At 37.2% G+C, this 72,089-nt stretch overlaps 1 pseudogene; it reads left to right on the top strand.

The window, feature by feature from the left end:
* The first annotated feature begins 11,066 nt into the window (after window positions 1-11,066).
* On the top strand, window positions 11,067-16,489 carry LOC118832247 (annotated as a pseudogene).
* Window positions 16,490-72,089: the final 55,600 nt, after the last annotated feature.

A 72,089-nucleotide genomic window follows, 5' to 3' on the forward strand; every position in this document is an offset into this window, starting at 1 on the left:
ATTGTGTCATTTCTTACCTTAGTGAACCTGAATAATGAACTTAACTTCTATGGATCCTGGTATTTTTATTCATAAAAGAAGGGCTTTAAAGCACATGGCTTCCTAAGCCCCTTGAAATTTTAATCTAGGATGATATTGTATGTATATTTATTTTCCATGGAACTATCTCATAGTTATTTACTTAATGTCTTCTCTTATACAAGTAGATAGTAAAATCATTGAGGATAAAGAATCTATATCATACTCTTTCTTGGCCAACCTCATTCTGCCTTCTAACATGGAGCTTTGTACAAAATATGGGTTCAATAAAAAGTATAGGGGCAGAGCCAAGATGGCTGCTGGAAAGCAGGGATTTGCATGAGCTCCCCCCACCCTCCAAAAACCTATAAAAATGGCTCTGAACAAGTTCTAAAGCTTCAGAGCCCATGGAATAGCAGAGGGAGGCAGGGCTCTAGCACAGGACAGGCTGGATAGTTGCTGGGTAAGGTCTACTGCACGGAGCTGGGAGCAGAGGGGAACAGAGCCCAGCATGGGCTGCTCCTCGACCAACCAGACTGGGAGCCAGGAGGAACAGGCCCTAGCACCCTGAATCAGTGAACTGTGGCAGTTACCAGACTTTTCAACCCACAAACACCAAACACAACAGAGAAGGTTAGTGGGAAAAACAGTGGGGACAGAGTGAAAGGAGTTCTGTGGTTCAGCCACCCACCTGGGGGCAGTGTAGAGTACAGAACTAGAGCTTCAGTTGCTTCTGGCCCCAGGCACACCTGGTGGGAGGAATTAAGTGGCGGACCAGAGTTGGGGTGCAGAGCCTGCTTAAGATCTTAGTCCTGTCCTGGTTGGTGGTTCTGGGGGGAGAAAAAGCACTGGTGTGGCAGAGCTTGCTGTGTAGAAGTAGCTCTGGAAACAACAGCGCAACCCCTCAAGTTTGGGACAAAGTACTCTCTACTCTACAAGCAGCAATACCCCAACAAAAAATAAAGGGTCAAGTAGTCGGCTGGGAACGTGGCCAGGCAGCGAAAATGGACTCAGATTCAGACGCACACTTTGGAATCTTTCTCTGGTTACAAAGAAGACCAAAACATACAGCCAGAAGAAATCATCAAAGTCAAAGAGCCTACATCAAAAGCTTCGAAGAAAAACATGAACTGCCCTCAGGCCATGGAAGAGCTCAAAAAGGATTTGGAAAGGCAAGTTAGAGAAATAGAGGAAAAATTGGGAAGAGAAATGAGAGTGATGCAAGAAAACCATGAAAAATAAGTCAAAGACTTGCTAAAGGAGACCCAAAAAATATTGAAGAAAATAACACCTTAAAAAATAGACTAATGCAAATGGCAAAAGAGCTCCAAAAAGCCAATGAAGGGAAAAATGCTTTGAAAGGCAGGATTAGCCAAATGGAAAAGGAGCAAAAGACCACTGAAGAAAATACCACCTTAAAAATTAGAATGGAGCAAGAGGAAGCTAGTGACTTTATGAAAAATCAAGATATTATGAAACAGAACCAAAAGAATGAAAAAAATGGAAGACAATGTGAAATATCTCCTTGGAAAAACCACTGACCTGGAAAATAGATCCAGGAGAGATAATTTGAAAATTATTGGACTACCTGAAAGTCATAATCAAAAAAAGAGCCTAGATATCATCTTTCAAGAAATTATCCAGGAGAACTGCCCTGATATTCTAGAGCCAGAGGGTAAAATAGAAATTGAAAGAATCCACTGATCACCTCCTGAAAATGATCCCAAAAAGAAAACTCCTAGGAATATTGTTGCCAAATTCCAGAGCTCCCAGATGAAGGAGAAAATACTTTAAGCAGCCAGAAAGAGACAATTTGAGTATTGTGGAAATACAATCAGGATAACACAAGATCTAGTAGTGTTTCGACAATCCAGCTAGCAGGTGCTGTGGGAGGGAAAAACCAACAGAAGCCCAACAAGAATGCTGCCAAAGCCCAGATTCTTTTGATCTGCTTTACTAAGGAAAGCAATGATAAGGGGTTAACAATCTTATTTCAATCCAATGTACAGACATCGGCCACTTAGTTGAGGGGAAAAAGCCAGCACCCTGAACTTCAGGGCAAATACAAATGCAAAGATACATTAGAAACAGACCAAATCACAGTTCATAGTTACCAAGAAAACCAAGTGCAGACATCCGGGCAAGCTGGAGGGCTCTTAACTACAGCTGCTCAGAGTCTCCACATCAGCATGCCACCAAGAGTGAGAGCCCTGAGCAAATAGCTCTGTCTTCTCTTCTTATACCATTTCAGACGTCATCAAACATCATCTGAATGACTAGAACTTAGGCTGCTATCATTGGCTCCTGGGTTAGCACCTCCCCGTAGTACCCTGGGAGCTTCACACCCACATAGGCTTAACACCTAATAGGGATTTAGGCCTGGGGCTTAGCACCTAGTAAGACTCAATGAAATACACTGAATTAATCAAAGGAAACAAAATCCAAACTCTTCAAGGGCACTTGGTAGAAGTGAGTGCTAAGAGCCCATTTTGCTTCCCAATACAAGCAGCTTCCACATTAAGGGACTGAAGGGTTTGGAATGTGATATTCTGGAGGTCAATGGAGCTAGCATTAAAACCAAGAATCACTTACCCAGCAAAACTGAGTATCATGCTCCAAGGCAAAATATGGATTTTCAATAAAATAGAGGACTTTCAAGCTTTCTCCATGCAAAATCCAGAGCTGAATAGAAAATTTGACTTTCAAACACAAGAATCAAGAGAAACATGAAAAGGTAAACAAGAAAGAGAAATCATGAGGGACTGATGAAAGTTGAACTGTTTTGTTTACATTCCCACATGGAAAGATGATGTGTATGATTCATGAGACCTCAGTATTAGGGGAGCTGAAGGGAATATGTATGTATATATATATGTATATGTATGTGTGTCTGTATGTGTATGTATACACACATAAAGACAGAGGGCATAGGGTGAGGTGAATAGGAAGGGATGATATCTAAAACAAATCAAATTAAGGGATGAGAGAGGGAAAAGGGAGAGATAGAATAGGGTAAATTATCTCACATAAAAGTGGCAAGAAATAGCAGTTCTGTTGGGAGGGAAGAGGGGGCAGGTGAGGGTGAATGCGTGAATCTTGCTCTCATTGGATTTGACCTGAGGAGGGAATAATATACACACTCAATTGGGTATCTTACCCCACAGGAAAGAAGGAGGAAAGGGATAAAAGGCGGGGATGATAGAAGGGAGGATAGATGGGGGAGGAGGTAATCAAAAGCAAACACTTTTGAAAAGGGACAGGGTCAAGGGAGAAAACTGAATAAAGGGGGACTGGATAGGAGGGAGCAAAATACAGCTAGTCTTTCACAACATGAGTATTGTGGAAGGGTTTTGAATAATGATACACATGTGGCCTATGTTGAATTGATTGCCTTCTTAGAGAGGGTGGGTGGGGAGGGAAGAGGGGAGAGAATTTGCAACTCAAAGTTTTAAAGGCAGATGTTCAAAGTAAATAAGTGTTTGCATGCAGCTAGGAAATCATATATACAGGAAATTGGGCATAAAAATCTACCTTGCCCTACAAGAAAGTAAGGGAAAAGGGGATGGGGGTGAGTGGGGTGACAGAAAGGAGAGTTGACTGCGGAATGGGGCAACCAGAATACATGCCATTTTGGAGTGGGGGGAGAGTAGGAATGGGGAGAAAATTTGTAACTGAAACTCTTGTGAAAATTAATGCTGAAAACTAAAAATATTAAATAAATAAATAACAAAATTTTTAAAAAGTGTAAAAATCAATAATTCTAACAACTCTCCAGCATTGATGATATAATACTTCTAAAGCTTCAAAGTATATCAATGAGGAGGGGAAAAAAGTTGTTGCTGTCATTGCCTCCAATCCAATAAAGATAATGAATAAAAAAAAAGTGGACTCAAGGTTATTGTTTCCTTTGCCTAGGATGCACTCCTTGGTAAGGAAAAAAACAGATGGGATTTGCAATGAGAAGACCTGAGTTTGAATTAACTTTCTATCACTGTGCGACCTTGTGCAAATTCCATGGCCTCTCATCACCCTGGTTTCCTCATCTATAAAAGAAATAGAAGGTACAGCATAATTTTAAACTCCTATGCATATGTGATCAATGGATCAATATCAGTCTTCAAGATCTCAAGTGTCCTATCACAGGTCTCTTTCCTTGGCCCTCTTCAATTCTTGTATCTTTGGAATCAACTCATAGTCTATCCCCTTCTTAAAGACTTCCTTATTACACTTACAACTTTAATGATCTTGCCCTACGAATCCGACAAGTGTTTATCAGTTATAACAGGTATCAGAATATTGTTATAAGTGTAACAATGTACTTATCTGGGTTAACAGAGTATTCTTTATCTAGCTGTAAGTTCCATGAGGGCAGGAACTGTGTCTTGTTTAAACTTCGTATCTCTGCCAGCAAAGTGTGTACATTAGATATTACATGTTACATAGATGTTATATTTGTTTCTTGTTTGTTTCTCTTATTCACCCTCTCATTTTAAGAATCGAAAACATATCAGGTAACTGAGTAGACTTCTTCGCCACTGATGGTACTTTTCCTTACCCCTCCAGCAAAGTCATATCTCTTTAAATAATGTAAACGGTCCTCAGAAGAATAGGAGAAGTGCTGCAAACTCACAGATGTCAGAGGCCATCACAGTGTTGCCATCTGTGTGTTGTTTTGAAGACCATGAAGGTCAGATACTCAACTTCTTTTCTCTATTACTATATAAAACCTTTCTAGGAGAAAAGCAAATTCTCTGCTCAGAAGGTTCCCAATTTTAATGTGCTTAGGAAAACTTTAGGATAAACTGACATGGAAAAAAAATTGAATTTAAAAGAAGATGCCATTTTTTAGATGAAGATAGGGACATAATTATTTTACCAACTCACTCTTCATTTGGCCAAAAAAAATAACAGAGAATTTTTAAAGGTGTTTGCCTCACTTTAAAATATGGTTTGATTTACCCAAATTTGAGGCATAGATTATTTTCATCGTAGGAAAATTGGACCTATCCCTTCCCCTTTTCTTTTTCCTTCATTCCAGTAATCTGAGGTGGGAAATATAATAATAGGACTTCAGAATTGGAAGAAACCTTAGAGGTTATTTACCTTATCAAAAAAATATCAAGTCTATCTAAAATATTCCAGAAAATGGTTGCCTAAGTATAATTTAATTCAATTTAATAAACAATTCAATATTTTCTTAGTACCTTGGTTGGTTGGTTGCTTGATGTCCTTTGTTCTCAGATCAATAAGTTCAGTGCTGTACAAAAAATCTCTGAAAGCTGCTCACTCCTTTTCTGCTCCACTGTGTCCAACCATGTGTTGGCTCTGCTTTCTCTACCAAGTAAGCAACAAACTGTCCCTGCCTGAAGAAGTGCTATAATCCATTAACATTAAGTCTTTTTGTAATTATCTTGCGTTGGAGATGCCATTTTTATTAAATGTTAATATTTAGTGGATAAATCTATGATCAGTCCAGCACTGTACCATACATCACCTTTATTATTCTCATATCCTGTATCTTCTTCTTACAATGATGTAATCAATTAAATGCCAATGTTTGCTGCAAGGGCACATCTCTGAGGTTTTATTGCAGTTAGGTAAACAAAACACAATGTTGGGGATGTGAAGGTCATGAGATGCACAAGCCTTCAGTAGTAAGTGACTACTCTATTCTTCCCAATGGTTCTCTGCCATGTTTGGTAGCCTGGGCCCACTGTTGCATTAAAGTCACCCAGAATTATAAGGTTATCCTCTTTCAGCACATTGATGATGATGGTCTCCAAGTCTTTACAATTTTTTTCTTTGATCTCATCAGGGTTTGTCATGGTGGGAGTACACGCATTGATGATGGTGGCATGATGCTTTCCTGCAAGGGGCAATTGCATTGTCATAAGCCTCTTGTTCACTTCTTTTTGCTAGGCATACAAGCTTGCTGACTAGATACATTTATGTGTATCACCTTATTTGGGCAGTCATGCAAAACTTACACCAGTTTCACAGCTCTCCCCTTTACTGCAGCCACTCCAGAAAAAAAAATGTTTATCCAGCTCCAACTTTAGTAAACTGGCCTTCATTTAGCAGCCTTATTTCACTTAGGGCTGCTCTGGATGTGATATCTGTTGGGTTTTCTCACAACGGCTGTTCATCTTTCAGGTCTACTGGATTTAATGTTGTCCATAAGGGTGCACATATTCCTTACACTGAGGGTGAGTGAAGTGGAATCATCTTTGCAAAAGTTTTTATACACTTTTTGTGTTTTGACCACAGAGTGGGTTCCTGCCTGCCATGGTAAGTAGGTCAATGTTGGGGTAAAGTAGATAATTTTTGGGGCACCTTTTCTAGCCCCTTCCTTATATCGGAATTTGAGCAGTATAGTCCTTCAAAAAAAAACCTGCTCAGACATCAAGGGTGCTGCCAAATCCCACTGCTGCTTCAGTCCAGTGAGAAAATGACCCTATGGCCTGGGTTGACTATGTACAGAGTTCTGACTACAGTTTCTAGCGTATCCACACCTGCTGCTTTATCACTTGCCTGTCATCACAGGATTCTGAGGTCAGTAAAAATGCTAAAATGGTATGGGTGGTATCTTTTAATTCACACATAGATTGGATTTAAGTGAGGCAGAGTTGCTCAAAGTTGTTGGCGTCACTCTTTCTTCCAGAGTTATCAGAGTCTAGTGGCAAAACAAAGTCGAGACAACTGACTAGTGGTGGCTCAGGATGCAGTGGCATCTCTGATATCTAACCAAGATCTAAGTGCTCTGTAGCATCTACTTCAGCCACCTTTGTGGCAATTAGAACAAATTGTTCTCATCTGCTTATTCCATGGGGAGGGGCTGTCTTCAAATGCTTAGGGTAGACAGCGCCAACTCAACAAAGAGTTGGAGCCCTCTTGGTTACCCTCAATCTGTTTTAGCCCATTTGTCAAATGTTTCATGGGATGTGGCCACTCCACATGCTACAACTTCTTGGAGCCATAGTTGAGAGTTGGGTGAATCAGGTGGACACCAAAGGTGGAAAGCAGTACTGAGGGGCTCATCAACCCTCACATACAGTAAAAATCTTCTCTGAACACACCCTGAACCCCTCAAAGCACCTACTATAGATGAGTGAGGAGTAAGAAGTAAAATCACAAGTTCATGCCAGTATATATCTATTACCCAAGAGGTTAAAGGTTTAGAAGGTGGCTTTCCATCTACTTGTCAATGAACAAGTCCATATGAAGTCTCCATTGATTTATAAGCACTTTTTAAGGTGTTAGATAGACAATGCCAGAAAAAATTCAATAATCCAAATCCTTGAGAGTTTTATAATCTTGCCAGGAAAAATAACATACAGAGAAGTGCATACAAAATAAATAAAATAATAAAAGTAATGTGGAGGGTCCTCTACTAGCAAAGGATTCATGAAGTGACACTTGAACTGCCTTTTGAAGGAAATTAGGCATTCTAAGAGCTAAAGTAAGAAGGAAAGTATTTCTACCATGGAAAGAGTATTAGTGCCTGCCCAAATAAGGTAATATGCATAAAGCTTTTTACACATCTTAAAGGACTTTATAAATGTTAACCATTAGGAGCAGTAGTAGAAGTGTAGTAGCAGTCTTAGTAGTAATGTCAATACTAGTCATGGTAATTGTAGTAGTAGACACAGTAGTTTTAGTAGCTGCAGTCATCATCATTGTTGTAGTAGTAGTAAATAATAACATTATTAGTAATTATTTACAACAATCATTATTGATGGTTGTAATAATAATCATTCTAAGACACAGAGATAGGAGATGGAGTATCATAAATAAGGAAGCGTAAGTTTTCATCTCATAACTAAGGAAGGATGCCCTTGGTTCCAATGATTGTTTCCATTTTTCCACGTTGTTCAAACTATTATTTTCAATTTTTTTCACATAGACTGGTTTAAGGCAGAAGTCTTTACATAGGAAATAGAATCAGATCTTCTTGATTCATAAATTCCTCCTTTAATGGCAAAACCAGTAAGCATACCTCACTCTAGGGAAATTTATGATTAGAAGTATGTGACCTAATTTGATTATAAGTAGTAGCCCAGGCTAGAGTCAAGTCTTTGGGTGTTTGCTCTTTATGTTTCTTCCTTTCACATCATTCAGGAAGTTGGAGGGAATAAGCATTTATATAATGCCTGGTTATATACATATATATACACATACGTGTGTGTGTGTGTGTGTGTGTGTGTGTGTGTGTGTGTTTTCGTGTAATAAAAAGCTAAATGCTTTTGAACAACATTATCTCATTGAATCTTCACAACAACCTTGTGAGGTGACATTATTCTTGCTATTTTACAGTTGAGGAAACTGAGGCACATTGGTTAAATGACTTGCCAAGAGTCATACAGCTAGTAAGTGTCTGAAAATACATTCAAACTTGGATCTTCCTGACTCTGGGCCCATTCTTCTATTTATTGCATTGCCAGCTGCCTCATTAGCTTGAAAATGCGCCTATCGGGGCAGCTAGGTGACACAGTGAGTAGCGTACCGGCCCTGGAGTCAGGAGTACCTGAGTTCAAATCCGGTCTCAGACACTTGACACATGTACTAGCTGTGTGACCTTGGACAAGTCACTTAACCCCAATTGCCCTGCCAAAAACACCAAAAAATGCTCACATCTTCTAAAATACAATACGCAAAACTGGAATTACTAATACGAGTGTTATTTAAAAAGGGCAGGATCCAGTGACTTTTTTTAGAACTATCTTGCTCTAGCAGCTTGCCTAACAAGCATTCCTCCACAATAATTAAAAGGCAAAAGCATCACAGTACCACCAAACCCCTCTGTCACCCCCCCAAAAAACCTCTTCTTCTCTTCTCTCTTGTGTATTCCTATATATTGAACTTGTTCCTAGTTACAACAAAGACTTGCTTTCCCACAACTTAGCAATAAGAGAACTGAGCAAAAAATTCTGGTATTTAAAATAGTAATGATAATTCATATTTATAGAGTACTTTAAAGTTCACCATATACTTTTCTTCCAAAAACCCAGTGAGTAAAGTAATAAAAATATATTATTGTCCCCATTTTACAGAAAAGAAGACTGACTGAGAACTTAATGACTTGCCCACAGTCACACAGCAAGTAAATTTACCCTAAGTGTCCTGAATCCAAGTACAATACTCTTTCTACTATGATGTGAATGATGCCTCTCAATCAGCAGTACTATTTATATGACATCACTCTGGCCCATTCATTGAAGTCAGTTTATTTGTGGAGCCAAAAATATATTTGACATAAATGATAGTCATAACCCAAGGGACCTTTGATAGAAAGGCTTATCATATATCAAGGACTCGAAGGACTGACATATGCCACATGATACTATCTCAGGAAAATCACATTAGCAGAGAGTTATTAAAAAAAGGGGCCAAAGGGGGCTTCTTGCAGGTATATTTCTCTTGGTTCCCAAAGGGGATGAACCCTAACCTTGATATCTGTCTGCGATCTGATAATGCCATAAATAATATATTTAAATATATTCAAATTTTATATTAAAAATGTATTAAATATATTTTAAAATGCCTGTTAATCTAAACACAATCATGAGGACACTGACAAAAAAAAGATGGAAATTAAAGAAAGTCAATTCTGATTTGGAGTCTGAAGGAGGTAATGGTCACAATTGGTTAAAAAAATTTGAAAGCAGGGGATTAAATACTATTAGGATCATTGCTCTAGAGCTTAAAGGGACCTTACAGCCATTCAGTCCAGTTCTACAGAAAAGGAAATCAAAGTCCAGACAGCATATGTGTTTTTCTCAAGATTTCACAGTGACAAGAGTAAGATCCTTCATTCAAAATTGTGCATTCTTTTCAATATACCATTCTGTTTTCACAAATAAATGCCAAAATAAGAAAGATGGGGTAAGCCAAGCCAAGCAACTTAGATTAGGCACAGTGGAATAAATGTAGGAGATTTTTTGAAATATGATATTGGTGAATAAATGAATGAACTAATGAGTACCTACTAGTGGAATGGAAATGATAGGGTGTGTGTGTGCATGTGTGTGTGTGTGTGTGTGTGTGTGTGTGTAAACAGACATAAAGAAAAGGAGAGAAAAAAGTGGTAGAACTGAAAAATCAGACAGTGGAATTTGGATTTTCTGCAATTCAGCCATAGAACAATAATCTTCAGCAATAATAGGTTAAAACAGAAATTTACCTTTTCCAGCACCTAGCCTTCCCCCACCAGAAGTCTTCTCAACCATGAAAACCTAGAAGATAAAGATGTCACTTTTTAGGTCTAATGAAACCTTCGCTTCACATCTAAGAAAGGAAAAAACAGGCTTGGTAATTAAGTTATGAAGTCACTGTTAATGCCCTTTACAACTTTTCTCATAGATTTTCAAGAATCAATGTCATTTCCTATTTGTATTTTTTTCTTCTTTTTGAGGACATTCTTGCTCTCTCAACATGACTTCTTATGATCTTGTTATGTCTCTGAGAACGTGTGATTTAAAACAAAAATGTTCAAAAGTTCCCAATTGCCATGGAAAGTTTTATAAAGCCAGTTTTTTGAAGGGCAATATAGTTCTTATCTTTCTCCACAAGAGGAAAAGTCTATAGAGGAACAATTAAATAACACCATCTTTCATACTTCTTTGTGTATTTTGATATCATTGCAGATATATTGTCTTCTCTTTCTGGGTATATTCCTGTCATTCACATACTTGAAATCTATACTCTGAGACCTCATTTAAATTTGCTTTGCTTTTTCTGAGACAGTTTGTAAAATAAGTGAACTGCCACAGTTGGAATGTAATGCTCAGATGAGTCTTTATAATTAGATGATCAGTCCGCCTTTACCATAGCTACTCTTGTAAATATCTTATTAGAAGTAGAGCAAAAAATTGCTCTTTAAAAAGAGATGCGTGGTTTACATGTGATTCTGGAAATTCTCATTGTCCCAGGAAGTGTTTGAACTTTTGAGGTAATCATAATTATGCTCAAGCCACTGTGCTGTAAATCCTGTAACAAGAGTCACAAGGCAAATTCGCAAAGTTCTCAATAAGGACAGACTAAAAGAGAAAATGCCACAGAGAGAGCCCAGAGAGCAGCTCCACCACTGCCACTGGCCTAGTCACCCTCACACTCTAGGAGGGGTCGTGGCTGTCACAGCAGGCCCCAGGAACCAGACCCAGCAGCTGCCCCCCTCCCTCAACATTGCCGATACCAAGCCCAGCATCACCAGCAGCAGAGGAGGGAGCGGCGGTCCAGGTGGTCTCATATGGTGGGGACCAGAAGGTCATCCCAATGAAGGTTTTGGGAACAGTAAAATGGTTCAGTGTAAGAATCAGCTGTGGTTTCATCAACAGGAATGAAACCAAGGAAGATGTATTTGTATGCCAGACTGCCATAAACAAGAATAACCCCAGGAAATACCTTCGCCGTGTAGGAGATGGAGAGACCATGGAGTTTGATGTTGTTGAAGGAGAAAAGGGTGCAGAGGCAGCTAATTTTACCGGCCCTGGTAGTATTCCAGTTCAAGGCAGTAAATATGCAGCTGACCATAACCATTCCAGACACAATCTACGTTGTAGGGGTCTCCATGGAACTAACAGCAGAATTACCAGAATAGTGAGAATGGGGAAAAGAAGGAGGGATCAGAGAGTGTTCCAGAATGCCAGCCCCAACAACACCATCCCTACCACAGGCAGCAGTTTCCACCCTACTACATGTGGAGACCCTATGGGTGTCAACCACAATATTCCAACCCTCCTGTGCAGGGAGAAGTAATGGAGGGTGCTGAGAACCAGGGTGCAGGAGAGCAAGGTAGACCAATGAGACAGAATATGTATCAGACAGACAGACAGACAGACAGACAGATAGATAGATGGAGGCTGAGCCAAGATGGCTGCAGGAAAGCAAGGACTTGCTGAGGGATCTCCCCCAGGACCCTCCAAACACCAATAAAAATGGCTCTGAGCAAATTCTAGAACCGCAGAAGCCAGGAAATAGCAGAGTGAAGCAGGGCTCCAGCCAAGGACAGCCTAGATGGTCACTGGGTAAAGTCTATCAAACACAGAGCTGGGAGCAGAGCAGAGCAGAACCCAGCATGGGCTACGCCTGGACCAACCAGACCAGGAGCCGGGCAGAATGGGCCCTAGCACTCTGAATCAGTGAGCTGTGGCAGTTCCCAGACTTCTCAACCCACAAACACCAAAGATAACAGAGAAGGTTAGTGGGAAAAGCTGTGGGGCCAAGAGGGCAGGGAGGGAAGAATGAAAGGAGTTTGCAGTTAGGCCACCGCCCCTGAGGCAGCAGGGGTGGTGCAGAACTATAGAACTACAGCTACAGTTGCTTCTGGCCCCAGGCCCACCTGGTGGGGGGAATTAAGTGGCAGATCAGAGCAGGAGTGCACAGCCTGCTTAAGATCTGAGTCCAGTCCAGGTTGGCAGTTCTTGGGGAAGTTGGAGCACTGGTGTGGCAGAGCTTGCTGTGTAGAACTAGCTCTGAAAACAGCAGCACAGCTGCTTGGGACAAAGTACTCACTACTCTACAAGCACTCATACCCTGACAAAAAGCTCAAGGGTTGAGTAGTTGGCTGGGAACATGGCCAGGCAGTGAAAATGGACTCAGATTCAGACTCAAACTTTGGAATCATTCTTTGGTGACAAAGAAGATCAAAACATACAGCCAGAAGAAGTCAACAAAGTCAAAGAGCCTACATCAAAAGCCTCCAAGTAAAACACGAACTGGTCTCAGGCCATGGAAGAGCTCAAAAAGGATTTGGAAAAGCAAGTTAGAGAAGTAGAGGAAAAATTGGGAAGAGAAATGAAAATGATGTGAGAAAACCATGATAAACATGTCAATGACTTGCTAAAGGAGACAAAAAATACTGAAGAAAACAATGCCTTAAAAAATAGCCTAACTCAAATGGCAAAAGAGCTCCAAAAAGCCAATGAGGAGAAGAATGCCTTGAAAGGCAGAATTAGCCAAATGGAAAAGGAGGTCCAAAAGAGCACTGAAGAAAATGCTATCTTAAAAATTAGAGTGCAGGAAGTATTAGCTGGTGACTTTATGAGAAATCAAGATATTATAAAACAGAAACAAAGGAATGAAAAAATGGAAGACAATATGAACTATCTCATTGGAAAAACCACTGACCTGGAAAATAGATCCATTAGTATAGATATTATAGATCCAAATATTAAATAAATAAATAATAAAGAAAAAAGAAAAAAAGAAAAAAAAATAGATACATACATACATACATACATACATACATAAAGATAGATTGATTCTCCAGGGGCCTTCTTGATTAAAGACAGCCCAGAGAGGAAGGTAATGAAAAAGACAAAGAGAGCCAAGGAGATGAGATCCAGGGTCAGTGGCCACCTCAATGTCAGTACCGCCATAACTACATATTCCTAGTCACTCTCTGGAACTACAGACCTGTATTACATCATTTTTGTATATTTCAAATTGGATTTGAGGTATGGGATAATTCTTTTTCATGAATTCCATATTTTATTATTTATTTTCTTTTTACTTTTCAGCATTGATTTCCACAAGATTTTGATTTGCAAATTTTTCTCCCCATTTCTACCCTCCCCCCCCACTTCGGGATGGCATATATTCTTATTGCCCCATTCCCCTGTCAGCACTCCCTTCTGTCACTGCATTTCCCCCTATCCCCTTTACCCTTACTTTCTTGTAGGGCAAGAGAGATTTCAATGCCCCATTGCCTGTATGCCTTATTTCCCAGCTGCATGCAAAAACAACTTTATTTTGAGCATCTGCTTTTAAAAGTTTGAGTTCCAAATTCTCTCCCTCTTCCTTTCCCACCCACCCTCCCTAAGAAGGCAAGCAATTCAACATAGGCCACATGTGTATCATTATGCAAAACACTTCCACAATAGTCATGTTGTGAAAGACTAACTATACTGCCCTCCATCCTATCCTGTCCTGCTTTATTCATTTTTCTCCCTTGACCCTGTCCCTTTTCCAAAGTGTTTGCTTTTGATTACCTCCTCCCCCATCTGCCCTCCCTTCTATTGTCTCTCCTTCTTTATCCCCTTCCCCCTGCTTTCCTGTATGGTAAGATGCCTGACTGAGTGTGTGTGTTATTCCCTCCTCAAGTCAAATCTGATGAGAGCAAGATTCACTCATCCTCCCTCCCCTGTCCCCTCTTCCCTTCCAACAGAACTGCTTTTTCTTGCCACTTTTATGCATGATAATTTACCCCCTTCTATCTCTCCCTTTCTCCCTCTCTCAATATATACCTTTCTCATCATCATTTATTTTTTACATATTATCCCTTCATATTCAACTCACCCTGTGCTATATATATATATATATATATATATATATATATATATATATATATGTATGTATGTATATGTATATTCCCTTCAACTACCCTAATACTGAGAAGGTTCTCATGAATTACACACATCATCTTTCCATATATGAATGTAAACAAAACAGTTCAATTTTTGTAAGTCCATTATGATTTCTATTTCTTGTTTACCTTTTCATGCTTCTCTTGATTCTTGTATTTGAAAGTCAAATTTTCTATTCAGCTCTGGTCTTTTCACTGAGAAAGCTTGAAAGTCCTCTATTTTATTGAAAATCCATTTTTTTTGCCTTGGAGCATGACACTCAGTTTTGCTGGGTAGGTGATTCTTGGTTTTAATCCTAGCTCCTTTGACCTCCAGAATATCATATTCCAAGCCCTTTGATCCCTTAATGTAGAAGCTACTACGTCTTGTGTTATACTGATTGTGTTTCCACAATACTCAAATTGTTTCTTTCTGGCTGCTTGCAGCATTTTCTCCTTGAGCTGGGAGCTCTGGAATTTGGTGACAATATTCCTAGGAGTTTTCTTTTTTGGGATCTTTTTCAAGAGGTGATTGGTGTATTCTTTCAATGTCTACTTTACCCTCTGGTTCTAGCATATCAGGGCAATTTTCCTTGATAATTTCTTGAAAGATGGTGTCTAGGCTCTTTTTTTGATCATGGCTTTCAGGTAGTCTAATAATTTTTACATTATCTCTCCTGGATCAGTTTTCTAGGTCAGTGGTTTTTCCAATGAGATATTTCAAATTGTCTTCCATTTTTTTCATTCCTTTGTTTTGTTTTATAATTTCTTGATTCTTAATAAAGTCACTAGCTTCCACTTGCTCCAATCTGATTTTTAAGGTAGTATTTTCTTCGGTGGTCTTTTGGACCTCCTTTTCCATTTGGCTAACAAACTGCTTAAGACTCACCTTCCCTTTGTTTAAAAAGGATTCTAAGAGCAGTAGTATTTCTCCTATGATCACTCTCTTACTGCTACTAATGTGAGATTCTGTTACAACACATTTTTGACTAAGAAACTTTGTGATATCTAAGAATTCTGCGATAACTAGAAACTTGGTTACAATACTCTGGAATTAGTGTTACTTAAGGACTTTTTCACTAACTTAGTAAAGTTTTATCAACAAGGGTAGAAATGCATGTGAGCCACTTAGGGCTCGCTTTGTAAATGTTCCTTAAGCAATGTGAGAATGTTATTTTGTTATTTGATTAATATCATGCTTGTCTAAAGTTTTGTTACAATTAATGATGCTAAAAAGAAGAATGTTTTTTGGTTTGTTTTGTAAATGCCATCAAAGAAACATGGCATGACTAAAAGGTTAAGATTCTGTATGCATTGTGTTAAAAATTGACAATTTAATGTATTTGTGTATGTAGTGAAGCCTGTTATTAATTCCTTAAGTGACATCTCATCCTCCTAGTGAGGAAATTAATAATGGATGTATGTAAAATGTAAGATACCGGCTTCCATTGTGAATTTCTTAAATATGACAATTGGCCATGGTTCAAATTTTGAGTTTGTAAAAATGATCAGGGTTATACAGATTAGAAATGGTAAATTAAAGTTGTGCTAAGGTCACTCTTGTAGGAGAAAGGACAGAACGCTGATTCCTATGAGAAGACAAGAAGAAGAAGATGCTGTGCTGGAGATGGTGGAACAGACACAAAGGACCAGAGGATTTCATTGACAATGTTCCTTGCCAGACAGCTGTATAAGAAAGGACTTTTTGAATCTTAAAGAGACAATTGCATTTTTTATTTCTTTTTGAGTCTATGTATTTATATTCATAAAGGGGACTGCCCCCTTTGATTTGTCAATGCATTGATCAATCCTTCCCATATTTACTTAAATGGGTGATGGTTAAGGGGAAGAATTCGCATGTACCTATAATGGTGAAGTTTCTACAAAAGAGAAAAGGAGGGATTGATTGGAATGCTGAAATAGTGAAACACCTCTTTTCCTGGTATTGATCCAGAGGGGGTGGTAAAAACAATTATTGATATTTTCAAAAATTTAATTCATTTAATAATTTTTGACTATTTTCCATGCACTACCTTATATTCTTTATTTGATCATACTCATTTTTTATCTACCTTGTGTCCTTAGGATAATGAATGCTATGATGAAGCCACTCCTAGCAACAACCCATGAAGTGAAATTACAGAATAAAAAGGGGAAGATGTGGAGAGACAGCTATATCCTGTTTAGGCCTTATTAGGCCTCTGCAAAGCAGCCTTTTTAGATCTCTGCATGGCAGGATCAATTGAGGAAGGGTTTATGCAAGGCAAAAGGCCACATTTAGGATAAGAAGATGAGGCAAAGAAAACCCACTTTTGCAGCTGATTATCTACATGGGAAAGAGTAGAAATGTTTCAGTTTGTTAGCCTGTAGGAGACTGGTGTCTCATTCCCACAAACAAAGAAACAAAAAATATTAACCAATGCTCCATTGTACTCTTCTAAGAAGTCAGGATGACTCAGCAATTAACCTGTATGAAGTACTGTCAGTAACTCCATTAAAATTAGTCTATAGCCTGACTATACTACTCTCCTAGCCCCATGTCTTTGTCTTTTTATGTCAATTACTTCATCATATATTCACACCATTGCTGGTACAACTTCCCACTATCTGAAGAACCCCCTGTAATAGCCTGCCCCACTAGTACCTTCTATCTGATATCACATTCCATCTACTTTGTATACATCATACCTGTGGTAGTTATTCCTTTAGGATAACACTGTATTTTTGACATTTTTATATCCCCAGTGTTTAGCATTGTGCCTGCCACATAGTGAGCACTTAATAAACACTTGTTGACTCAGTTTACTGCTAAAGCTATCTTTGCTGGAACTTCTTCAAAAAATAGTGTTAGCTCTTTTTTATAAAGGTGTTCATTTCTTCCATTAGCCAGGCCTACAGTCACCTGGCCAACTCAGAAAAGGGTTGCTCAGATCCATTTGTTTCTAAAACTACTGCCTCATATGAGCTCAGGGGAGATTTCACAACATTCTTTGTATTTTTTCTTTGATTGGGGCAAGTATATCGCATCATCTTAGTGGAAGCTAGTGTGGGAAATATGCGAATTCCCCTGAAGCTGCCCTAAGACTTAAGGATTCTAAAGGGGGTGGGACAGAACTGACAGCTGCTGTCCTAAATTTCTTCTTCACACCCAGGTTGCTATTCTTTTTAATAGAACAAAGTGGAAAATTACCTCCTCCTGATAAAAGGAAACTGGTTGAGGGAAACGTTTTTATCTTAGCATAAAGATACAACAACATGCATTGTTCATTCTCTTTCTTCTTCTGCCACATGGGAAAGAAAAGAGAGGAGCCAGAAGGAAGAACAGTTATCTTTTAGATGATCTGAGGTGCTAGAAAGTCAAACTAAGCCCATTCTTTTAATCAGTACTGACATCTTAAGCAATAGATTGCCTGCTGCTGACAGCTGGGTAGGAAAAAAATACACCAGATTCCTTTGATGCCAAACTAGCCTAAAACCCACAGAGGGTTTAGGCCCATTATGGGCCTCAATTCTTAGCAATTGACAATAGGGGTACCAGAATGCAAGGACAAAGAAGGATATGAACAGCTTCACATGATTTTTGCTTAAGCCATGCCTATTGCTAAGCCACCATCCAAAGAGTCATGTAGAAAACACAAGAAAATGATAGGTGAAGGAATTTTTGATATGGTATAAATAGGAGCACACACTCAGTTACCATTTCTCCAACAAGCAGTTGACTTGTGTGTTTTCTTTGATTTCTTCTGGGCCAGAGACAAAGTTACTTATCCTTTCTATTACACGGAGATTGAGGGCACTGTAAGGCAAGTGCCTGGCAGTTTCTAGCCATTACTGAGAATATAAAACTGATATAACTCATGTGATCTTGTGGGGTTGCTATAGTAGTGGTGCCCCTGATGAGGCTTACCACCAAAGTAATTTACTCAGAATTATGTCCAAGTGTGCTAGCCTTGAATGATCTTATTCCTAGACCTGCCCTCTGATTAACAAGAAATAATAGTAGAGAAATGCAATATATTCTAAAAGTGAAGAACTCATAGAGTTGTAACTCCAAAATATTTTTCAAAAAATAGTGCCCTAAACAGAGTCTAGAGGTAAAACCAGAGATACAATAAACTCTTTACAACAGTAGGATTAGTGAGAAAGGTATGAAATTGTACCTAGTTTATTTTTTAAACCATTCTATAACATTTATTGCTATAATTATATAGCGAAAACTACAGTGACTACACTATAAACTACACTTTCTGATGAAAAAAATTCAACTCTGAAAATTAATTATGTTTCTCTGAATCACTGGTAAAGCTTAAACCTTGCAGTTCGGTTCACAGGATCACATGGATCACCAGGCTTGGCACCTGACAAGTGCTTAGCGAATGCTGGTGGAATTTAATTCATTTCAATGAATCAAGGTACTTACTGCCACCAAGTGGCAACATAATCTGTCAGGAAAAAGTGTCTGGGGAAAAGCAATTGCTTGAGTACCGAACCACAAACATGGCAATTAGCTAGATTGTACTTTGTACGTGTCATAATCAGTTCTTTGTACATGGCTTGTCATCAGTGTGTATGGATTAAATCTATGATCATTATATACTGATCATATACTATGATCATTATGTCAAACATCAAGGTCAAAAAGTCTAGTTACTCCTAGAAGTAAATGAAGCTGAGCTCATGTCTTTTTATATATATATATATATATATATATATATATATATATATATATATATATATATATATATATATACATATATATATAGTTTTTTTACATGTTATATAGAAGCATAGCTTTGAAATGAATTCTGAAGAATCATATTTAATTGTCAAGTTAAGTCACATTTGGTGTTAATTCCTCAGAATATTGATGTTCAAGAACTTGTTGGATTTATAGGGTAGAAAAATACAATGGCAGTTTCATTTAATATATTTTTTTCCAGAAACTACCATTTCTGATGGCAATTGGCAAAAATAAAAATTTTAGTTTTATATACATGCATATGTATATAGTAATTTTTATTAGCACAATTTTCAAAAAATCACTTTCCAATACTTTAATGTAGTCAGATTTATTGTAATAATAACTTTTAGGATTAAAGATTAATAGAACTGAATATCTCATGTACCTCATTTGTGATTAATATCATCAACAAAGGCTTCTCTTAGATTTACATACTACTTGTATCCATTTTTATTTTTTGAAAGGCCAAAACCTTAGGGAAAACAGATATTGATGATAATATAAGATATGAGAGGAAGTATTGGTTTAGTGGAAAGAGCCCGAGTTTTAGGCTCATGGGGCTTCCACTAACATACTGTGTGACCTACAGCAATACCCCCAATTGCTTGCTCCATTGCTCTATGCTGCATGTTTCTCATTCAGAAAAAAGTAGCAATTCAACAAACAAAATGTGCATCTGTTCCATGGTAGCAGTTTGCAGATTCATCACACACTGGAATGGGTCCCAGAGTGCAAGATTTATTCCTTTCAGCTGCCTGAATGACTGACTCTAGCTTAGTTAGTTTGATAAACTTTGTCTGTAGTGTGTAGCATCAACCATGAAGGCAGCTAAAACTCTTACATTCACTGAGAAGTCAGAAAAGGGTGAAACATTTCTTGATAACAGAGCTATGGCCATGGCTTATAGAGAAATACCCAAACAACTGAGTACCCTCCTTTTTCAAAAGACATAAGACACTTCTAGAATTGAAATACGGGGTACACAAATGTTCCAATAGAAAATTTAAACTTCTATAATTTTCTTTACCTCTGCTAACCACACAGATGAGCCCTAAGAAAGAATTTAATTAAATAAGTATTTATTAAATGTTTACTATCAGTAAGACTCTATGCTACATGCCATAGTAAAAGATTCACAAGGATAACCCTAATCTTCAAGATGGTTAAAGTTATTTAAATAGTTATTGATATTATGGTTTTTATATTTCCTTTCATTACCAATAAATCTCTTTCTACTCACCCTCTCAAACAATCATCTTTTTCAAAACAATGATTAAAAAAGAGAGAGAAAAAAGTTGAGTAAAACTAACCGAAACATCAATCGAGACAGCAATAGTCTTTCACTTTTGCAAGTATAGAGAGAAGTATATTCCCATATCTCTTTGTTTTGGGTAATAAAATTTTATTGTTATTTTTTATTTTTATTCCATCTACATTTCCTACCTCTACCTTCTGCTCTTGGAACAGAGGAAGACTGGAGGTTTTCTAGGTAGTGTCTTTTCTTCTTCCAGAGAGCAATTCCTACTACTTACATACCTCTCTCAATCCTGCCCTAAGAAAAATCTTTCTCTTCACATTTAGGCCTTAGGGAGAAATGAATGAAGAAATGCAACCCAATGGCCCAGTCTTGCCTCAGGGAGTAAATGGTGCATTGATTCATTAAAAGCTTTAAAGGCAAAAGCCAGATAAAATTTAATTATCCTTTCTGGGGGGAAATTTTTGAGAATTAATAATGAATGAAAATTCAGACACATTCTAGCCTTCACCCAGGAGAATGCATAACAGCCTTCAATCAGGATTCAAAAATTCATCCTGATTTGTATCTCTGTGTACCACAAACCATTCATCTGCACTATCTCATATGGTGTCTTGTGAACAAGCAAGGAAAAAATTTAATTCAACATATAATATTTGAATTGATGAGATTTTATCCAGCAGTCAAAAATTCATACTACTTGATGCAAATTATGAAGGCAACTTTAAAGATCAAGAAAATGTTGGAGTAGGAAATCATCTTGCTGGAAGAGATATAGAGAATATGAAAGAGAGGGGGAAAAGTATAAATATTGTCTTTTCCTGAAACTCAGATTATCATAGTTTTAGTCTCTTGTTCCTTCTAACATCAGATGGCATCCACATATTTGTTCCCTCCTTTGGTCTTGCTAGCCAGTGGTAGCAATGGTTACTGACATAGTCCCAGCACTTGCCACCCTGGTGACAACATGAACCATTACCTGATACCTCCTCTGACTTCTGTATCTCCTCTCTTTTTTTAATCACATTTCCAGATTTTTGTCTTTATTTTTTTATTACCTACTCCACTGCTCCAAGCAAGGCATCTTAGTCTCTCATAATAATGACTACAAGAGGTTTCATTCTGACTCATGAAAAATAAAATCCTATCATTTCAGAGAGAGGCCACAATTGTTGATACATTAGAAGTCAATTGTGCTTCAATTCCTGTGAGCCTAGGCTGACAAAATATATTCTATTCCAAAGAACTTTTTTTCTTTTTTTCTTGAAGGAGGGGGTTAAGACAAATAAGTAATCATGATTCCTGTAAAGGCTTCATTAAGAATACATACATTCAAATTTGGCATGCCATTTCTAAGAGATTGCCCAGCTTTGGCTCACCATCTATTGCAATCTTTGACAGTGTCCAAACAATTCAGTAAATTCAAAGGATACCCATTAAGCCCAAAACTATATACTATGGTTGTGTTGGTCAATTCAATGAAGGAGAAAACTGAGAAACTAAAGATACTTTTCTTCCAGAGAACTTAGTCTGGGTGAATTTCCAGAGAAATTTCAGTTCTAAAAGCAATCTCACTAGGTGTTCAGATTTATATCTCTGATTCATGATCAATGTGATGATAATACTATCACCTCTGATTCACAATCAATGTGAAAAATTATCCTAGGCAATTTCTTCTAGCACAAGAAATAATTAAAATTACATATTATATTTAAACTGCAGTGAAGTTATTAATGGAATGATTACTTTGCTGTAATTTTCAAAGCTTAAGTACTCTACTAAGAGAACTGAATGAGCAGCTTTGGCCTGCCCTTTGTGTGTAACCATGTTGGGTAACTTTTAATAGCCAATTCATATTTATCTTTTAAGGCAACCAGTGAAGAATACTCTACCCTGGTATAATTAAGCAATAATCATTACTCAGCTTTAATTCTTTTTTCTGCCTGTTCAATATTAATTGTCTAAGAAATATATAATGAAATGTCTGATTTTGAAGGCATTTTAATTAGGGGTGAGAATGAGAGACCAAAAATCTAAAAGCAACAAAATTAAAATAAAATAAATTGACTCATGGGCTAAAAAAAAAACCTCATAGCTTACTAGGATTTTTCCAACTAGCAGTGGTCTCACCTTTCTCTAATTTTTTGATTCCCCATGATTTCATCTCCTACATACATAATTTTTAACATGTATTATGCTTATTTTTTGCATATTTCTTATTCCCTACAACTCAATCCAATTAAAAACGTGTACTAAGCATTTCAAAGTACTACACTAGTCCTAGTCACTAGATTTTGGTGGGGGGGGTAGAGGCCAACAGCTGTGATTGGTACAGGGAACTATGAATGAGGACATTCCCGTTATATCAAGACAACTCAGTACCACATTAGCATAATGTTCTTCAATTTATATACTTAGAAAACTGCCAGAGGTGCTGAGAATGATTTGCCCAGGGTTACACAGCTAGTATGTATCAGAGCCAGAATTTCAATTCCTGTCTCTTGACCCCAAGTCTGGCTATCTGCTATGTTATACTGTCTTTGTCACTGAGGACTCAAATACAAAAAAAAAAAAAAAACCACAACAAAAACAAAAAAAAACACAACAAAAACCCAACTAAATAGTTATTGTATTAAAACTTAAATTCTTCATAGGTTGGAGGGGAAGGACATAAAATGAAAGGTGCAATACATGTTCTTCAATGAGTGATTTCATTTAATTTGTTTTTTTGTCACTAAGTGTGTTCCATTCAACCACTATGTGTCTTGGAATTTGAAACATTTGTTTGTTTGTTTCTCAGAAAGTTTATCCATGGATTCTTCCAAGTGACACCATTTTCTGTTTCCAAAAGTTCTTGAGAGTTTTCTTGTGTTATTTCTTAAAAAATGCTCTCCTTCTCCCTTTTCCCCCTCCCCCTCTTCTTCTTCCTTCTCCTCCTCCTCCTCCAAAAATATGTATTCTTTAACTTTATTCCATTTTTCTTCTCTTCCTCCAGATTAGACTTCAGTATATTTGTATTCTCTACCAAAAAGAAATCAATGAGAAATGTGTTCCCTCCTTCACATCTTTGGTGAGACTCAGCACATGGATTCTAGTTTTCCCATTATTCCAATTATTTCTGCTATGCAGAACATCAATTCTGCTTTAGTGGTTCTTATTTCTTTCTTCAACCATCCAGGTACATTTTGCTGTGATTCAATACTATCTTGATATCTACAGAGTCCTCTGCATCATCAGATGTTGGTTCAATTTCATTTGTCCTATAGGATTTATTTAAAAATGTTTGTACTTGCTTAGAATTTGTGTTGACCATATTACTTTCTGTTTTAATATGTTTCCTTTCCTACTGATTTATCTGGTTGAGATAAAAATACTTAAGTACTTCTAATTAGAATTAATTACATTTTCTTAGGCCTGAGTTCTTTACTAATATAAGTCTTTTCCCCTTATATTTGGTCTCCTGCTCTTTTCATGGAAGATCTCCTCAGAACTGGATTTCAATGTTATCTCAACCTCCTCCCATATTTCAATATTCATTTGTCATTGGTTTCACACTTTGCCCCAGGTCACTTCTGAGGGGATAGAACTGGGCCCAGGTGAATGTCTGTCCTCTTTCCTTCAGGCCTGGTCAACTCTCCCTGTCACACAGGTGAGCATGTTGTCAATTTTTCCATAGTTCAATTAATTTCTTAGTTCTCTTCTCACAATGATTGTGCTATACTGCCTTTCCAGACAGAAGAAGCCTGAAATTTCTTGTAACCAGGAACAGGCCAAGTTGAGTTCTACCATTTGTTGTCATAGAATTATGTGGTGAGATCAGGGGCAGAGTGTGTTAAAAAGACTACAGCACCAGTGAGGAAATTATTGAATGCATCCCAGGGTGCAAGCCCATGGGAATAGTTGTGCTACTCTGTCAGAATATGGAGGATAATAGGAGTGGGTTGCTTAGTGAATTAGGGATGAGCAATTTGCTTTTTCTGATGGCATTTCATTAGTTTATTATTTCATTAGAATGAATGACTTCTTGTCCTCTGGACACAGATGAAATTACTTTTGCATAACTATTTTTGGGGGGGAGTGAGTTTTGAGATGTCAGTGCTGGAGAAAAAAGTCTAGTCCTATATCTTGTGGATCATGTGACATGGAAGTCCATCATTAGTAATTTCAAGAGAAGTACTAGCAACTGGGTGGGAGAAATAGGAAAAGCCAGAAAGATATAAGAGGTGAAACTTTAGCTATGCTTTGGAGAATGATGCTAGGGTATAAAGTCCTGAAGGTGAGGATCTGATTATATATCATAGTGGCTTGTCCATAGTAAGCAGTTCAGTGGCATAATGGCTAGAGAGTGGGACTTAGACACGTAAAAGCTTGAATTTAAATCCTGCTTCAATGACTTATCAGCTATGTAATCATAGCTATTACTTAATCTCTTGCAGCCTCAGTTTCTTCACTTGTAAAATGAGATTAATAAAAGCAGCTATTTAACAAGACTATATGAATCAAATAAGATATATGTAAAGATCTACACAATGTAAAAAGCATACATAGCAATCGCTGTCGCTATTATTTGTCTAATTATTACTGAGTGAATAGTTAAATGTCTGAAATGACTTGTCACAGGAGTATGCAGGTATTGGCTGCAGATATAACTCAAACAAGAACTCAATGTATAGGAATTCACAATTTTAGAATTATACAATATGGAACTTATGACTAGTGACTCTTTGAAACTCTTAGGTCCCCTAAGCCTTGACTTTCAATAATTATGATCTTCTAATGTTTCATTTGTTTCTTTATTCTAGTAAATATTTTCCCTTTTATTTTATTCCTTTGTGTTTTAAACTGAGATTTCTAGTCGTTTCCTTTATCTCTACTTCATCTTTTCAGTAAAACTAAAATAATTTATCATTTTCAGTTAATACCCACAAAATCCTAGGAAACAGGGAGTAGGAAATCAGACATCTATATATCCTTTCATAGTCTGGAAGGTGGGAAGTTTAAGGTGAGGAGAGTAAGAAAAAAGACAAGTGCCTTTTCAGTAACGTATTCTCTTGTGCTCAAGTGCCACTTTTCCTTTACTTGTTTAACAAGTCTCTGAACCAGAAAATAACCCTAGAAATTTTAGTTTCATCTTTATACATTATTTTGATAATGTTCATATTTTGTCATGAAATGAATATTTCTCATTAATATCTATTATTTTAAGCTATTGTTCATTTCTAAAATGTAGTTTTTTAAAAAAAATTCTTTGGACAAAAATTATCTCCAAAGGAATATTCCTGCAGCCATATAAGGTAAGTTGGTCAGGAAATGAGTTTAATAAGCAGAAATTTGCTTTACAGAGATTTTTTTTTTATTTTTCAGAGATTTATTTGTTCTATTATAGGATGGATTCCTGAAATAAGACTTGAAGAGGATAGGAGTATTCTGGAAAATTAAACACAGGCTAAAGAATGAGATCTTTGCTGTGGCTTTGAAAAATAACTCTCCATGCAAATTATTAACAAATTCACCAACAACACATTAGTGACTGATGACAAGTCCCTTATGGGGAACAAATAAATACCCTGTCTTAAGTCCTTGTCAGCGCACTGAACATGAGTGACTGATTCATGAGATGTGATTAAATCATTCTTGGTATGTATCTAAGATACACCTTGAATTTGGTGTGCAAAAACATATCCTGAGGCCAGAGATTAGAGACATAGAGAGAGTTGAACATAGACAGAAACCAGAAACCTTTGGCTAGAAAACACACTTAGGTTCCTGAAGGATGGGAAGACTCTTTCAAACAGTATTAATTAGGGAACTGGCATCATTCTAGGAAATTACAGGAGGCAAAATGACAACAATGTAGAAAAATTCCTTAGCCAAGCCTCAAAGAGAGAAAAGAGGGAAGAAGGAGGAAGAGGAGGAGGAGGAGGAGGAAGAGGAGGAGGAATGAAAAGTTTCACTCAATATTCTAAACCTTTTTTATGAAGAGAAGAGGAAGATTTCCACTCAAATATCTAAGTTTCTAACAGAGAAAAGGAGCGACTATATGATCCACAATTGGTGGCATAATAAGGGACTAAGCTATGAGGTGAAGGAGCAAATATAGACTTTGCTCTCCATTGTTGCTATGAATCACGTGTATATTGTTGCTCTAGTGATATAGTGGGTACCTCTCTAGCAAGCATAAGTATAAAATTGTCTTTCTGGGGGAGACATAGCCTTCCTTAGAGAAGCATTATAAATTTAATATAACCCTAAGGTAAGGAGGTGGCTCCCAGAAGATAAAGTATCACCTCTCTACCAACTTCAAGTACATTCTTCTATTGTTGTCATCTTAATTTTAGTGTGGCATATGTCTGCAAATTCTTGAAGGTAGTGTGGGCTCACTATAGAAAAAGAGTTGAGTGACACTGTCGCAAGTCAAATGTGTTTACCTTTTACGAAGCCCTAACCTTAAAATAACATTATAATCCTGGAAGACTAAGGATACCTGGGAGAGGGTGAGGATTTCTGAGGAGTGGAGTGCTGTCTTGACAGTCTATGAGCTCCTGTGAATTTTTTGTGGTATTTAGATTAGTTCTGTGGAGTGAAATAATGACTGCCTTATATCCTTTCAGACCTGGACATTCAGGGTTCCCTCCCTCCTTTGCTTGCCCCTGTTTCCAGCCCTTTGGTCCAGAACAGTTCTCAGAGCACATCCTCTGGAGCAGTGTATCAAGAAACTACTGTCTTGAGCATGGTCCCCTCCCATTTTGCCCTCCCCCATTTCCCCAGCTCCTGGCCACCTGGAACCTAGCCAGGTTTCTTGAAAGCTCTGGTGACTTGAATAAAATGGGATTTGACAACTCTTTTCCATCTGCTGAGATATGACTACCAGGCTTTGCATTTTAACTTACCTCTGTTTCCTGAAGACAGATAACATTGTCATCTGACCTACTGACAACGTAGGGATACCTCACTCTTACCATTTGCTGTGCCTAGCAGCCCTTAGGAATCTTGGGCTTTTCCATCCTCCCTGCAGCTGTACTTTTTTTTTTCTTTTTTCTTTAATATTTTAGTTGTCAGCATTGATGTCCACAAGATTTTGAATTACAAATTTTCTACCCATTTCTATCCTCCTCCCCACTCCAAGATGGCACATATTATGATTGTGCTGTTCCCCAATCAGACCTCCCTTTCATCACCCCACTCCCCCCCATCCCCCTTCCTGTTACTTTCTGGTAGGGCAAGATAGATTTCTATGCCCCATTGCCTGTATATCTTATTTCCCAGTTGCATGCAAAAACAACTTTTTTTTTGAGCATCTGCTTTTAAACGTTTGAGTTCCAAATTCTCTCCCTCTTCCTTTCCCACCCCTAAGAAGGCAAGCAATTCAACATAGGTCACATGTGCATCATTATGCAAAACCTTTCCACAATACTCATGTTGTAAAAGACTAACTATATTTTGCTCCCTCCTATCCAGTCCCCCTTTATTCAATTTCTCCCTTGACCCTGTCCCTTTTCAAAAGTGTTTGCTTTTGATTACCTCCTCCCCCTATTTATCCTCCCTTCTATTGTCCCCCCTTTTTTATCCCCTTCCTCCTTTCCCGTGGGGTAAGATAACCAATTGAGTGTGTATATTATTCCCTCCTCAGGTCAAATCCAATGAGAGCAAGATTTACTCATTCCCCCTCACTTGTCCCCTCTTCCCTTTCAACAGAACTGCTTTTTCTTGCCACTTTTATGTGAGATAATATGCCACAGTCTATCTCTCCCTTTCTCAATATATTCCTCTCTCACCCCTTAATTTTATTTTATTTTTTAGCTATCAACCTTTCATATTCAACTCACCCTGTGCCCTCTGTCTATATATATCTATATTCCCTTCAACTACCCTAATACTGAGAAAGGTCTCATGAATTACACACATCATCTTTCCATGTAGGAATATAAACAAAACAGTTCAATTTTTGTAAGTCCCTTATGAATTCTCTTCCTTGTTTACCTTTTCATGCTTCTCTTGATTCTTGCGTTTGAAAGTCAAATTTCCTATTCAGCTCTGGTCTTTTCACTGAGAAAGCTTGAAAGTCCTCTATTTTATTGAAAATCCATATTTTGGAGCATGACACTCAGTTTTGCTGGGTAGGTAATTCTTGGTTTTAATTCTAGCTCCTTTGACCTCTGGAAAATCATATTCCAAGCCCTTCGATCCCTTAGTGTGGAAGCTGCTAGATCTTGTGTTTCCACAATATTCAAATTGTTTCTTTCTGGCAAATTGCAATATTTTCTACTTTACCTGGAAACTCTGGAATTTTGTGATAATATTCCTAGGAGTTTTCTTTTTAGGATCTTTTTCAAGAGGTTGATTCTTTCAATTTCTATTTTACTCCCCTGTTCTAGAATATCAGGGCAGTTCTCCTTGGTAATTTATTGAAAGATGATGTCTAGGCTCTTCTTAGGACCATGGCTTTCAGGTAGTCCAATAATTTTTAAATTATCTCTCCTGGATGTATTCTCCAGGTCGGTGGTTTTTCCAGTGAGATAATTCACCTTGTCTTCCATTTTTTCATTCCTTTGGTTCTATTTTATAATTTCTTGATTCTTAATAAAGTCACTAGCTTCCACTTGCTCCAATCTAAATTTTAAGGTAGTATTTTCTTCAGTGGTCTTTTGGACCTCCTTTCCAATTGGCTAATTCTGCCTTTCAAGGCATTCTTATCCTCATTGGCTTTTTGGAGCTCTTTTGATATTTGGGTTAGTCTATTCTTTAAGGTGTTATTTTCTGCAGTGTATTTTTGGGTCTCCTTTAGGAAGTTGCTGACTTGTTTTTCATGGTTTTCTTGCATCACTCTTGTTTCTCTTCCCAATTTTTCCTCTACTTCTTTTACTTGCTTTTCCAATTTTTTTTTTTTTATCTCTTCCATGGCCTGAGACCAAATCATATTTTTCTTAGAGCCTTTTGATGTAGGATCTTTGAATTTGTTGACTTCTTCTGGCTGTATGTTTTAATCTTGTCACCAAAAAAGTAATCTAAAATTTGAGTTTGAGTCTGAGTTTGAGTCTGTATTCATTTTTGCTGCCTGTTCATGTTCCTAGCCAACTACTTGACGCTTGAGCTTTTTGTTGGGGTATGACTGCTTGTAGAGTGGAGAGTATTTTGTCCCAAGCTTTAAGGTCCAATGCTGCTGTTTATAGAGTTACATCTACTCCACCATCACCCCAGGCTGTGTCACAGCAGTGCTCCTCCTCCCCCAAGAACTGCCAACCAGGACTGCAATCCATATCCAAGTAGGGCACAGCAAGAGAACCTGCCTCTGTGCACACAAAGCATTCCTTGCACTCATGCTCTGATGTGCTTCTAGATTCTTCCCACCATGTGGGCCAGGGACTTGGGAAGCAGCTGATGCTGAAGCTCTGGAAGTAAGCTCAGGAGCTTCCTGCCGCTGCCACTGCCACCACTGCTGCATCACCTCCACCACCCCCAGCAATGGGGCCAGATCACTCTAAACTTGATCCCACAGTTTCCCACTAACTGGCTCTTTGGCATTTGTGGGTTAAGAAGTCTGATAACTGCCACAGCTCAATGATTCATGGCCCTAAGGCATGTTCAGGCCTGGTGACTCCCAGTCTTGTCTGTGCTGGCAGGGCCCAGGCTGGGCTGCACTGTGTTCCCAGCACCTTGTGATAGAACCTTCCCAGCAACCATCCAGGCTCTCCTGGGCTGGAGACCTGTTTCCCTCTGCTATTTTGTGGGTTCTGCAGCTCTAGAATCTCTTCAGAGCCATTTTTACAGGTGTTTGGAGGGATTTGGGGGAGAGCTTAAGCAAGTCCCTGCTTTCCAGCTGCCATCTTGGCCTGAAGCTGTACTTTTATTCCCCTGATTAGACCATGGCAGATCAAGTGTTTGCTGACTCTGGTTCTGTCTGAGCTCATTTGGACTTTAAATGTTGGAAATTGCTTCACATTGTTTAAACTATCATAGAAAATGGTCATAGAGCATGTTAATGGCTTGATATAGGCAGTTTTTCTTTTTAGGATTTTGTTTAGTACTTGCTATGCTCAGCACCTGCTGGGTGTCCTCTTCAATAAGGTATTCATGATTTATGCAGTAGGCATAAAGCTTTTACCTAGTCCAAATCAGTCCAACTAAAATTTATTAATTATTTACAATGTAAAACCACTGTACTAGGGATTGAAGATTCAAAGACAAAAGAAAACAATGTTGTTGTTTTGTTGGTCACTTTAGTTGTGTCCAACTCATGATGACCCCATTTTGCAGTTTTCTTGGCAAAGATACTAGAGTGTCTTGCCATTTCCTCCTTAGCTCATTTAATAGAAGAGGAACTGAGGGAAACAGGGTTAAGTGGCTTACCTAGGGTCACACAGCTTTGTAAGGGTCTGTAGCTGAATTTAAACTCATGCAAATGAGTCTTCCAGATTCCAAGACCAGTGTTCTATCCACTGTTCCACCTACCTGTAGTAGTCTCTCTGGTCAAGCAACTTACATTTTACTAGGTGATAAAACAGGTAAATAGATAAGTAAATGTAGGATGATATGATAAGAGAAGGAACCCTAACAACTAGGGACCAAGGGAAAAACTTTGCATTCTAAGAAGTGGAAGTCTATTGCACCCAGGCCTGGGACACAGTCTAAGCAAAGCCACTAAGATTGCAGATCAAATGCCAAATTTGGGTACTAGTAAGGAAGCCATTTTGGCTGGGACATAGTTTTTGTATTCTAAAAGTTTTTTGTATTTTTCATATTTGAATCTTGAGCCATATTTTCTTTGTTGTTCTTCTTCTTATTGCCCTTACTCATACCCATGTGTGCAATGAAGTCACCAAGAATTAAGTGTCTACATTTAATTTGGATGTCTAATCAAGTTCTTCCTAGAATTTCTTTGATTCTTCATCCTTTGTATAGATTATGCATTTGCATAATATGTAATCCATTTCATGATGGTTGTTCTGCTTTTCCTCAGCACATGATTTAGCTTACAGTTTTATGAACTTATCTTTTTTGCCCCTTTACAATTCATAATGAAACCAGCCAACGCTGATAACCCATTTATTTGATGCTTCAAAGAAAGCCTAGGAAATTTATCTGGAATTTTCTTCTATTTTCTGGTTTTCTTGGAATAGATTGGAAATATGGAAATGATTCAGTACCTTCAGTAATATGTTGACTTTTGGTTAGCGAAAAGTGATCTCACATTTAAATAGTAATAATCAATGTTATAGCGAAGTCTAAAAATATAGTAACTGTATTAAGAGTCATAAGATTCCCATTTCTAGCCCTCTATCCTTATTACTATGGAAGCATAAGGGAGTCATACAGGACAATGCCACTTTTTAGGGTTTTGTTATTTGCTTGTTTCTTTCTTTAGTGTCCACAATCTAAAGATTCATCACTTAGAGGCTAATATACTAGCAGTGAGCTCCTCCCTGTATACACAGATGCTGACTCTGGCAGTTTTCAAGAAGGGATCCTCAGGCAGTGTAGGGATTACAGATGTAGCCTGAAGTAGGTCGCTGGATAGATAAGCAAATATGGTACTCATGAACCTGCAGTTCATCCTATTGCTGCCTATAAAATCTCACCACAAGTTTAAATAGGATTTGCACCAGGTAAAAATCTGAAAATTCTCCTACCTTTCATGGTAAATGATCCTGTAAGTGGCAACAGAGGTACTACTCTAACTTAAGATTAATTGATGATATACAGCGAAAGGTCCTATAAAGGCAGACACCCCTTGGAGTTCCTGTGTTTGCCATCTTGTAGTGCTTGCTTTTCCCTTTATTGCAGCATTCAACATTGACTTTTCTGAGGTCCCTATTGCAACATGTTATCCTGTACAGAAGAGATTTTTACAAAAAAAAACCCACAAAACAAACCCCTGCAAGGTACAACTGATATAACAATTCTTCTTTGGTATCATTTTGTAGGTTAATACACACTGAAACTTCAATTTTCTATATATAATGCCTTTCACCCTGAATAGGACTCAAGCACTTTTCCAATCATATTAAGAAACTACTTCCTTTATCACTGAAGTGTAGCCAGGTGGAACCCAGCAGGTATTTGTGGCACACAATGGTACTGCCCATTTGCTGAGAGTAGGATAGGAAAAATGTTTATCCAAAGGCAAGAAACCTTGGGGTTTCTCTATATTTCTTTTACACCTGTGACCCTGATGCTATGTTACTTATTCCCCTGGTACTTTAAAATATCTCATTTAAGATAAATAGTAGATATAGGGAAAATGGACTGGCTACGACTTCAGCCAAATATCCAGCTGCTAGGATCCTGACCTTGGACATCAAAGACCCAGGGGACTTAAAAGAATCATCCCCTTTCTGGTCTTTGCATGAGTCCTCTACCCAACCTAAGAATTTCTAATGTCTATAACAATTCCTGGCAGGTATCAGGTGTTTAATGAATTAATTGATTAATTAACATAGCATCACCTTCCGAAACAGGCAGAAAGGATAACACATGGGTTCATTCTACCGTCCCAGAGAATTGAAACCTCCCTAATAAACTTCTGTTGTTGAATTGTTTCAGTTGTGTCCAACTTTTCATGACCTCATTTGTTAGTTTGTTTGTTTTTGCAAAGATACTGGAGTGTTTTCCCTTTTCCTTCTCCAACTCATTTTACAAATGAGGAACTGAGGCAAATAGTTAAGTGACTTGCCCAGGGTCACATGGTTTAGTAAGTGTTTGAGGCTGGATTCAAAATCATGAAGATGAGTCTTCCTGATTCCCAGCTCATTGCTCTATCCACTGAGCCACCTAGTTGCCCCTCTAATAGACTATGACATTCAAAATCTTAAACAGTCACTCTCAAGAACATCTATGGAGAGAAATCTTGAATTTCTCCTCACTTCAAAAGCCTGATTGGGATCCAAATTTCCATCAATACTCTGATTCTCTCTGGGAACCATTTCAAATATTGTTTCAGAACCTTGACCCCTGACCTCTCAAAGATCTCCTAGTATGAATTATTCATCTTTCTAGCGCAGAACCCCATCTCTGTTCCCAGGTCAGCTACCTTTCTCTTGTGGGGCACCCTTACCTGTCATTCCACAGCCAAGCAAAATAGGGTCTACTTGAGCTTTTAAGATAAAGAAAGACAGTGAACATATTTGGGCCTACTAGATATTTTATTAATAAGATACATTTGGAAATTATAATGTGCATTTTATGTAGCACTATTTAGTCAGTCTGCGGAAGGTATATTTCCTTATTTATGATACTTTGCTCTATATTCTGATACTTTCCCACAACTCCACACACCTCAGGGAATGATAGAACATAGACTGAAGCCACTGCTCTAATATTTTTGTCATGTTTGGGGACTAAGGGCAAGAAGCTTGAAGCTGCAGGAAGTCACATGGTAGATAGGTGTCCAATGGAGGCCAACTGGGAGGAGATTATTATAGAATCATGATCCAAAGAAGGACAAGAAGAGGAGGTAGACTGCAATTTATGTTTTCACCTTGACTGGTACTACCCTCCCACCCTTTTTTTAAACTCTCCTAATCACTGTATCTTTAGTCATTCATTATCCTCCAGCTCTCAGAAGTTTCTCTTCTCATTCTATCCCTGGTACTGTACTAGAGTTTGAGTATTTGCATAAGTAACTGAAACCTTAAGTTATCATAAGTTTTGACCTGTATGCTGGGAGCCAAAATAATAGGTGGAGACAGGGTACAATCAGCTTGTTGTTAAATGTTCTATGTTAGCATTTATACTTCAAAATATGGCCACCGTTACAAATCAGGACTTGATTTATTTTGTTGTTGTTAATTGTCAAGGCTTAAGAAAGTGTTAATAAGTAGATGAAGCTTAAAATGTGAATAAATACACTTTTTTGAGAACTCAATTGTTAAATATTTATCAGCCCACCCCTGATTACATATCCCTCATTTCCTTGAAGACACAGCTCAAACAAGACCTTCTACACGATCACTTTATTAATCCCTCTAAATTACTAGTGCCTTCCTAGTGCCCTACGAGCTTGTTTTTATGTTGAATTTATTGCACATATGTGTACATGGACATATACACATATATAGACATATACTTATAGCCATATATGTGTATATGTGTTTCAAAGATCACACAGTACATTTGAATGACAAGATTATACATATATGTTGTCTATGTAAATATATAACATGGACATATATATGCATTTATAGAAATATATACATAAACAAAAAACATATGTTTATATGGACATATCTGTAAGTCCATAAATTTGTATATGTCTATATGTACATATGTCTCTATATAAATATCCATATATACATGTATATAGATACACATGTTGTCTCTTCAATATAATGTAAACTCCTTGAGAGCAGAGTCACTATTTTTTCTTTGAACGCTGACCATCCAGCACAATGCCTGATACATATTATGTGTGTAATAAATTCTTGCTAATTAATGAGGCAGTGATCACTAGTGACCATGGATCATCACAGAGATCCAGAGGCAAACAGGCAAGTCAGGCAATGGATGCCATTATTTGACTGATGGACAGTGGGGGATTGAGCATGGGCATCAAGGCGTAGATGGGAAAAGAAGCCAGAATTTCAACTGCAAGGGACAAAAGATATGAAAAATAAGTTGTTCAGAGGGTTCCAGACTGGTCTTCAGACATAGGTATCACTTGAAGTCACCCAGAAGAAGCAGTGTGTATTCATTATAATTTAAAATTCTTAGTATACAGATATTCTTGACGTTTCAGGCATTGTGTTATTTTAGCCAATTAAAGCACATAATCTAAAGTGTTTCTGCAAGGTAAACCATGTAATTTTATGTGCAGGTATTCATTTTATGTTATAAGAGGTTGTGATACTCCTAATTTAACTGCTATCCCTTTGCACTTACCTTGGTGTGAGCTGGTCTCTCCAACACTGTCTCATCAACACATTTATTTTGCTCAGATGTCCCCACTGACTACTTCAATGACCCAGGGGAAGACAAGATTTCTCAGCAAAGCTTCAGGTCACTAAATTAGCTTTATTGTTCTGTCCAACTTTGATAGCAAAAGGATGCCTTGGGAAACTGTATTATGGCTTCCACTTTGGCCAGCACCAAAATTAGGTGAAACTGAAAATTTTGTAACTCTTACACAATCTTTTTGTAAATGCGAACTATCTCCATTTCGCAAATAAATCCAATCCTTCTCTCAGCCTTCTTTTCTTTCTCTTCTACTGATTTCCCTTCCTCCTTCTTTTCTAACTGTGGGCATCCAACAAATTCTGCTCTAGGGATTCTGCCCTCCTCTCATTATGCCTTTTTTTCTTGGAGAACTGATATGATGTAAAAATATATGTCTCTAGTTTTTCCTTAATTTTTTTTTCCTTTTCTGAAACACCAGTTGTATATCTCTAATTGCCAACTGTATATGAAGATGTGGATATGTTTGGGCAATGACTTCAAACTTAACATATCTCAATCTGAACTAATTATCATTCCCTAGTACCATTTCCTACTAGTATGCCTCTCCCCAAACAGCTCATCTTTCTTAATTTCTTTGTTTTTTGCAATGAAATCTTTTAAAATAGATTTGTTAATTAGATCACCCTGTCTCAATTTCACATTTATGTGGCTACAGGCTTTAGTGCAGTGGTGGGGAATCTGCAGCCTCGAGGCCACAGGTTCCCCATCCTTGCTTTAGAATATTATCTGACTCCTCCCACTTCTTCACCTCCATAAATTCTACCTTAATAATGCTACACACATACACAAACACACACACACACACACACACACACTCACTCAGTCTCTCTTTGTCTCTCCTCTCTTCCCATCCTCACTTTCATTACTCTTATCCAAGCCTCCAACATCTTATTCCTGAATTATTTTCATAGAGTCAGTTAAGTAGCATAACATATAGAGTGGTGAACTTGAAGTTAGGAAGGCCTGAGTTCAAATTCTGCTTTGGATGTTTATTAGCTGTGTGAATGCCACCAAGTCACTTACCCTCTCTTAGGTTCAGTTTTTTTCACCTGTTAAATGGGGGGGTGCAGTAATAACACTTAATTCACATGGCTATTGAGAAGAACAAATGGAATAACATATTTAAGACCTTTCAAACATTAACAAACCCTATATGTTAGTTGCTGCTGCTTTTTACTACTACTACCACTACTACTACTACCACTACTACTACTACCACCACTACTACTACTACTACTACTACCATTTCTGCCGCTGCATCTACTGCTGCTGCTGCTGCTGCTAATTATTTCTACTACTATTACTTCCACTTTTACTTACATCATTCCAACTGGTCTTTTCTCTGCTTTCTCTCCTTGGCGTGTCTAAGTTGTCTTGGTGGACCAAGGAGTCCAAGCCATCCAACTAGCAGGTGTGATGTGCATGTGGTATAGCCAAATTTTGGGAACAGTCTCTCACAGAATCATCCAGCACATTCCTCTTTTTCTTACACATCCTAAAGATTACTTTCATACATATGTCAATATCTTTAGTTGCATTCCTTCATTGCCTTCCTCTGGCCAACTTCAGAGATGCCCTTTAATTGCCTTTGCTTGAGGAGGTAGGTGCCGCCTTAGCCTTCTCCTATTGGCTCTGCTTCTCCCCCATGCTCCCAACTACAAGTGACTTTATCTATACTATATAGATTTCTCATACACATAAAAAGGATGTCAATATCTTGGTTGATTCTTTTGCAAAGTTCTCTTTATGTTCCAGGGACAGACTAGAAGTCACTACCACCACAATGGCTTGTCAAATATTTTTCCTTCTGAAAAGATGAATTGGGGAAGCAAGAGAGAGCACCGAGTTCCTGAAGTGGAGGGGAGAGGAAAATCTGGAAAGATAAAAGAGAGCAATGGGCAATGAGCATCAGAGGGGGTGCCAGAATCAAACTTCAATGACTAGGGCCATTTTATTACTGCCTGTTCTGTTGCTAGAATTTGGGACCTATTTGGATAGGAAAAGGATATTAAGAATGATGTTCTGGCCTCAACCTCTTTTCTTAGTATTTCCACACACCGTTATTATATTATTTTCCTTTGAAATAATTTGAAGGCAACTCATTAAATTTTTATGGGGGCAGGAGGAAGTGGCAAGTGGTGACTCTTTTTGTATCAGCTGAAGATCACTTTGTATGCCTAGTAAAAGGCTATAAACACATGGTACCAACAAGGCCAGAGGGTTGTTAGTGATAAAAAGATATCAGCACTGGACTAAGGGCAATGTAGTGAGGTAGCAATAAGAAAAAAAAACTAGGCAAAATCAAAAACTACTGCCCCTCACCAGATATGAAATCAGAAGATATGGATTCAAATACTAACTCTGCCACTTCCTACCTGTTTAACTTTGGGAAAATAATTTAAACTTTCTATGCTTCTTTATTCCTCATCTACAAAGTAGGACAAAGTAGGGCAAATTTGAAATGATATTATCCTATCATTTTTCTGATCTATGATAGCACAAGTAACTTCAATTGGAGGATATTGGTCACAGCTTTGCCACTGTCTATGTCACCTTGGGTAAGTCACTTCTCTTCTCTGGGCCTCTACTCTTCCCCCACCCTACCTTCATCACAAAATTACAAAAAGTAGAATTAGATATCTAAAGTCCTTTTTGGCCTTAAATTAGAGTTTATTATTTTTTAAAGAGGGGTGATGTCCTATATTGGAATATTGCTGTGTTCTATTGTGTTGCTGAGAATTTTGCAGTATGATTGCAAAAAAAAAATCAGTTAGCAAAGAAAAAACTGAGTTTGGAATGTGATCTCTTGCATTCAAAGCATAAACACAAAGTTATCATTTAGCAGTTGTGTCAAGTCCCCATCACTGGCTATTTGATGTCACCTCATTAAGCATCCCAGACGAGCACTTGCTAAAGAAGAGTCTATCATTCAAGTACTTTGGAGCTAAGTACCATGGCTTGGAAACTTTCCTAATGAACCCTGAATTAGATAGACTCTGATTACTTTTAGTGCTTCCACTAGGGACACATTTTCTCTAAACAGTTAAGGTAGGGATTTAGTTATAGAAATAATGAGTCCAAGACTGATAAATTAGAAACCCACCCTCATTTAAAATCATGGCAAAAATATATCAGGCATTAAAGGATGAACTCCATGGCACTAAGACTCTTTTCGTTAAAAAATAAAGTTAATAAGTCACTTGTTTAAAAGACTAAGTCGAAAATCAGGGATTAGAGAAAGGAATTCAGGGGAAATTGTGTTGAGAAAATATTCTTCATGAAAGTTCACCAAAATATTCTAAAGGCATGTTGTAATCTAACCATGGGTAGATGAAGCAAATTTCCTGCATTTGTTTATTGAATGTCTTATGGAAAATTGGCTTGAGCACTGTCTCAGAGATCCTTGGTTCAAAACCTGCCTCCAATGCTTACTGCTCATGCGACCTTAAATAAATCACTAAAATTCCAAAGGTTCCAGTTTTCTCATCAGTAACATAGTAGGGCTGAAGTATGTGTTTGCTGAGTCGCTTTCAAGTTCTATGTCTATTATCTATGACACCACAATGGAAAAACAAGAGAGAATCACCTTTTGGTGCACACATAAGCTCACATAGTTCAGCTTACTAAATTGTACACCCAAGGGATGTTTTAGGTCAAAATGTATTGAATATTCAGTTATAAATGACATTAGTTTTATTCAAGTCAACATAACTAATTGGTTTTTAATTAACTACTTTATTTTACTTTCAAAAGAAGATATGAAATACCAAAGTTTTGTTTTACTGATAGGCAGCCTGTACATAAAGGTACAGCGAAATTTCACAGTCTTTATCTTTTGCCAGAAAATGAGCTAACGCAAATTGAACAAAATAGACAAAGTTTTCTTAAACTTCCTTTGCTAGAGAATAAGATGTTGCTTACCAGGTGCTGTGGACTTAAATTCCACAATCACATGATTATAGTTAACTGACGAAGCCAATTCTTGTTCAATGTACAAAATCATTAGTGAATAGAGACACTCTTGGGACATTGTGCTCCTTAGTTTGTTTTTTACATATCTTATTTTTGAAAAGCCTTTTTCAAATGAATAGCCTATAATAGATAAGCCTGGAGAACATTGAATAGATGTCTAAAAGGCCTGGCACATGGTAGACCAATCCAATTCTTTTATCCAATCAAGTCACACTCTAGTATTGTTCATAGTGCTACCTTTAACAAATGAAACAACATAACTCTGATGAAAACCTATTTCTTCCATCTTACTCAAGGACATTTTCAATTTGTTGGCATTGGCACTGATTTTCATTTGTCCTTGCCAATGTCTAAACTCAGCAGTTTTCTCAATGCAGTAATACTCTAACAAGTCTCCTATCCTAATCCCTCTTAATTCCTATGCCTTCTCTCTTTTGGGTATTTCATATCTAACATATACACACATTTATGTATATATTACACATGTATACATATATGCATACATTATACATGTATGCATATATGTATACATGAAAAGAGAGAGGGAGAGGGAGAGAGAGAGCACTTGTTTGCATATGTTTTGTTTGCTTGTTGTCTTGCCTATTAGATTGTGAGCTCTTTGAGAGGAAGGAGTATCTTTTGCCTCTTTTTGTATCCCCAGTTTTTAGCATAGTGCTTGGAACAGAGCAAGTGCTTAATAAATGTTGCTTGCCTGACTGTTCAAATTGCTAGTAAATTCTGGTAAGTATTGAATCAAGCTAAGATTTGGGGAAATGAAGGAATTATCTCTCCTGCCTTTCTTTTGTATCTAAGTGATGCTGGGACTCATCTGTGTCATCAGAACAAGTGGACATTTTTCTCTTAACTTGCAAAATCAATAGATAATCCTCTACACATTTTCACATTCTTATTGAAAACATTCTAGGTCACTTTTCATTCCAGCCAAAGAGTGAGGCAAGCATTCCATTCCTGTCATTATAGTGAGGTAGCTAAGATCTGTCACTTGATGAGCCTTACTAACTTTTACCATCATGTGGAAAATAGAGTGTATTAAATGGAGGGCACAGATGAATTCAAATCAATTTAGTTCATGGGTCAGGCCCCTGACTTATTTTTGAATCAACAAGATGAGGTGTTCTGATAATTTCTTTTAAAGCTTGTAAAATGTTGGAGTAATAATGTTATATGTCAGTCACTATTCATGCTCTGGATATTTATTTTGTGTTTGAATGGGCAAATGAATGAATGATTGAAAATCATTTCATGCTTAATATGTGCCAAGCATTATGTAAAGTGCTACAAATGCAAATACAAAAAGAAATCTGTCTGACATCCCACTTCTTTTGAAATCTTTACTACACATCACATAGGGCTCTCCTCTATGAAGAAATAAAGTCTAAATAACACTAAAAAGTCAACAACAGTATGTCTTGCTTATATGAATTATATTTGTCTAGTAGGATGACTTTAAAACAATATATCTAGTATAGTATACATAGAGTATTTCCCTATTTCTTTCCTGAGTTTTAGTTTGCAATCCCACAATACATGCAGACATAATAGATGTGCCACCAAAACAGATAGATGTCACCAATGATTAACCAATTTTTAAAATGCCAAAGATGTTATTTAACTGGTTAAAAAGATACTATTAGTAGTTAATCATCTTGGAACAGACACAAATACCTGTCTGGGCTGTTTCCCGGTGTTAAAATACAACTGCACAAGGCAAATCTGTTTATTGTCCATGGTCAGTATGGTCATCATTCATTATTGAGACCATTTAATAAAGACTCAACCTTTTGTTGTACAACATTGTACAATGCTACAATTAAATTACTTTACACCCAAAGGTAGCGTTTCGAAGAGACTGTTGACCATGGTTAATTATTAAGGCTTTATATTGACAAAATTTGCAAATTAGCCTTTCTCAAACCTGCCAGATTTGTCATGGCATTATCCTTGATTGGTTTCCTTCTGTTCACCAAAACTGCTACAGTGTCAATTAGCTTCCCCATTTCCCTTAAGTTATAGCTCCTTTTAGTTAAGAAATATAAACTTGCTTGTACTCTTCCAACAATATATCAATAACTTTGTTGAATTAAAATATAGTCATAAAGAATAACTAAATAGATTTTGCCAGTGAGTGGTTTTCAAAATATTTATTAGTTCTTTACTAGATTCTGAATCCCTTATCAATAAATTCTAGATTGAAACATATTTGCTGCATGATTAAAACAGAAGAAATTGGAGTTAAAGCAAAATTCTGCATTCTTTGATGGTCTGTACAAGAGACTTCTATTTTATATAGTCTATAGTCTAAATCTCTATACATCTACTAACAATGGGACTGAAAATGTCTTTGGTTATTTCCTATTTTACTTCTAGGAGGCAAAATTAGTCTAGGTTGGTAAATAAACTCTCAATAACCAAGGCAGGGCTTTTAATATATTTTGGGGATATCCCAAACTAAACCATCAAAGATAATGTTTGAGGACTTTGAATAAGAACTATACTTATCTGAACTGAAAAAAAGTCTTTTTTCAGTTAGACGTTATTCAGTTTATTCCCCACTATGGCCCTTGTGGCTGTATTCTCTTATGAAATTCTTAACTGTGAGGTCCTAGGCATTTGAACTACTACCAACACATTCATTTAAATTCAGTTTGGCTCTTCCTTTTTTATCTTCAGAATGGATTGATTCATATATTAAAATTAAAATGTGGCCATACAATTGATTTAAAACCTAAAGCTACAGCCTTGTTATGCTATTTTGGTAAAGCACATGTAATAAAACTTATGCAACATCCAAGTGTACTGGGCATAATTGACATGGTTGTTTTATTGTTGTGGTAGGTGTAGTAGTGGTGTCCTTTCAGTTTTGTCTGACTCTTCATGACTGCATTTGGGGTTTTCTTGGGAAAGATACTGGGATAGTTTTTTATTCCTTCTCTAGCTCATTTTACAGATGAGGAAACTGAGGCAAACTGAGGTTAAGTGACTTGCCCAGGATCACATAGCTAGTAAGTGTCTGAGGCCAGATTTGAACTCAGGAAGATGAGTCTTCCTGACTTCAGGCCAGGTACTCTGCCCTGATGTGAGTGTTTATATGAGTCAAATGATTTTCTAGAATACTAGAAGAGGGGAGGACCAATGTTGATATAACACTGTTATGGCAAAAAACTGAATGCTGGGAAAGAATTTGGGCTTGCTATATATTTCCTATATATCTCTATTTCACAATTTGGCACTTATTGGATAGTATGTCAGTTTACACTTTAAAAAATCATATGACTAAGTTAAATGAATATCTACTTTTTTCCCCTTTGAGACAAAAAATTGTAACTAGACACACATAGTAAAGTCTATACACATACCTTTAAGAACACGTAGTCTAGTCAGGGAGATGTGACACATACCCAGATGTGCAATAACATATAATAAATAAATGTCAAAGAAACATTAAATTAGAATGCAAAATGCTTACCCTGAGAAGCCCATACTTTCTTTGTGAGTTCTCAAATCCTTAAATGATTTTTTGTTGTGTGGAGTTGAGAATTATGTTTTGCATTATCATATAAATGGAAAATAAGTGTGAATAAGTGAAACTGATATCCCTTACCTCCTTTAATAATAGCTCACAAGTATTTAGTGCTTTAAAGTTTGCAAAGCAGCTTACATATCTTAACTTATTTGATCCCTTAATATGACTGGTTTGTCTCTGAATGGGTCTGGATGGATTTGTTCCCCTGGTTATGGCTGCTTCTCATTTCTCATAAAGGAGTAAAGTTGAGTGTAGCCGGGAGAAATAATAGCTGACATTTATTTAGTGCTTTAAAGTTCATAAAGTTCTTTACTACATTATGAAAAGCAGCATGGACAGTATCCAGCACAAAATATAAATGGAAGAGAGATTACCTATAGCTGGGGAGGCCCCCCTCCAAACACTTATTTGTGGATTACATTGTGCTACTTGAGGTTCATGAGAGACTCAAGAAGGCTTGGGAGCTATTCATGGACTTTATCACTTTGCTGTGCATCTAAAACTATACCTGATCCTTAAAAACACTGTTTAGGAATTGTTGCAAAATTTTATTTTTGTGCTTTGCTAATTATGATCAACAAAATGACCAAGCAATTCCAGAGGATAATGATGAAGCAGGATATCCATCTCTTGGCAGAAAAGGAGGACCTTGGGGTTCAGAATGATTTTTTTGGACATGGCTAATATGGGAATTTGAGTCACATGACAATTCACATTTGCTACAAGTCATACCTCTAATAATGGGAAGAAGAGACTATATATATATGTGTGTGTGTGTGTGTGTGTGTGTGTACATATATATATATATATATTGCATTAAAATTTTTAAATTAATTTAGTATAGTACAGTGAGAAAAGTTTGGCTTTGGAGTCAGAAAACTTCAGTTTTAGTTCATAGTCTGGTATTTAATAAAGTTGTTTGATTTCTGTAAGGATCAATTTCCTCATTAGTATAATGCAGACAATACCTGTAAGATCCACCTCATAGTCTCACAGGATCATTATGAGGAAAGACTTTTGTAAACCAAAAAGGAATGTGAATTGTTATTAACAACTATTGGAAGTTATGTAATTTTAGGAAAACTATATCCATGTAAGGGCAGCTAGGTGGTACAGTGAATAAAGTACTGGGCTGGAAGTCAAGAAGACTCATATTCCTAAATTCAAATCTGGCCTCAGACACTTAGAAGCTGTGTGACTCCGGGCAAATCACTTAACACTTTTTGCCTCCATTTTCTCATCAGTAAAATGAACTGGAGAAGGAAATGGCAAACCATTCTATTATCTTTGCCAAGAAAATCCCAAATGGGGTCATGAAGAGTCAGACAAAACTGAAATGACTGAATGACAACATATCTATTTATATCTACATCTATATACTCTATATAAATATGTGTGTATGTAGGTATATATATGCATACATATACACATATATTCTCTAATTTCAATCAACCTTGAAAAAGGGGTGTTATATAAATTCATGATATAGTAATAGTAGTAGTAATAAAAGTAAAGGTCTCTGGACTAAAAAAATCACCACTGTTATTTCCAAAGAGGCAGTGTGGTTAAAGTATCTGGAAAGTTATACACAGAGGACTTGAATTTAAATTCTGCCCACAGATATTTGTAAATTGTGTGATGGCAGACTGATCAATTAACCATTTAGAAAATAATTCCTCATCCATTAAATAAAGATAATTTGTGCTACTCATCTCACTGGCTTATTCTGAAGACTATGCTTTGCAGGTTTTATATACATAAAACAGAAAGCCATTATTTTTATTTCCTGTGTGAGGCTAGTTAGCTACATTGCTTAACTCTCCAAATTTCAGTTTCCTTATGTGTAAAATGAGGGAGATAGTGTAAGAAATCACTGAGCTCTCTTCATGCTCTATAAATTCATAGTACAGTACTTTTTTCCCACCCTCCTACTCCTCCTCCTCCTCCTCCTCCTCATCCTCCTCCTTCTCCTCCTCTTCTTGCTCCAATAATCATCTCCCAAGAGAACTTCATGGAGAAATCAGTTGAATGGTCTCTATGCAAGAGAGTAGGAATACAGAAAGGAATTTTTTGTTTCCAGTTACTTTCACACCTAAGCAGTCAGGGGGCATAAGTCTCTCTAAAGCACTAGACCTGGAGGCACCAAGACCTGAATCTAAATCTGGAAACAGACATTTACTAGCTTTATTACCCCAGGCAAGTCACCTAATCTCTCTCAGTCTCAATTTCCTCATCTCTAAAATCGACATCATCATCTTCTTCTTCATCATCTTCATCATCATCATCATATCACTTACCTCCCAGGTTTTTGTGAGGACAAAAATTAAAGAATATTTATAAAGTGTTTTTCAAGCCTGAAAGTGCTTATACAAATTCTAGCTATCACCCCTGTCTTCCTGAGGAGTCAGTAACTGACATCATGCTGATAGGTAACCTTTTCTGTGTGCTATTAAACAAGCGTATAGAACAAATGTTTTAAATAGTCTAAACCACATAGCCAAACCATAAACACAGCTGAAATAAACCTGGTTAAGAAAATCTATTCCTATTTCTGAGGCATTGATTAAAATTCCATCTATTATGGAAACTTTTGTGAAACAGTATACCTCAACAGTAAGAGCACTGAACTTGATGTCAGAAGACCTAGATAAGAGTGCTGACTGAGGTTCTGTAACTATGGGAGCCCAGACTAGCCACTTCATTTGTAAAATCAGGATCCATTTGTACTATCTACTTCACTGGGGTAGTCTTGAAAATCAAATGAGATATAGGGCTTAACAGCATGTTAACCCCTATGTAAATATAAGTTTTCGCTATTCAAAAGAGAATTTATTTTTTTCAAGCTACAAGTAAAACAGTGTAGACTACACAGATTCTTTGTTTTAATTGTGAAAGGCCAGAAATCAGAGTAAGGGTCATTGTCTTTCCTTTTATGTGACTGAGACTGCAAGGGCAGACAGTCAACCAGTAAATATGTATTAAATACTTACTATGTGCCAGGCACTGGGGCAAATATTCTAACAGTCACACCTACAAGGAGCTAGCTGAATTAGGACTTAGAATTCACAGAGAACTACAAACATTGAGGCAGAAGTCATACAACTTAATTGACTTGCTCCCAGAAATTGAAGAATGAGAGAAACAAATTACAAGATACCTATGCCCTGTTAGAGAAGAGATGAAATGAAGATGGAAAAAACTCTCACTAAGTTCCATTTTCTTTCTTTTTCTAAAAAATTTTTATTGACACCCCCTTTTACATCACAGTTATTTCAAATTTTACTCCCTATCCCAGTAAGTATTCATGGCCTTATAGATTTAGAGCTGATCTAGACTTTAGAGACTCTGAAATCTGACCCCCCTCTCATTTTACAGATATAGAAACCGAGGAACAGAGTGGTCTAGTCATTTACCAAGACTTTCATACCTCGTAATTATTTGAGGCAGTATTTGAACTCAGATCTTCCTGATTTCAAGGCCAACCCTTATAACCTTATAACAAAGGGGAAAAAAGCCCAAAACTAAAACCAACTGATATCTAGACATTTAGCATTGTATGCATCATCCTATACTCATAATGTATGGCAGAAATTTATCCCCTGAATAATTCCCATTACTAGGTGATGATCCCTCTCCCACTCATTCATTGGGATGCCTCAGTTACTTTTGTTTGGGCTGCTAAATGAAAAGGTGGGACTAAATGATTATGAAATCTCTTTTGCCTCTAAATTTTATGGGATGTTTTATGTATACTCAGATGGATGTGTAATGTCAAAGATGTGGGTATTCCTTCCACTTAAAAGATGACAACAAATCATAATTGATTGCAGCCTGTAACCTGACATTTTTTATATGCTCATTCCACTGATTATGGTCCATTCACTTCTAGAATTACTAATTCAATTCTGCATTTTTTGAAGTACCTCTTATGTACTGGGCACTTTAGCTGATACCACAAGAAATGGCTCACGCCCTACCCTCATGGGGCTTTCATTCTACTAGCATATGTATGCACAAATGTGATATAAGCTAGAATATCTTGGGAAAAGTAAGAGATTCAGACATGATGCTCTGACAAGAGAGAGAACACTTGGAAACCAAAATAGATGGCAAGTTGCTTGAGCTGAGGAAATGGTCACTCATTGGTACAAGCCGTCTCTTTCACAGTACTTATTTGAATCTTCCAAGTGCCTGCCCTGCTGCCCTACTATCCCTCAAAGGGGCCCAATTACTATTTCAAATCATCACTTCTCTGACTTCATTTAAACATGTATTGTCTCTTCTACTCACACTATACCAATCTGCTGTTGCCACTATGCCCTCCAAGATCCACTTTAAAGCAAGCCCCTCTTCAAGCAATCTGTCATTCTCTCCTCTACTATCCATCCAGGGACCCAGTTGCAAAGGGAGTCAGCCCAGTTCTTTCCCTGGTGGCCCTAAATAAATCATGACTTCATTGAAGGTAATTTGGAGTGACTCAGAGAGACTAGGTAATAGGAATCTCAGTATTCAATCAAAGTTGAAAAGAATCCCTCATCAAAACAATCATTTCACATTCTAGGCTCCTTTGTCAGGGCACTTGTGACAGTTGCTCTTTTTTCCATTGCCCTCACCCAGAAAACTTCATATTTAACAGATATTTTTGAATTTACTTTCTAAAATATAAAGCCATAAGCTTTTAAGGACACCATCAACCACTAAGATTTTTTGTATCCACTATCCAGTTTTTAAGAGTTCTGGCAAAGTGTCTTATTTCATTACTAATACAAGAGTGATTGAACATGATACAAGGATATATGCATGTATTTAGTCAGATCCTCATTTAGAAACTTAAAAAACCCAAATAATCTAGATTCAGAGGGGCATTGAGTAGCACTTTGTTCAATCTCTTCATTTTACAGATGAGGAAAACAAATAAAATAAAAACCTCAGAGATGTACCCAAGGCCACAGGACAGATTGGATTAGAATTCAAGTCTCTTGACTAATAGACTACTTTCCACTAGAAAGCCACTTGTCTAAAAAGAAATTCCTGCCCATCCTCTTCCCTTCCCTTAACATTCCTTCATCCCTCCCCTCTCTCTTCACTTTCTCCTTACTTTCCCTTTTCCTTTTCTTCTCTCCATAATTTGCCTTGCACCTTAAGGAAAGGACAAGGAGACATTTTAGGTTTCATTTCCTCATTAACTGTCAATGAACCATCTGTAAAATCAATTAAATTTAGTCTCTGTGTCTACTAAATAATGCAAAATACCAGCTGTATTCTATGCAGTGATCTTCAAAAGTTGCAAGACTGATTTTGCCTTACAGTATCGCTGTTCTGTGAACTAATTTTTTAAGTGAAAGTTTTCAGGGGAACAAGTACACAGAATACATGATCATTTTTAGAAAGTGAGTACCTCAAGATGACTGCAAACCTCCAGGTTGAAACATCAACACAAATCACACTTAGCAACCTCGAACCAGCTAAAGCAAATCACATTTGTAATACGAACACAATGACCTATAAGCACAACAGGGTTGACCGGTATTAAAAGACAAGGATTTGAATGTTGACTCTACTACCTACTTCTTTGTTATGTTGGGAAAATCATTTAAGTTCTCTAGGTCTCAGTTTCCTTAGTTTTCCTTCCTCAGTTTCCTCATCATTCCTAAATGATGAGATGGATCTAGATGATTGCTAAGTCTTTTCTATGTTGATATTGTATGCTATGTTCGTGTATGTTTTAGTGAATCTATTTCAATGATATTGAGGTATTCCCTCAGCTATACAGATCACAACTCACTTGTGTCTACACATTAAATTTTGGAGCCATCTACATAAAGATGATCATTGAACCTAAGGGATTTGATGAGATCACCGAAATGTCTAAAATGAGAAGCAATGTTCCAAGACAGATACCCATGACTGGAATGTAATTGATGGATGATGGTCCCCTGAAAGCAGACCAGTAGTGAATAGTCAGACAGATAGGAGAACTTGAAGAGAGTAGAATCTCACCTGGCTGCATTACTTTGAGACATCTCTGACTAACTTTTCCACTGTCACCCAGGAAGTTAATTATTGGGCTAGCCTCATCACTCTGTCAAATCTTATCAGCTTTGATATTTTACCTCATTAACCTCCGCCTTCCAGGTTGGAGGGTAGGAACATGAATTCCAAACCTTCTGTGTGTGTGTGTGTGTGCGTGTGTGTGTGTAACTTTACATATGTGTATACTTACATATGCATATATTTGTACACACGTGTGTATGTACCTGCCATATATATATATATGTATATATGTATATATGCAGTATACTTGGCACATAGTATTTAATAGGTACTTGTTGATTACCTTCTCTTTTCTTTAATTGATTTATTGATACAGGTAATCCATTAGGTCATCGATGATACAGAATTAGCAAGAAGTGACCCCAAAGGTTATTTTGTCCAACTTACATCTAAATAGACATCTCTTCTACAACATCCATGAAAAGTGATTGTTTAGCCTCCATTTGATGGCCTTCAGTGATGGGGAAACCATAGGTCTCACTACCTCACCATGATATTTTCACCTAATCATATACACCCAGTTAAAGGAGAGACCAATATGTATTTTGGAATATGAAGGGAGGTGTTATTTTGACACACAGCTTATCTACCTAAAAGGAAACAAAGTAAGAAAAGATGCCAGTGTTATTACTCACCAAGCATTCAGTTACGTCATGATGATTTGTTTTCTGATTCTTTTTGTTTCTCCTTTAAATCGTTAAAGTATTATTAAACACTAATAACTTATCAGGCAGGTAGATGGCACAATGGACAGACTGACAGTCCTAGAGCCAGTAAGACTTACTTTCCTGAGTTCAAATCTGGCCTCAGACATCTATCATCTTGTGTGATCCTCAGCAAGTCACTTTACCCTGTTTGCCTCAGTTTCCTCATCCGATATATGCTCTGGAGAAGGAGGTGGCAAACCACTCTGGTATCTTTGCCAATAAAATCCCAAATGGAGTCACAAAGAGTCAAGAACAAATGGAAAACTTCAGAAAAACAACAAAAAACTATTAGTTGAACCTTTTAGAAATTCCTTGTTCTTAGTTAAGAGACTGAAACACATCATACTCCCATAGCTGAGAACCAAATATTATTTCCAGAATACATCATTAAATTTTCAGGAAACTACTTTTTGTCATCTCCTTCTCCTCAAATTCTTAGTAAAGATTGGCTGGCTGGGTAAGAGCATACAGGTTTTGAAATACGCTTTATCTTCTACATCTGAAAATCACACTGTGTTACCTGTAGAGTTGTCTTCATTTTGCAGACTTTTTAGAATTAGATTTTATCCTGGGGAAACAAGATTCCATCCTTCTCATGTCCATAGCTGAAAATAATTCTCTAGGAGATACAGTTTGATTGATGGGTTAAGATCTTAGACACTTGAAACATCCTTTCTCTTTCCCCCAACCCCTTGTCTACTGACAACATTGAAATGCCAAGTACTTCCTGTCTTTGTAAGAACGCTTTGTCCCTTTGCATCGTACTGTGGACATGACTGTTGCTTGAACAAATTAATTATCTTTCTTGAATACTGTAACTGAAACCATCCTAAACTTCAGCCTCCTACTTTTCCCTTTTATTCAGGCCTAGTCCACTCTAGGGATATATTAATGCACTAGGAATATTGGTAACAAAGGGAATCTTCCACAGCTCATATCTATTAATATGTGTAAGGACAACTCAATTGTGGTCATAGGAGATAAAACAATTGTGAGTCAGCTCACCTTACCTCTTTCTTATCTCATTGAACTTCCACCCATGGTCCTTTAGTGGTGTTTATATTAGGGGATTTGCAGAGAGATAAAGTGATCCTAATGTATTGATGATGATAATTATCATTTATTTAAAGTTTTAAGGTATACAAAACATTGTATATCTGTAATAATGATTTGAGATATACCCCTGGAAGGTAGCAGAAATGTTCATTCATAGCCTGGAAGTATGGGTGTCTGGGAGTTATAGTCTCAGACAAATAATGTTTTTCTTCTCTATCACAAACTATAGAGCAGGGGGAGTGGGGGTGTAAGTACTGGGATACCCCTTTGCCATGTTGGGAGTATTAGAATTGCACATGGCAAGAGCAGCTAGATTGGGAAGAAATAGTATTACAATAACATTTTGGGGATGTGCGGAGATTGAATTGCAATTGGCATGTGATTCTAGATTGGCAGTTCGTTTATTTGAGGCACAGCAGTCTGTGGGGCTTCTATCTCAGTACTGAGGTTTGGTAAATTGTTAGATCATTTTCAGAGCCCTGGCCACAGCACCTTGTGAAGCTGCTGGTAGAACCTTGGGCACTGCAGCTGCCTTAACTTTTAGCAGCCAGATGGGGAGAGTGTTGGCTAATTTCCCACTTGGGCAAATTGCTACCTGACTGTGAAATGGCTTCTCCTCCCTTCCCCTTCTTCTGCCCAAGTAAGGCAAAAGCTGATGCCAAAACTTACTCTATATTTAAATTTAATTATATTAATTATAGTTATAATTTATTGATATATAATATTAATTTAAATAATTAAAATAAATTAGTAAAATATAAAATTAAAAAATTAATAATTAAAAATTTACATTTAATTGGTCTTAAAATCTTTAGCTGGCTAGTTAAGTCCAACTTATTTAGTTACTCCTGGTATCTTGAAGGGAAGAATGTTATTAGAAAAAAGGTGTATAAAAGGACAGAAAGACAGGATTTGGAGCCTTGGTCCCAAAGTAAGAGGCTTTCTCTTGGCTGGGGGTTAAGATAAACCATGAAAGAGCATTTTATGGTTTTGATTTATTAGCAATCTTAAAGTATATTTTGCAAAAGGTAGTACTAAACAGGATCCCAAAATTTTTCTGGAGTTGAGAAAAGTGAGGAGGGAATAGGACTTCTCAATGGGAAGAGAAAAAATTACCCACATTGAGAAAGTGGTGGTCTGGGAGAGAGTAAGTACTTCTCCCCTTTCAGCTTCTCTTGGGATCATACTTACTGGCACCAAGAGGCAGAGTAAGCAGTTATTCTGTGTAACTTTCCCATATTCACTTTCAAATAACCATGAAATATTACTCCAGAACAAATCCTGGAAGAGCAGAGTTGGAAGAAAGATGGGTGGAGCAGTCTTTTAGCCCAAGAGACTTGGAAGATTGGCAAGAAAGGTCTGTCTCACTCGGGTGAAAGAGGAGCTCTGTCTAGGACAGGAAGCATTTTAGTAAGCCAGCAGCAAGCCTGATGTCAGCAAACCAGTGGAACATCCTGAGCCTTAGTGTGATGGAGCAGGCAAATGCCGACATCAGGATCCCCCACATGCCTTAGCATAGCCAGGGGGAACACACAGTTCAGTGTAGCCCCAGGCAAGCAGGACTCCTCTAGAAGACAGACCTCCACATGTTTCAGTACAACTCCATTCAATTTATTCTCCCACCTCAGGCTTATGTGCAGGAGAAAAAAAAACTACATATGCATTATCATATTTAATGTACTCTCTTGGACACCTGAAACATATAGGTTTCCACTGAGACTACAACTATTTTTGGAAAATTCCTTGTACTTGTCTGTGAAAGGGGAGGGATCGTTTCTAAATTTCCATTAGTCATTTACACAGACCTATGCAAACCAGTCCACATCCCTCACAGCATGGGGGAAAGTATAAGTAAGCTTCCAGACTGTCTATTGGTTAGATTGATAAATTTAACATTTTAAACTCAACATGTCCAAAACTGAAATCATTAGCATTCCCCCTAAATCCTAACTTCTCCTTAATTTTCCTTTTACTGTTAAGGGTACCAACATCCTCATAGTCATGTAGGCTCACAACCTCCATTCCTCCTTCTCTCATACCCACTATAGAATTTATTGCAAAGTCCTGTCAATTCTGCCTTTATAATATCTCCCATATGCACTGCCCTTCTCTGCTCTGACACTTTCATCACATTGGGACAAGGCCTCATCACCTCAAGCTTGGATTATAGCTGTTACTTTCTTGTTGGTTCCCTACTTCACATCTCTTTCATCTTGCACTCAGATGTCAAATTGATCTTCCTCAAGTACAAGCTGACCATGTTATCTCTCTATTAGATAAACTCCAGGGGTTCCCTATTACTTCCAGAATCAAGTCCTCTGTTTGGATTCCCTTTCTCTCCTTCTACCTTTCCGGTCTTTTCATATTTGATTCAACCCCCGCGTGCTCTACAATCCAGTGACACTGGCCTCCTTACTATTCCTGTGTAAAATATTCCATAACCCAGCTCTATGCTATTCCACCTGAATCCTGGCTTTCTTCATTACTGGAATTCACTCTCTAATCATTTCCTTTTTCTGGCCTCCATGACTTCATTCAAGGCTCACATAAAATCCCACCTCCTACATGTTACCTTTACTGATCCCCCTAAATACTAGTATTGGTGTTTGTCACCAATTTAGCCTTTCTATATCTTGTGTGTGTGTGTGTGTTTCTTTTTCTTTGTATATTGATTATCCCAGTAAACTGTGGCCTCTTTAGGAACAGACACTGGTTTTGTTTTGTTTTTTGCCTTTCCTAAAATCTCCTGCACTTTGAAAAGTGCCTGGCACATAATGCGTGCTTAATTCTTCAAAGAAAGGAAAATTCCACAGTTATTTGAAATTGAAGGTGGGCAAAGGACATATGTTATTACATAGACTTTAGATCTACCTCAGTCCCCTTAACACTCGCCCTAAACAATCCTTCTAAATAATCTCTGAGAAATTGACATGTTCTCTTGACTTGGATCTTGGCCTATGAAGACACGCAAAGCAAAACACATGTAGGTAACACATTATCTAGAGTGCTGGACCTAGACTTGTAAAGCCTGGAGTTCAAATCATGTTTCTGACTCTTTTTAACTGTGTAACCCTTAACAAATAATTTACCCCCTCTCAGGCTCAGTTTCCTCATATGTAAAATGGCAAAAATAAGAGCACCTACTGCACATTTTTTTGTGGAAAACAAATGAGATAACAGATGTAAAGCACTTTACAAATCTTAAATCAATATGGATAAACTAGCTACTCTTATGAATATTCCAAAGCCTGGTAAACTTGGGGAGCTGTCACTCAGAACTAAGGAGAATGATGTGTGTAAAAGGAAAGTAGAGGGAAATTTAGAGTCAAGAGAGGAAATCCTTGGCCTAAAACTTCAGCAGGGAAGTACATCTAATCATACCATAGTTCTAAGAGGCCAGCTAGACAGCAACAGGATAAAGGAGCAATTTCTAGACTCAGAATCTCTATGGTCTTGTGGGAAATGTAAATAATCAAAGATGGAAATGAGCATGCATTACTAGTAATTATTCTCCATGTTATCTTGTTCTCAATTCAGTGTTAGATGAGATGGCTGAGGTTTGGGCTGAGTTAAATACTCAGAGGTATGCTATCCAGAGTAATTTTTCTGCCATTGCATTTTTCTATTTGCTGAAAGTATTTGTTGGGCACATAAGTCTCATAGAAAGATGCTAGGTTTGGGTGAACAGAAACATTTCCACTACTTTGTGGCATATTTAACCAAAATTAGAAGAATATAAGTATAAAGGAAGCCAGAAAACATAATAAGCTAGATCATATGCAGCTTGGTTAGTTTTTAGAAATATCCCTCTTTTTGACACAGGGCTAAGGTTAGGTGATTATAGTATCCTGGATGATTTCTAGGGGGTACAGGGCAAAAAAAACTGTATTTCTTTCTGGGTTCTTATCTGTACTCCATCATGTATGTAATTAAAATCTGAGTTAGGTAAATATTAATAATATAGTTGAGGGATAAAATTTTTCACAAAAAATTAATTGGGAAGAGTGTCTTTAGAAAGAGAGAAGTGAGTCCCATCCACTTTCCCTTAAAATGCAGCAGGGTATAATAGATAGAAGGCTGGGTTCAGAAAGACAACATTCAGATCCCAATTCTGACACTTACTGGTTGAGTAGCCTTAGATATGCCACTTACAATCTCTATGGTTCAGTGTCTCACCTTTAAAATGAAGGGTGGGGTGGGGTATAGATAAGATGGCCTCTAAATCCTCTTCCTATTCTAAATCTATGATCCTTTGATCCTTCATGGTTGTGGGAAAATATGGAGCCCTCCATTTCTTTTTTCTTTTTTGCACCAACTGTTGTAATGACTTCCCCCTCTTCTCTTGACCTGTTTTATCTCTCGTTGACCAGTTGCCTTGCTGAGTTATGCCACAAAACCCATGTTATAACAGGGCAGAGTCTCCCAAAGGATAGTGTCTGAAATTATACAAATTCATTTACTATGTGCCCTTTTTCCTTTCCTAGTTTTTCTTTTTAGTGAGCATATTTATTCTTCAATTTGCTTTCAAAATATTCTAATATTAAATGAACTTTGATTCTACCCCACATACTTTGAGAAGTTGTTGTCCTTCCATCTTGAATAAGACCAAAATGATACCGCTATATTAGAGTCAAGTTATAGTGTGTCCTATCATGGCTAATAGTGATCTGCCACAGGTCAGCTAAAAATAGTCCATGTGCTTTGCAGAAGTTTTTGTAATTTTTTGTGTGTTTTGACTGCCAGGTTGGATCCTCACCTGTTGTAGTAATCAGGCCAGGGTTGGGTAAGCAGACAATTTTTAATGACACCTTTACTAGCTCCTTCTTCATACCAGGAGGTAAGCAGTGTGATGCTTAAAAGGTTACTCAGACACCCAGGGGGCTGCCAAATCCCACTGCTGCTTCCATTGAGAAGATGACCCTATAGCCTGGGCTGCCTGTGTGCAGGATTGTGACTACAACTCCCAGTGTATTCGCACCTGCTGCTTCCTCACTTGCTTTTTGCCATAGGACTTTGAGATAGGTAAATATGGCAAAATGGTATGTGTAGTATCTTTTGATTCATGTGTAAATTAGATTTAAATGAGGCAGAGTTGCACAAAGTAGTCTGCCTCACTCTCTCTTCCAGAGTCATCACAATCCAGTGGCAGGATAGAGTCAAGACCACTGGTGATGGTTCAAGATGCAATGGATGACTTTGGCACCTATGGTGTCAAGCCAAGCTCTGAACATTCCATTGCACCTGCTTTACCTGCCTTCATCATCATTGGAACAAATTGTTCTCATCCTTCCTTTCCACTAGGGGAAGTCTTCAAATGCTTGAGGGAGACATCTTTCAACTCATCTATGGGCTTGAGACCCCTAATTTACCTGAACCTGGTTTAGCCCATCTGCCAAAAGGGTTTACAGGGGTGTGGTCGTTGTGCAAACTACAGTTTCTTAGAGCCACAGGGACGAGTTAGGTGGATCAGGTGGATACCAAAAGTGAATGAGTGGCCCTGAAAAGGATTCAGCAACCCTCACACCAGAGGTGCTGGTCTTCCCTGAACATACTCTATACCTCAAATACATTGACAAAGGTATCACTATGAGAGAAAGCACAGAATGATTAAAAATTTCAAAAAGGTCCTTTATCTTCTTTCTGGTTCTATTACTGTGCCTTACAGTGTCTGACAGAATTCAAACATTCACATACCTTCTGGCCCTTTACCAACTCTGTCATGTATAGCTGACATTCCCCTGTAACCCCATAAATGTTTCTTTGGTTCTGAGTTTTCATCTACCCTCAAGAGGCAGGTAGGTGGTATTGTAGATAGAACCCTGGGCTGAAAGTCAAGAAGATCTAAGTTCAAATCCAGCCTCAGACACTGGAGAAGGTATTTAAACTCTGCCTCAGTTTCCTCAAGTATAAAAGAAAGATAATAATAACTTTTACCTCACATATCTTATTGAAGGGATCAAAGGAGGTAACACTTGTAAATCATTTAGCACAGTGCCTGACACATAATAGGATCTTAATTTTTTCCCACTCTACCTTGAAGCACAGTCCACCTATCATTAGTTGTGTCCACATAGTTTATATTATCAAGTTGAATATCTCTAACAAACCAGTCTACAATTGTTTTGCTCACCTATTCTTCTAATCCCCACCTTCCTCACTAGGCTCCTGGCTTAAAATAACACACAGATCATCTTTGGATAACAAGATCTCCAGACTATATTTCCACTGATGGTTGTTCCTATTGTTCACTTTTGCTACTGAAAACATGATGTCTGAACTACTTGACATCTTCCCTTCCTAATTAGCTACTCCCTGCTGTACCTTCCAGCAAAGGCCACACCATCTTCCATTATCACTGTACTTCTATTAATAGTCTTATAATGTGCCTAGTAACTGGCTAGAAGAAATAACTGACCTGTCACACAGAGCTGAGAATTTTTAGGTTCCTCAATGTTTCTGTGATCCTATCACTGTGTGCATTCATGCCATCACTTCAGATGACAACTTTCCATGCCATTTCATCATTCATGTTCACGCTTTTCCATTTCTTTTCATGGAAAATTTATATGAATTCCTTATGGAGCTTGCTCTTGTTTTTCGATATTTTGTAGGTTTCAGGATAATACTCAAGTTATCATCTGCTATCTTTCACTTTTGCTACATAACCAGCTCTTTGTCTTTTATAGTCATACATATTTTTGATGTCACCTTTATATAAAAAAGCCATCAATGGTAAATATATGTGTATACACACATACGTAGATATAACATTGATATCTCTTATATTTATATATAGATGTATGTGTGTATCTATATAGATAGACACATATATAAATACACTCACCTACATGCATGTACATGTATGTGTATAGTTACCATTGATGACATACACACCATATGTGTGTATATATAAATATATATGCATATATGTGTGTACATATACATACACAGACATATATGTTTATGTATAGTGTGAAGATGGTTGTATGCATAGGATTGCTTTTTCTTGTTGCAAAGACTTGGAAATAAAGTGTAGGCCCATCAGTTGGGGAAATGTTTGAAAAAACTGTGTTATGGGAATGGGATGGACTATTATTGTGTAATAAGAAATTATAAATATCATTAAATCAGAAAAAATGGAAAAAGGACTTGTACAAAGTAAAAACAATTTTGAAAGGGTATAGAGCTTTGATCAATGCAGTAGTCAACCATGGTTTCTGAAAACTAATGATATGTAAGTTTCTCCCCCCAACCCCAAATAGGAAGGAATTAGATTTGTACGTTAATAGAAGTATGAATTTGGAGACTAGATATGAGGACTAAATGTAGAGGTAAAAGTTGAGTAGAGGACAAGAATAGATCAATGAGCTCATCCTAGATTACATCAATCTTCTCAGTGAAGTAAGAGGTGAAGCCTTCTTCTACTGAGTGAAGATAGAGGGGGATAATTTTATAATGAATTTGATTGCATTCCTTTAGTAATTCTCTTCAAGTTAGAAGTACTGAGCAATACTACTTCTAGTGCTGTATCCCTTAGATCACACAAGTGGGAAAGGGACCTGTATGTACAAAAATATTAATAGCATCTCTTTTTGCTGTAGCAAAGAGCTGGAAATCAAGGGAATGTCCATCAATTGGGGAATGGCTAAACAAGTTGTGGTATATGAATGTAATGGAATATTATTGTGCTATAAGAAATGGGGAAGATATGGACTTCATGATGCTGAGTGAGGGGATCAGAACCAGGAGAACATTGTACATCTGATTCTTATGTGATGACTAACCCTGATAGACTTTGCTTTTCTCATCAATACAAGGTTCAAAGACAGCTCCAAAGGACTCATGATGGAAAGAGCTATCTACATCCAAAGAAAGAACTACAGAGGCTGAATGCAGATTGAGGCAAACTATTTGCTCTGTTCTGTTTTTCTCTTCTTTGTTTTTGGTTTTGTTTCTTCTTTCTCCTGATTCATTCCATTGGTCATAATTCTTATTTACAATTTGACTATTGTACAAATAAGTTTAATGCAAAGGTATATGTAGAATATATATTGGATTCCATGTTGTCTTGGGGAAGGGGGGGAGGGGAGGGAGGGGAAGAAAATTTGGAATTCAAAAACTTGTGGAACTGAGTATTTTAAACTAAAAATAAAAAATCTAAAAAAAAATTTAAAAAAGAAGTACTAAGAAGGAGCCAGGTTCTGTGAGACACAGCAATGGATTTGTGCGTAGTAGGTGCCAATGGGAAGAGCCAGTATAGGATATCTTTTTCCTCTTTCTGTTCTCTTCCATTATTTTCCTTCTCTTGAAGTATTTGGGCAGGAAGATTGACATGCTTCTCACAACTCTTGGTTGAATGGGGGGTGAGGAAGTTGAGGCCTTACCATTTGTTGTCTCACAGTATCCTATGGTCCATAGGGCCTGCCATTATACCTTGCAAATTCTCAAGAACAAATATCCAACCATCTGACATATCCTAAGGACTTTTGGGCCTTATTTTCACCACCATTTTTTCTTTAGTACCTATGGTCCTTTCATCTGCTTTGCAAATATATTTTTTTTTCATGTATCATCTCTGACTACTATTGTGTGAATTCATTAAGAGCAAGGGCTTTCAGTTCATATCCTCAGTGCTTGGCACTTAGTAAGCACTTATTATTTTTTCATGAATGAAGAAATTAATGAATATATCTGTTAAAAGAAAATTTAGAATCAGCATCTCTTAGAGGTGAGTCAGGGGCTCCTGTTGTTCACCTCTTGAAGTGCTGGCTTCTTCCAACCACTGAAAACTATGATCATGTGTGCATAAAGTTTGATATCTCTCTTCAGCATCTGACTCTGTTGACCAACCACTTCTCTTTTATGTGCTCATCTTTCTACCTTCTCATGACATTCTCTACTCTTGGTTTTTCTACCTATCTAGTCACTCCTGCATCCCTTTTGTGGGATCACAATCTTTTTCTTGACCTTTATTAGTGAGTGTATTCAAAGCTCTGTCCTAGGCTATCTTCTCTGCGTTATTTTGATAACCTTATCAGCTCACAATCATTTAATTAACTTCTCTATGTTGAAGACCCCCAGAAGTCTACATCCAGCCCTAGAATATCTCATCCAATGTCACCAAACGCTCATTGAAGATTTCAAATTGTATGCCCTGAAGGCTTAAACTCAACATGTTCAAAATAAAAATGATACTATATCTTCTGAAACCCACCCCATAACTAAATTTTATCTTTTCTTTCAATGATTCCACCATTCTACTTTTCATACAGGTCTGCATCATTCTTGGCATCCTTGACTCATCATTCCCATTCACTCCACATGTCTAATTAGTTGTGATATCTTGTTTCTACTTCTACAATATCTTTCACATCTGTCCATCTCTCCCCTTCTCTCTCCTCAAAGATCCATCACCCTGATTTAGGCTTTTATCACTTCTCACCTGACTTTCAAAAGATGATCTCAATTAGTCTCCCATCCTAAGTCATCTCCCACCCTTCATTCATCCTCCCCAAACCTGAAAAATACAGTTTTACTCATCTCATCCCCTAAAATCTAGATGCTCCTTAATACCTCTAGGATCAGACATAAACTCCTCTGTTTAGTTTTTAAAACCTTCACAACCTGTCCCCAATCTTTCACTCCAAACTGATAATGTGCTATTCATCTTCATGAGTTGTATATAATAATCACATAATGCTTTATGTATACATAGTGTATGATAATAGCACAATGCCTGGCACATAGTAAGCATTTCATGAATGATCTGTTCCTTGCCTGTTGCCTTCACACACTCTGTAGTCCAATCAAACTGTTCCTCCTCCTATTCTTGATATGGGGAACTCTACTTGTCACGTCCATGATTTTGCACTGACCCTCCTCCATGCTTGCTATACTTTTATCCTAACTGTTACCTCTTATACTCATTGGTTTCTTCAAAGCTTTCTTAAGGCTCCACTCTTCACAGGAAGCCTTTCTTGATTTTTCCCTTGATCTTTGAGTCTATAACACTAAAAATAACATGCATTGAATTGAAATTACCTATGTGTGTATGTTCTTTTTCCCCTATCTGCATTGAAAATGGATCAAGGGAAGAATTGTCTTGCTTTTGTCTTTCTTTCTTTGTCCCTGAGCAGAGCCTGGGAGACATTAAGTAGGTACTTAATAAATGCTTATTGACTCAATGATTCATCGTGTGTTTCTGTATGTGACCAAGAGGGAGGGAATCAAGGTAAGTAAAGCATAGATTTAATAAATCTATGACAACTGGAATTTGCATTATTTATTATTTCCCAGATCCCTATTCTGTCCTATTTTCTTAGTAAGATACTTGACGTCTAGTTTGTCTGACTCCTAGTCCAGTGATCTTCTAATGCTACATCAAACTTTTGCTCCTATCAAAGTGGTTGAGGAATTGTGAGTGACCCTAAAGGAGCCAATAGGTGAATCAAATGGACCTTCAGATTATTGATTATCAGGGATGGGACAGAAAAGAAGACTGTGGTCCAGGTACCACTATTTCCAGGAAAGTCAAAATAAGTTCCATTGCTGAGGGCAGGGAAGCACCTAATTGGTTGGACATTATAAAAAACAATTGTCCTGGAGTAAAAATGATAGGCTTTTGAAAGGTGGCAGCAGTTCAAAATTCCAGAAATGCCATTAAAAATGAGGGACAAAAGAGAACAACAATTCCTCCACTACCATTGACCTGGGGACTTAGAATTTTACAGAACTATGGTAGAAATAAACTCCATTATTTCATTATTAAATCAGCCATAATACCAAAGGAAGTTAGAAAAATAATGAATATGCATATATTCTAGATTCTTACGCAGGGAATTAGATATTGGACTTGGAGTCAAGAAGATCCTACTTAAAATCTTTTAGACACTTATTAGCTGTATGACCTTAGGCAAATCAAAACCACTATTAGCCTCAGTTTAATCATTTGTAAAATGATGATAACAATAACACCAGCTCACCAGATGCTGTAAGGATCAAATGAAATAATATATTCAAAGTGCTTTTAAAAGTCTAAGGCATTATGTAAAACCTATCATCATCATCATCAACAGCAACCACATTATCATAATTTGATAGTATTACTTGTTCCAGGTAGTTAGGTGGAGCAATGGATAGAGTTTCAAGCCTGGAGTCAGGAAGACTCATCTTCCATGAGTTCAAATCTGGGCTCAGACTCTTATCAGCTGCATGATCCTGGGCATTTGCCTCAGTTCCTCATATGTAAAATGGGCTGGAGAAGGAAATGGCAAACTGTTTCAATATCTTTGCCAAGAAAACCCCAAATGAAGTCAGCAAGAATCAGATCTGAATGCAATGACTGAATATCAGCAAAGACAAGAGCAACATTCTAATGGCTATAGCACCAAATCTAATAGAGGAAAGGAATGTCAATTAATCCAAGAACATGTATTGTTAATGGACTGTTACTAGGTGCATAAGTTACTTGGTAATTAGGATATGCAAACAGCTGTTTTGAAAGATTAATAAAATGATTATTTAATGTTGTGCTTAGTTGTTGATATTTATAACATATCTCTCTAGAAATCTTGTGCAGGCAATACTAAACATAAAAATATCATTAGAATGCACTGAATAATTCTCTAGAAAAGATACTTGGAAACATTTTAAGAGGCACATATGGTAATCATATGAATATCAATAGTTTTTGTAGAAAAGGGATCAAATCTATGCCTCAAAAGAACAGTGGCCTTATCACTTCATCACAAAACATTGCTCTTAAAGTTATTTTTTTGGACTTGCTATGACTGAAAAAGGGCAGGGGGGGGGATTAAGTATTCAGATCCTAGAACACAAGTGAAGGAGCAGTGTAAGCATTCTGGTATTAAATGCAGGATATTTAAATATGTGCTTCATTACTGGATGGCTGTTGGTGACGTAAAACTGGCAAAACTATCCTTGACCACTAGAGAAATGTACCATAAGGCTCCGATGCAAGCGAGAATCGAAATGACTTTCCAACATAATAAGAAAACACAGTCACAGTGGACATGGAGTATCCTACATATTCTTCATTGTAAATAAACTCCTGGTGTCTTTTGAGGGATCAGATTCATTCAAATGAATGCCTGGCATTTTTCATATTTGTGTTTCTAGGGAAAAGTACCACCAAAAGTTACACTTTTGTTTTAGGATTTGGAGGTAACCAGGAGGGAAAATGGAACATTGCAGTCTCCAGGGACAATTGTCTGTCAAGGAGGCAAGTATCTTCAGTCTCTTCAACATACTAAAGCCTCTGTCTTCCCCTTTTCCTTAAGGAGATGATGGGGATCATGGCTCCTGACATATAGATCTTTGTAGCAATATTTCAAAGAGTAACTCAGAGTTCTTGAATAAAATACCACTTTCAATGTCTCTTAAAAGCCTTAAATTTATCTTGCTTGACCTCTAAACTTTTAATTGGCATCTTCTTAACATCATTGTCCAGGTTTCTATCATGAGAAAGATTTTTAGCCACAGAAAAGACCTTGCAATTTTAACTTCTTATGCATTATTTTTTTCTCTTCTATTAGAAATAGAAACCAATGAATTGGCCCAGCTATACATCACATCTAATTAGCTTTATTTAACTGGCAGATGATTTTTCTCTTGTCTATGAATTAAATATAATTTAACTACGGCCAAAAGTATTGTCAGTTAATTCAATAAATAAATATGGATAATGTAATTGAACTGATTTAAAAAAAAAACCTTGATATTTCATCATCCGTACACAAAATTCAGATGTCACCATATTTCTCCTTGGGAAAATCTTCATACAACTGGTGGGTTGCCATCCAACTTTTCTAAAGAACTGGTAAAGTCAGGAGACCTGGATTTGATTTCTGGTTCTGACTCTAATGTTGTTTATCACAATATTTACAGATGAAAGTTATCTCGCATAGGATCACAGATTTGGTAGAAGAAGGAAACTAAAAGGCCGTCTTCTAGACCAATGAAACATTTTTACCAATTATTTTATCAGCTAGAAAAACAAGGCCCGAATGTACTAAGTGACTGTTCAAAAGTCATACAAATAGTATGAATGAGACACTTAACCACTTTCACCATTAATTTTCACATATATGAATGGCGATCAAAGTCAGTTTGGCATTTTGGTTTAGAATGCTGAACTTAGAATCAGAGAAAAAAAAGTTTACTTCACATTGAACAAGTGGTTATAAAATAAGTCACAAAAATGAATCTAGAGGATTATATTTGGAAAAGTAGAAATCAGTTACAACCCACTATTCCATATGAGGCAGCAAGATACAATGGTTAGAGAGATGGATTCAGGATGACATGGGTCCAAATTCTACCTCTGACACTAACAATTTCATCCTAGTTAAGTCGCTTAATTTCTGCAAGATGCAGGCAATTCTCTAAGACTCATCTACTGAGTAATGAGGGCATTATGATCTGTTTTATTGGAGATATAGTTTGATATATGTTGCATGATATTTGCATTGGATACATATCAAACGGAATTGTTGCAGGACCATCAGTTCATAAAATCTATGCAATATAAATGAAAGTTACCTATGTAAGCATTGTTATAGTTAAGCACTTTAAATGTATAAAGAAAATAAGAATATTCACAGGAGAGTACAAGGAAATTTTGTTCCCCTGACCAAAGAACTCTATTTTTTTGGCTTATGCTCTCCTGGTTTTGCTTACTTCACTCAGCATCAATTCATATATGCCTTTCCAGGTTTTTCTGAAGTGCACCTTTTCATCATTTCTTGTAGCACAATAGTATTCCATTACATTCATATACCACAACTTGTTCAGCCAATCCCCCATTGATGTGCATCCCCTCAATTTCCAGTCTTGGCCACCACAAAAAGAGCTGCTGTAAATATTTTCGTACATGTGGATTCTTTTCCCATTTTTATGATCTCTTTGGGATATAGCCCTAGGATCACTATTGCTGGGTCAAAGGGTATACACATTTTTTATAGCCCTTTGGGCATAGTTCCAAATTGCTCTCCAGAAAGGTTGGATCAGTTCACAGCTCCAACAATAATGAATTCATGCTTCAACTTTCCCACATCTTCTCCGTCATTTATCATTTTCCTGTTTTGTCATGTTAGCCTATCTGATAGGTGTGATGTGGTACCTCAGATTTGTTTTGATTTACATCTCTCTAATCACTAGTGATTTAGAGCATTTTTCGTATGACTATAGATAGCTTTAATTTCTTCATCTGAAAACTGCCTGTTCATATCCTTTGACCAGTTATCAATTGGGGAATGACTCGTATTCTTGTAAATTTGACTCAGTTTTATATACATTTTAGAAATGAGACCCTTTATCAGACACTGGTTGTAAAAATTCTTTCCCAGTGTTCTGCTAACCTCCTAATCTTGGTCTCACTGGTATTGTTTGTGCAAAAACTTTTCAATTTAATGTAATCAAAATTATCCATTTTGCATTTCATAATCTTCTCTATCTCTGATTTGGTCATAAATTCCTCCATTCTCTGTAAATCTGACAGATAAACGATTCCTTACTCCCTTAAATTGTTTATAGTATCAGCTTTTATATCTAAATCATGTACCCATTTGAAATTTATTTTGGTATGCAGTATCAGACTTTGGTCTATGCCCACTTTCTACCATGCTATTCCCCAGTTTTCCCAGTTTTGTCAAATAGTGAGTTCTTATCCCAAAAGCCGGGGTCTTTGGGTTCATCAAACAGTAGATTACTGTAATCATTGACTACTGTATCTTGTTTACCTAACCTGTTCCACTGATCGACACCTCTATTTCTTTTTTTTTAAATGAATAATTTCTTGGCATATACATGTATAACATATATAAAACAATATAATCTTATATAAGGATATAAAAAAATTGTCCTTTTGATTAACAAGGTTTGTGGGGGTTTTCCCGCTATTTACCTTTTAATGTCTCTCTTTAGCTTTGTATTTGAGGATCAAATTTTCCATTGAGCTCTGGCCTTTTCATCAGGAAGGTCCAGAATTCCCTTATTTCGTTGAATGTCCATCTCCTTGCCTGAAAAATTATGTTCAATTTTTCTGGGCAGTTGCTATTTGGTTGTAGTCCAAGCTCCTTGGCCCTTTGGCATATCATTCTGATTTCTCCTGTAATTTAAGGTAGAAGCTGAAAGATCCTGCATGATCAGGACTATTTCTCAATTGGGGAATGGCTTGTATTCCTATATATTTGGCTCAGTTCCCTGTATATTTTAGAAATGAGGCCTTTATCAGAGATACTAGTTGCAAAGATTTTCTCCCAATTTTCTGCTTCCCTCCTAATTTTTGTTGCATTGGCTTTTCTTGTACAAAAACATTTCAATTTAACATCTCTTGTTGGGTCATGAATTCTTTTCTTTTCCATAAATCTGATAAGTAAACTATTCCTTGCTCTCCCAAATTACTTATAGTATCAGCTTTTACTCTTAGATCATGAATGCATTTTGACTTTATTCTGGTATATGGTGTAATTTATTGGTCTATGCCCAGTTTCTGCCCTACCCTTTTCCAATTTTCCCAGCAGTTTTTGTGAAATAGTGAATTCTTAGCCCAGTAGCTGGCCTCTTTGTGTTTATCAAAGAGTAGATTGCTATAGTTGTTGACTTCTCCATCTTGTATACCTATCCTATTCCACTGATCCACAGCCCTGTTTCTTAGCCAGTACCAGGTAGTTTTGATGACTGCTGCTCTGTAGTACAGTTTAATATCTGGTATGGCTAGGCCACCTTCTCTAGCATTTCTTTTCATTAATACTCTAGATATTCTAGAATTCTTGTTTTTCCAGATGAATTTTGTTATTATTTTGTCCAGCTCTGTAAAATAATTTTTGGTAGTTCGATTGGTATGGCACTGAATAGATAGATTAATTTAGGTAAAATTGTTATTTTTATAATATTAGCTCGGCCTAACCATGAGCAAATGATATTTTTCCATTTATTCAGATCTGACCTGATTCACGTGAAAAGTGTTTCATAGTTATGTTCATATAGGCCCTGGGTTTCTCTTGGCAAATAGACTCCGAGATATTTTATAGTGTCTACAATAACTTTGAACGGAATTTCTCTTTTTATCTCTTGCTGTTAGGCTTTGACAGTAATGTATTGGAATGCTGAGGATTTATGTGGGTTTATTTTATATCCTGCAACTTTGCTAAAGTTGTTTATTATTTCAAGTAGTTTTTTAATTGATTCACTAGGATTCTCTAAATAAATCATCATATCATCTGCAAAAAGTGATAATTTAGTTCCTTCTTTTCCTATTCTAATTCCTTTAATTTCTTTTTCTTCTCTTATTGCTACAGCTAATGTTTCTAGTACCAAATTGAATAATAGGGGTGATAATGGACATCCTTATTTCACCCCTGATCTTATTGGGAAAGCATCTAGCTTATCCCCATTACAAATAATGCTTGTCGATGGTTTTAGGTAGATGCTATTTATAATTTTAAGGAAGGTTCCATTTATTCCTATGCTTTCTAGTGTTTTTAATAGGAATGGGTGTTGTACTTTGTCAAAGGCTTTTTCTGCGTCTATTGAGATGATCATATGGTTTCTGCTAGTTTTGTTGTTGATACGGTCAATTATGCTAATAGTTTTCCTAATATTGAACCAGCCTTGCATTCCTGGAATAAATCCTATCTGGTCATAGTGTATTATTCTCGTGATGAGTTGCTGCAATCTTTTTGCTAATATTTTATTTAAAATTTTTGCATGAATATTCATTAGAGAAATTGGTCTATAATTTTCTTTCTCTGTTTTGACTCTACCTGGTTTGGGAATTAGTACCATATTTGTGTCATAAAAAGAATTTGGTAGGACTCCTTCTTCCCCTATTTTCCCGAGTAGTCTACAAAGTATTGGAATTTGTTGTTCTTTAAATGTTTGATAGAATTCACATATAAAACCATCTGGTCCAGGAAATTTTTTCCTAGGGAGTACATTGATGGCATGCTCAATTTCTTTTTCTGAGATGGGGTTATTTAGAAATTTTACTTCCTTTTCTGTTAACCTGGGCAGTTTATGTTTTTGTAGATATTCATCCATATCTCTAAGGTTGTCAAATTTATGGGCATACAGTTGGGCAAAATAATTCCTAATTATTGTTTTGATTTCCTCTTCATTAGAGGTGAACTCACCCTTTTCATTTTTGATACTGGTAATTTGATTTTCTTCTTTCTTTTTTTAAATCAAATTGGCCAAAGGTTTATCAATTTTATTGGTTTTTTTTTCATAAAACCAGCTCTGTTTTATTTATTAATTCAATAGTTTTCTTGGTTTCAATTTTATTAATCTCTCCTTTGATTTTCAGTATTTCTAATTTGGTATTTAATTGTGGGTTTTCAATTTGCTCTTTTTCTAGCTTTTTCAGCTGTATGCCCAGATCATTTATCTCCTTTTTCCCTATTTTATTCATGTAAACATTTAGGGATATAAAACTTTCCCTAAGAACTGCTTTTGCTGCATCCCATAAGTTTTGGTATGTTGTTTCATTATTGTCATTCTCTTGAGTGAAGTTATTAATTGTTTCTCTGATTTGTTCTTTGGCCCACTCATTCTTTAGAATTAGATTATTTAGTTTCCAATTAGTTTTTAGCTTATTTTTCCATGGTTCTTTATTAAAAATGATTGTTATTGCATCATGATCTGAAAAGGATGCTTCGACTACTTCTGCCTTTCTGCACTGGATTGTGAGGTTTTTATGCCCTAGTACATGGTCAATTTTTGAGTATGTGCCATGTCCCGCTGAGAAGAAAGTATATTCCTTTTTATCCCCATTCAGTTTTCTCCAGAGGTATATCATATCTGCCTTTTCTAAAATTCTGTTTACCTCCTTAACTTTTTCCTTATTTATTTTGAGGTTAGGTTTATCAAGTTCAGAAAGGGGGAGGTTGAGGTATCCCAATATTATAGTTTTGCTGTCTATTTCTTCCTGTAACCTCTCCTTTAAGTATTTGTATGCCTTACCACTTGGTGCATATATGTTAAGCAATGATATTGCTTCATTGTTTATGGTGCCTTTTAGCAGGATATAATGTCCTTCCTTATCTCTTTTAATTAAATCTATCTTTACTTTTGTTTTGTCTGAGATTAGGATTGCTACACCTGCTTTTTTTACTTTAGCTGAGGCACAATATATTTTACTCCAGCCTTTTACCTTTACTCTATGTGTATCCCCCTGTTTCAAATGCATTTCTTGTAAACAGCATATTGTTGGATTACGGTTTTTAATCCATTCTGCTATCCGCTTCTGTTTTATGAGAGTGTTCATCCCCTTCACATTCAGAGTTATGATTACATTCTGTGTCTTTTTCTCCATCCTAGTTCCCCCTGTTTATGCTTTTATTTCTCCCTTTCCCCTTCTCCTCCTCAACAAAATTTTGCTTTTGATCACCACCTTCCTCAGTTTACCCTCCCTCTTTATTCCCCTCCCTTATCTTACCATTTCCCACTTGCTACTTCTCCCCTCCCTTCTGACCACCCCCCTCCTTTTTTTCTCCTTTCCCCTCCTACTTCCTGTAGGACAAGTTAGATTTCTAAACTTATCGGGGTATGTTATTCCCTTCTTGAACTAGATCAGATGACAGTAAAGCTCAAATACTGCTCTTCTCCCTCCTTTCTTTCCATCTACTATAATATGTTTTTGTTTCACTTCATTTGGTGTACTTTACCCTTTTCTACTACCTCCTTACCTCTTCTCTCATAGCCCTCCCTTTATATCTCTTACTTATATTTTTTATCTTTACATCAGTTAATTTATACAGGCAGTCACAACCTATGCATATCCCTTTCAATTGTCTTAATAGCTGTACCATTCTCAAGACTGACATATATATGTATATATATAAAACATACATAAGATGATATAATCCCACATAAAGATGCAAACATCCTGCCCTTATTGGTTAATAAGGTTTGTGGGTTTTTTCCCCCCTGGTTACCTTTTTATATCTCTCTTGAGTTTTGTATTTGGAGATCAGATTTTCCATTGAGTTCCAGCCTTTTCATCAGGAAGGTCTGGAATTCCCTTATTTCATTGAATGTCCATCTCCTTGCCCAAAAAATTATGCTTAGTTTTGCTGGGTGGTTGATCCTTGGTTGTAGTCCTAGCTCCTTTGCCCTTCAGAATATCATATTCCAATTTCTCCTGTCTTTTAATGTGGAAGCTGAGAGATCCTGCGTGATCCTGACTGTAGTTCCATGATATGTGAATTTCTTTTTTTTGGCTGCTTGCAGTATTTTCTCTTTGAGTTTATAGTTCTGAAATTTGGCTATAATATTTCTTGGTGTTTTCAGTTTGGGAACTCTTTCAGGGGACGATAGGTGAATTCTTTCAATGACTATTTTGTCCTCAGGTTCTAGGGCCTCTGGGCAGTTGTCTTTGATAATTTCTTCGAAGATACTGTCAAGGCTCCTTTTTTCATCGTGGATTTCTGGTAGACCAATAACTCTCAAATTGTCTCTCCTGGATCTATTTTCCAGGTCAGTTGTTTTCCCAATCAGGTATTTCACATTTTTTTCTATTTTTTCATTCTTAACGTTTTGCTTTACTACTTCTTGATGCCTCATAGATTCATTAGCTTCCACTTGCTCAAGTCTAATTTTTAATGAGTTAGTGTTTTCATTTTGCTTTTGAGTCTCCTTCTCCAATTGGTTGATTTTACCTCTAAGGGTGTCATTTTCTCTCTTTAGATTCTGTATCTCCATAGCCATTCCACCAATATTATCCTTTAGGGACTTGATTTCATCTTCTTTTAGCTCCCTAATTTGGTTTCTAAAATCCTCCTTTAGCTCCTCCAGCAATGCTTTTTGGGCTGGAGACCAGTTCACATTACCTTTTGAGGTATCAGACATGTCTATAGTGTCATTACTGTCCTCTTTCATATTGGTATTTTGATCCTGCCTGTCTCCATAAAAAGAATCTATTGTCCTCGGTTTTTTTGTGTTCTTCTTCATGTTTGTTGTTTTGCCTTTTCCTGGCTTTACAACAAATATCTGCCTATGGGGCTCAGGGCTCTCTGTTCCAGCTTTCTTATTCTGGGGGTTGTGAATCTAGAATTATAACCTTCAGTTTCCTGAGGTGTGGGGGAGGGGTCTGGCTCCCTGGCATCTCACTCCCTATGGGTGCTCTCCGGCACTTGCTTTTCAGCAGTGGTCTCAGCTGTTTGTTGTTTGAGCTGATCTCTGGCTCTTCCCCTGGGGGAGCAAGATTACATCTGGGCTTCTGGTGTTGACCCCTCCTGACTCTGCCCCTCTGGGACTAAGGAACTTCTACTATTTGTCCACTGAAGCCCCACTACTTTCTCCTCTGTTCCAGCTTTCTTTTTTTTTCACCAAGGAATTCTCTGGGTGAGGGGGGAAGGGATTAGAGCCACTTACCTAGCCATTATGTCTCCTGAAAGTTCCAGAAGCCAAGTTTCTGGGCTGTAAGCATCAGGAGTTGTTTATTTCCCAGCCGATGGCGTTGCACTGCCTCTTGTGGCTTCCACAGACTGCTGTCCTGTGTTGGGAAGCCTGGGAATCTCCACCAGTTTTGGGTGCCCAGCTTTCTCCCAGCCTGTCTCCCACATGGATTTCCCGGCCAGCCACTTCCACTTTGGTCTGGAGCAGCTCCACGCTGAGCACTCTCCGAATCTGTAAGATTCGTGCCTTCGGCCTTTCAGACTCTCCCAGCTCGGAAATTTGCCCCACTCAGACTGCTCCCGATTTCTGACTCTCTCAAATCTGCTCAAATTCACTTTTTTATGGGAATCTGAGAGACCTTGTAAGAGAGCTCCGGTAAGAAGCTGCCTTCATGGGGCCATCTTGGCTCTGCCCCCCGGATTCTTTCAATTTCTCTTTTACCCTCTGGCTGTAGAATATCAGGGCAGTTTTCCTTGATAATTTCTTGAAAGATGATGTGTAGCCTCTTTTTTTTTTTGATCATGGCTTTCAGGTAGTCCAATAATTTTTAAATTATCTCTCCTGGATCTATTTTCCAGGACCATGGTTTTTTCAATGACATATTTCACATTGCCTTCCATTTTTTTCATTCCTTTGGTTCTGTTTTATAATATCTTGACTTCTCATCAAGTCACTAGCTTCCACTTGCTCCAATCTAATTTTTAAGGTGGCATTTTCTTCAGTGGTCTTTTGGACCTCCTTTTCCATTTGGATAATGCTGCCTTTCAAGGCATTCTTCTCCTCATTGGTTTTTTGTAGCTGTTTTGACATTTGGGTTAGTCTATTCTTTAAGGTGTTATTTTCTTCAGTATTTTCAGATCTCCTTTAGCAAGTCATTGACTTGTTTTTCATGGTTGTCTTGCATCCCTCTTATTTCTCTTCACAATTTTTCCTCTATGTCTCTTACTTGCTTTTCCAGATGCTTTTTGAGCTCTTCCATGGTCTGAGCCCAATTCATATTTTTCTTGGAAGCTTTTGATGTAGGCCCTCTGACT

Source organism: Trichosurus vulpecula, chromosome 9 (genome assembly GCF_011100635.1).
Source record: "Trichosurus vulpecula isolate mTriVul1 chromosome 9, mTriVul1.pri, whole genome shotgun sequence".
NCBI lineage: Eukaryota > Metazoa > Chordata > Mammalia > Diprotodontia > Phalangeridae > Trichosurus > Trichosurus vulpecula.